This window comes from Nicotiana tomentosiformis, chromosome 6 (genome assembly GCF_000390325.3).
Source record: "Nicotiana tomentosiformis chromosome 6, ASM39032v3, whole genome shotgun sequence".
NCBI lineage: Eukaryota > Viridiplantae > Streptophyta > Magnoliopsida > Solanales > Solanaceae > Nicotiana > Nicotiana tomentosiformis.
Window position 1 is genome coordinate 142,346,897 of NC_090817.1, and position 60,948 is coordinate 142,407,844.

General features: G+C 38.1%; 4 protein-coding genes across 8 annotated transcripts; 3 read left to right on the top strand and 1 right to left on the bottom strand.

Annotated features, from left to right (window-relative positions):
* Window positions 1–5,088: 5,088 nt before the first annotated feature.
* LOC138891379 (uncharacterized) lies at window positions 5,089–5,898 on the top strand. Its single transcript, XM_070179602.1, has one exon. The coding sequence runs from the start codon at window positions 5,089–5,091 to the stop codon at window positions 5,896–5,898; it is 810 nt and encodes a 269-aa protein (XP_070035703.1).
* Window positions 5,899–36,308: 30,410 nt separating this feature from the next.
* Window positions 36,309–43,479, top strand: LOC104111631 (mediator of RNA polymerase II transcription subunit 19a-like). Of its 4 annotated transcripts, XM_070177951.1 has the most exons (8): window positions 36,309–36,559; window positions 38,067–38,133; window positions 39,020–39,309; window positions 39,557–39,769; window positions 40,263–40,319; window positions 40,508–41,693; window positions 42,822–42,941; window positions 43,021–43,479. In XM_070177951.1, the coding sequence occupies exons 2-6, from the start codon at window positions 38,103–38,105 to the stop codon at window positions 40,556–40,558; spliced, it is 642 nt and encodes a 213-aa protein (XP_070034052.1). In that variant the 5' UTR covers window positions 36,309–36,559; window positions 38,067–38,102; the 3' UTR covers window positions 40,559–41,693; window positions 42,822–42,941; window positions 43,021–43,479. The 4 variants fall into 4 exon arrangements, with proteins under 4 accessions (XP_070034052.1, XP_009619666.1, XP_070034053.1 ...); XM_009621371.4 differs by having other exon boundaries at window positions 42,822–43,479; XM_070177952.1 differs by having other exon boundaries at window positions 42,827–43,479.
* A 7,527-nt stretch (window positions 43,480–51,006) lies between these two features.
* On the top strand, window positions 51,007–55,634 carry LOC104111630 (formin-like protein 1). The gene is made up of 4 exons (XM_070177947.1): window positions 51,007–52,680; window positions 52,779–52,978; window positions 53,862–54,106; window positions 54,627–55,634. Exons 1-4 carry the CDS (start codon window positions 51,428–51,430, stop codon window positions 55,434–55,436), a joined length of 2,508 nt encoding a protein of 835 aa, XP_070034048.1. The 5' UTR covers window positions 51,007–51,427; the 3' UTR covers window positions 55,437–55,634.
* A 576-nt stretch (window positions 55,635–56,210) lies between these two features.
* LOC104111629 (probably inactive leucine-rich repeat receptor-like protein kinase At5g48380) lies at window positions 56,211–60,469 on the bottom strand. Of its 2 annotated transcripts, none has more exons than XM_009621368.4 (3): window positions 60,273–60,469; window positions 57,750–58,749; window positions 56,211–57,473 (listed from the first exon to the last, which is right to left on the bottom strand). In XM_009621368.4, exons 2-3 carry the CDS (start codon window positions 58,611–58,613, stop codon window positions 56,469–56,471), a joined length of 1,869 nt encoding a protein of 622 aa, XP_009619663.1. In that variant the 5' UTR covers window positions 58,614–58,749; window positions 60,273–60,469; the 3' UTR covers window positions 56,211–56,468. The 2 variants fall into 2 exon arrangements, with proteins under 2 accessions (XP_009619663.1, XP_009619664.1); XM_009621369.4 differs by lacking the exon at window positions 60,273–60,469 and adding an exon at window positions 60,088–60,179.
* Between the last annotated feature and the right edge of the window lie 479 nt (window positions 60,470–60,948).

A 60,948-nucleotide genomic window follows, 5' to 3' on the forward strand; every position in this document is an offset into this window, starting at 1 on the left:
TCGTGAAACAATTTCACAACACATAATGAACCCCCATACCGGTAGGGCATATAATTCATAAAATTGAAATCAATTATCCCAAAATTACATCAAAACCCATTGTAGTGAGTAACAGAAAGTCACTTTTGGACTCATAGCCCTCAATAGTGTGCAAAACAAAATGATAGACACGGGCTAACACCATCAAATCTCCCAATAGGGATAAACACATGAGTGGTGTACAAATCACAAACTCGCCCTATATAGAGCACGATAGGAGATCTCACCTTGATAATCATAATTGAATCAAAATAAGAATAGTGCTCCTTTTATTACAAATTAAATCATACCTGTAACGACACCATATGGTGTATTGGCCTCAGCCAAGCCATAGCAATTATATCAACGGGTCGAGACTTCCCCTCTTGGGCACCCTCTACCTGCCCGTCCTCCACCCCTAACTGGCTATACATGTGGAGTATTAACTAGAATAAAGCCTGTATCTTGAGTGTTCTGATGAAATCCACTCCTCGCGAGTCTGGGACAATTTCTCAAGATGTGCCTAGTATCACCACACTCACAACAACCCCTCTGCAGGTGCGGCTGCTCATACTGAGTTTGGGCTGGATAACTGGAATAACCACTGTAAGAACCTCGTGCCGATGGTGCACTAAAAGTATTAATTGGAGCACTACGAGTACTATGAATTGTAGACTGGGCTGACCGACTGCCCGAGCTTCCGCCATGATGAGTCATAGCTGCATAGTAGAATCCACTGAATCCTCTAGAGTTCCGAGACCTTTTGGCATCCTTAGACTCATTTTCCTCACTTCGAACACATTCTAACATTCTGGTAATCTCTACTACTTGCTGAAATGGAATGTCAGTCTACAACTCGTGAGCCATACATATTTTAAAATCATAATCGAGCCCTTCAATGAATCTGCGGACTCGCTCTTTAACTGTAGGAACCAAGAGAAGTGCATGGCGGGCTAACTCACTAAAATTGATAGCATATTCTGACACTGTCATGGTGTTATGACACAACCGTTCAAACTCTGTTTGCCACGCATCCCGGAGAGTCTGGGGAATAAACTCTTTCAAAAACATCTCCGAAAATTGAGCCCAAGTTGGTGGTATTGCATCGGCTGGTCTACCCTCTTTATAAACTTACCACCATTGATACGCTGCTCCTGACAGCTAAAATGTAGTAAAGAAAACTCCGCTCACCTCCACAATGCCCATGATGCGGAGAATACAGTGACCTTTTTTTTAAAATCCCTGGGCATCCTCGGTAGTTGTATCGATACTATACCCGGAACCTGAACAATGTGAACCTGCTGCTCTGGAGTACGGGCGGTAGGAGTCTGAACTCCTCCCCTAAATCTGTGAAATATCTGGCGAAACGGAGATCAATCTTGCCTGAGTCAATGTACCAAACATGTTCAGGGACTGTGCTAAAGTCTCCTGAAGTCCGGGGGTAACAAAATCTATCTCTGGTACTTGTCCCCCAACTGGAGCTACTAGCGGTTCCTCAACTGCTGCTCTGACATGTGCTCTAGCTGCGGCACGTGCCCTTCCTCAGCCTCTACTTCGTCCCCGACCTCTTGCGGCCCTAGCAGAATGCGCGGGTGTCTCCTCAACTAACCCGGTAGCGCGTCTCCTCACCATTCATGAGAGAATAGAGATACAAAGGCTCAAACTCCAAAATCAACAAATTCTGCACGACAAGAATGAAAGAAGTGGAAATTTCCTAATAGTTCTGTAGCCTCTTGAAGATAAGTACAGACGTCTCTGTACCGATCCGCAAGACACTACTAAACTCGTTCATAACTCGTAGAACCTATGAATTTAGAGCTCTGATACCAACTGAGCTACGAGAGTTTGTCATGACCAAAATCCCACCACATGCATTGTTATGGCACTTAGTCTCTAAGACTAGGTAAGCCGAATACAAGTGTCGAAACCAACATCGAAAATAATTATAACAACCTCCCAAGGCTGGTAATACAGAGTCATGAACTCTAACTGAATACATGCAATGATCTCAAAGATCGAACATACAATACTATTCGAATAAGAGTTGACAGTACAATATAATGGAAAGACTCCAAGGGACTGCGATGACCAAGCAGTCCTACCTTGAATCCTTGCGATCACACTCTAATCTCTGTCTGAATCCGATATCTCCAATACCTGGCTCTGCACAAAAATATGCAGAAGTGTAGTATGAGTACACTGATGTGCCGTAAAATTTCGGCACATTTGATACCAATTACATAGACTTTAGCTCATGTTTCAATGCATGTTTAGTTAATTCTTATGAAGTTTTGGTGTTTTGCAGTGCATGAGGCTTGAGGACCCAAAAACATTGAAAAGAAGTCAAAAAGCCACAAAAGGGCAGAAATGATGCAAGTATGCGGTCGCATAAAGCATATGCGGATTGCATACCCATCACAGACTGAAGCAGATGGTTGGTTAACTGAAGAGAAAAAATGTGACCCATTATGCGGTCGCATAATGATTATGCGGACCGCATAATGATCGCATAACTGAAATCAAGAAAGCTGAAAAGCACTTATGCGGAGGAATATGCGGTTGCATAATGTATATGCGGACCGCATAATTGAAATGCGGTCAATAGCTGGGTCAGATACATGAGATTATGTGATGACCTCGAATAATATGCGGACCGCATACGTGATCTGCGACCAGTATGCGGTCGCATAAACTATCTGCAGGGTTATTTTTGTTCATTTTTGGCTCCGACTTTTAGCCCACTATAAATAGATTTATTAGGGTTTTTGTGGGGCATCTAAGTCAGAAAAAGAGATTACTTTTAGAGCATTGAATGCACCATTATTTTGGAGACTTTTGAAGAAAGAATCTTGTATCTTTGTAAGCTTTATGACTCTATTTATCGCTTTGTTCTTAGATTTCAGTATGAGTAGTTAGTTTTAATTACTAAGGTTGTGGACTCTAGATGGGTGTAATGTTAATGGGTATTTATCATTGAATATATAGACCCTAGATGAGTGTAATGTTAATGTGTGTTTACCATTGAATATATATATAATGGTTGGTTGATATTTATTCAGTTCTTATGCTTCATGTGATGTTAGTGGTTGCAAACATTAACTAATTCCATTTCACTCTATCTTCACTTGGAAAAGTGGGCTAGGGTTTGGTAGAATTGAATACCAAAAACTCAAGGCTTTAACCCTTGTTTAATGGAATCGCCTAGGAATAAGTGGGTTCTATTTGGCATAAATTGATTATTTTCAATCGCAACTCTTTTACATTTAGAAAAATCTTAAAGAGTAGATATTACTCAACTATTGGGAAATAGTTGGTAGTCACTTAGAAACCATTTGCATATCAAAGGACTTTCCATTAGAAATATATCATATTAACACCGATAGCATTACATTACATTGATGGGGACACAACCTTGGTTTCCTTAATCAAATTAATTACAACCTCACAATATTCTACTTGTCTTCATTTCACTCAATTGCAACATTCTTTTTAGCTAACGGAATAGAATTACAAAATTAAGTCAAGTTTCACACTACTCAAGTAACGTTTTCACACCTATTCGATGTGGGATTCGACCCCAACCTAGTTGGGTTATTATTTTTTACACTGACCGCTTTACACTAATTATTAAGGTGTAATTTGAGCGTATCAAATTTTGGCACCGTTGCCGGGGAATACGGTTTTGAAATTACTATTTGGTATGTGCTTTACTTCACGTTTTTATTCCATCACACTTTGCTTGCTTTGCTTGGTGTGCTAGATAAACATGGCAGAGTATGACGAAAAAGAAAATCCTTTTGCGGATATAGATGAGTACATCGAGGACACAAATGCCATTGTCCCTCCGCGAGTTGATGCTGCTACCTTCAAGGTGGAACATGGTTTGATCCTAATGCTTAAAGCAGAGGGATATTTTAGGAATTCTATCGATGATGATCCAACACAACATCTTAGAAACTTCTTGGGTGTGTGTGCGATGCACAAACAGAACAACGTGTCAGATGATGCCCTAAGACTGAGGGTATTCAAGTACTCACTAGTTGGAGAGGCAAGGAAATGGATCCAAAATCTACCACCTCACTCCATTCACTCTTGGCCTGAACTAGTTCGTGCTTTCCTAGCCAAATGGTTCCCACAAAGCAAGAAATCCGAGCTCAGGGATAAAATTTTCTTCTTCAAGCAACTACCGGGAGAACACCTACATGAGGCATGGGATCGGATCAAGCTCTACCTAGTAAGGTCGCCTAATCATAGTTTTTCGGACAAAATCTTGTTAGAAAAGTTTTACATGGGTTTGGATCCATTGAACCAATCCATAGCAAAGAATGATACGGATGGATCTTTTATGGATAAAACATTCAAAAGGATCACACAAATTCTCGACAAGATGGAAGAACACAATCAAGCTTGGCACTCGGAAGATACCACAGGTGGAATTGCATACGGTACTCCCTCTTTGACCAACATGATTAAGGAAAATCAAGAGAGAGATCAAGTAATTGCCGGACTTGCCACAAACATTAATGTGTTAACCAAGATGTTCACTGAAAACCAAACAAAAAAGGTAAATGCTGTGGAAGATGTGTAACCCTGGTCAACCGAAGATTGCAAGGAGGCAAACTATGTCTATAATTCTCAAGGTGGTTATCGCCAACAAAATCAATGGAGGCCTAACCCGCAAGGGCAAGGCCATCAATAGTGGCGCAATGATCAAGGTGGATCAAGTCAAGGTAATTGGAGCAATAACAACAACAACTATGAAAATCGGAGTTCAAACCCCTATGTTCCACCAAAGGGGCAATACTCTAACTCCTCGCATTATAAAGAAGGTTCTTCAAGTTAGTCCAAGTTGGAGAGCATGCTTGAAAGAATATTGCAAAATCAAGAAAGAGGCGACACTACAATGAAAAATATGTCTGAACATGTGGGGTCACACACCGCATCCATACAAAAGCTAGAAATGCAAATGAGAGATTTGTCAAGAGAGCATAATCCAAAGCCGAAGGGCACACTTCCAAGTGACACAATTGCAAACCCTAAAGGAAATGGAGTGGTCCAACTTATCATTGCATGGCAATCACCACGCGAAGAGGGAAGGTACTTCAAGGAGAAAACGAACAAATTGTTGGAGTAGATGATCTTGAGCAAGAAGTTGAAGCACAAGTTGAAGTGCTGATTGTTATTGAAGTTGAAAAGCTCCCAAAAGGAGTAAAAGTCCAAGAAGAAAATCATGAAAAGGAAAAGGTGAAAGAGTCACCAAAAGCTCTAGCACAAATTCCTAGACCTTCCCCTCCGTTCCCTCAAAGACTTGCTAGGAGGGTTGATGATAGGAAATTCGAGAAATTTTATGACATTCTCAAGCAATTGTCGGTGAACATACCATTTGTGGAAGCCTTTCAAGAGATGTCGAGTTTTGCTAAATACTTAAAGGACTTGATAACAAAGAAAACAACCACCAAGAATGAAGTGGTGAATGTTACTCACCGGGTTAGCTCCATTATTGCAACAACCACCGTTGAAAAGAAAGAAGACCCGGGAGCATTCACCATCCCATGCACTATTGGCTTGCGAGATTTTGCAAGGGCTCTTTGTGACAATGGTGCTAGCATTAACTTGATGCCTCTTGCCATTTACAATCAAGCGAGGTTAAGCATGCCGAGACCTACAAGCATAAGATTGCAAATGGCCAATCGTTCAATCAAAAGATCAGTGGGAATTATTGATGATGTCCTAGTGAAAGTGGGAAAGTTTCTCCTTCCGGCCGATTTTGTGATCCTTGACTGTGTCGTTGACAAAGAAATCCCTATCATCTTGGGGAGGCCATTCCTTGCTACCGGAAGAGCACTTATGGATTCGGAACGAAATGAAATCAAGTTCTGAATTAATGATGAAGAGGTCACCTTCCAAGCAAGTAAGGTTATGAAGTTGCCACATGCATATGAAGGCATCTCACTCATTGATGTTGTTGATGAGGTAGAGGACGCAAGTGAAATGAAGATGGAAGAAGAATGCCTAGGTGAGGCTTTGGCGGCGATATTGGTAAATTTCGATGGTGAAAACATGGAGGGGTACATTGAATTAATGAATGCATTAGAAGGACGTGGGTCTTACACTTACACACCAAAGAAGCTTTCTCTTGACTTAGAGAATAGAGCCACTCCCCCAGCAAAGCCTTCAATTATTGAGCCGCCACAACTTGAACTCAAGCCACTTCCACCACACTTAAGGTTTAAATTTCTTGGCTCTAATGATACTTTACCGGTAATCATTTCTTCCTTATTGAATGATGTGCAGGTAGATCATTTATTGAATGTCCTAAGGAAACATCAACAAGCCATTAGGTAGACAACAGCGGACATCCAAGGGATTCCTATCGGAATCTGTGAGCACAAAATACAATTGGAGCAAGGAAGCAAACCTAGTCTGGAGCACCAAAGAAGATTAAACCCATCCATGCAGGAGGTGGTGAAGAAGGAAATCATCAAGTGGTTAGACGACGGGGTAGTCTATCCCATTGCCGATAGTTCTTGGGTGAGCCCGGTGCAATGTGTGCCAAAGAAAGGAGGCATGACCGTTATCCAAAATGAGAAAAATGAGCTCATCCCAACAAGGACTGTAACTGGATGGAGAGTTTGCATGGACTACCGGAAGCTCAACAGTGCCACTTGCAAAGACCATTTCCCTATGCCTTTTATTGATCAAATGCTTGATCGGCTAGCGGGAAGGTCATTTTATTGCTTTTTGGATGGATACTCCGGCTATAACCAAATCAACATTGCATTAGAAGATCAGGAGAAGACAACATTCACATGCCCATATGGGACTTTTGCTTTTAGCCGGATGCCATTTGGGCTATGCAACACTCCGGCTACCTTCCAACGGTACATGATGTCAATTTTCTCGGACATGGTGGAAGATTTCCTAGAAGTGTTTATGGATGACTTCTCTATAGTGGGTGATTCCTTTGAGCATTGTCTTGACAACCTTAGACAAGTGCTCAAAAGATGTGAAGAAACAAACCTTGTACTAAATTGGGAAAAATTCCACTTCATGGTGGATGAGGGCATTGTTTTGGGCCACAAAATTTCCAAACAAGGCATAGAGGTTAACCGCGCAAAGATTGAAATAATTTCTAAGCTTCCTCCACCCATTTCAGTAAAGGGTGTCCGAAGTTTTTTGGGGCACGCCGACTTCTATAGGCGTTTTATCAAGGACTTCTCAAAAATTGCAAACCCCATGTGCAAGCTCCTTGAAAAAGATGCTACATTCATATTTGATGAAAAGTGTCTCAAGGCATTTGAGGAGTTGAAAGAAAATCTCACCACGGCACCTATTATTGTCACACCAGATTAGTCTCTTCTATTTGAACTCATGTGTGACGCCAGTGGTGTAGCCATTGGGGCGGTGCCTGGTCAACGGCATAACAAAATACTTCATCTTGTCTACTATGCAAGCAAGACTCTCAATGGTACTCAGATGAATTATACTGTGACCGAGCAAGAATTTCTTGCCATTGTCTATGCTTTTGAACAATTTCGGGCCTATTTGTTAGGATCCAAGGTGATAGTCTACACTGATCATGCTGCTCTTCGCTATCTTATGGCGAAGAAGGATACCAAGCCAAGATTGATTCGATGGGTCCTTTTGTTGCAAGAGATTGACTTTGAAGTCAAGGATCGAAGAAGGACAGAAAACCAAGTTACAGATCACTTATCTAGGCTTGAAGAAGCAGGGAGGCCAAAAGAGGACTTTGACATCAATGATGCTTTTCCAGATGAGCACATATTGGCATTGTCTGACACATTTGCTCCTTGGTATGCCGATATTGCTAACTATCTGGTTAGCGACCTTGTCCCCGATGGATTAGAAACATATCAAAAGAAAAAGTTCTTGTGGGAGTGTAGGCAATACTATTGGGAGGAGCCCTTCTTGTTTCGTATTTGTGCCGACAACATCATTCGGTGATGTGTTCCGGAAGATGAATTAATGCCAATTCTCAAAGCATGCCATGACTCCCCGGTTGGGGGTTATCATGGAGGAAATCGGACATCCGCGAAAGTGCTTGAATGTGGCTATTATTGGCCATCTATATACCATGACGCGAATCAAATGGTCAAGGCTTGTGAGCAATGTCAAAGGCAAGGATCAATCTCTAAAAGGCATGAGATGTCTATGAAGTTTGTAATGGAGGTCGAGATCTTTGATGTATGGGGGATTGATTTCATGGGTCCCTTTGTGAGTTCTTATGGCATGAAATATATCTTGGTGGGAGTGGACTATGTCTCCAAGTGGGTTGAGGCAATCGTCTTGCCCAACAATAAGGCAATGAGTGTGACCGTATTCTTAAGGAAGAACATTTTCATGCGGTTTGGTACTCCCTGAGCCATCCTTAGTGATGGTGGTTCTCATTTCTGCAACAAGGCTTTCACCGGGCTGCTCAAAAAGTATGGCGTAAAGCACAAGGTGGCCACACCTTATCATCATCAGTCGAGTGGTCAAGTTGAAGTTTCCAACAGGGAGATTAAAAACATCCTAGTAAAAACTGTCAATGCAAATAGGACCGACTGGTCAAGGAAGCTAGGGGATGCATTATGGGCATATCACACCGCATTTAAGACATCTGTTGGCACCTCACCGTATCGGTTAGTCTTTGGTAAGGCGTGTCATTTACCCGTGGAGCTTGAACACAAAGCCATGTGGGCTCTAAAAAGGTTAAATCTTGGCTGGGATGAAGCTGCTAATCTAAGAATGACATAACTCAACGAAATGGAAGAATTTTGTCTCCATGCCTATGATAGTGCAGCCATGTATAAGGAACGAATGAAGTTTGTTCATGACAAGAAAATCTTGAAACGGGAATTCAAATCTGGTGACTTGGTCTTGCTCTTCAACTCGAGGCTCAAGTTATTTCCGGGCAAACTCAAATCCAAATGGTCTGGCCCATTCAAAATTGTGAATGTGTCCCCTTACGGTGCTATTGAATTAGAGTCGGAAGACGGACTTCGCACTTTCAAAGTAAATGGCCAATGGGTTAAGCATTACCTGGGCACAACAGGAGACAAGTACTTGGTAGAGCAAATTGCTCTCAAGGATAGTCCAACCCCCACCACTGAGTAGCCCAAAAAGGGACCAACATCGTCGTGCCGCGACGTTAAATCAAGCGCTTCTTGGGAGGCAACCCATGTGTGGTAAAATTATTTTATTTTATTATTTTTTAGTTGTCAGTGATTGAACAGGTTGACGTATGTATTAGAGTACAGGTAGCCCAATTTACCATGAAACATAGTGCAAAAACTAAAGCAAAAAATGGTGGATCAGGGGCTTTCGGCAACTATGCGGTCGCATAATGACTTTGCAAACCGCATAGTTGTCGCAAACACGGTCAGAGAATTTGGGGAACTTGGGTCTGAAAACTGCGGTAAGAGTTCAAGTTTTGCGGTCCGCATAGCAGTTATGCGATCGCAGAATGCATCGCATAATGGAGGTAAAATAACTCAGCTCTAAAATCATCGCATAACACATATGCGACCGCATAATGTGTTATGCGACCACTTGCCCACCGCAAAACGTCCAGGTATAAATCCCTAACCCTTCGCATACTGTCAACCCCACTCGCACATGAACACTTAACAACTCTCACAAAATCAAAAACACAAAAAACAAAAGAAACGAAAGAAAAGCCAAAAATATTTTAATCACGCGCACAGATGACATATCAAGGATCGGAATTAAGGAATTTACCTTGCTCATAACTCAGATTTCACCTTCGTCTTGCTCCGATATCTGGTATGTGACTCTTTCACTATTGTTTTCATTTTTATTTTTATTTATTTATCTTCTTTTTCTTGTGGATTCATTGCATAATGTCCATCATTTGAACTCCATATCTCGTTTTTGTTCTCAAACATGTGCGGTGGGTACCTGTGTGGGCGATTAGTGGTTAAATTTTTGCATGCGAGTGTAGGGAATTGTGTAGGTGGGAGGCTTGACCATTGTTGACCGAAGAAGATGATCTTTGCGGCCCGCATAATTGGGTTGTGATCCGCAAAGTCATCGCAAACAAGACCCTAGAAGGCCTAGTAATTTGAACTTATGCAACCGCTTATGCGGTCGCAAAGGTGTTTTGCGGACCGCATATCTACCGCAAATACAATCAGTTAAACTACCTTTTGTGTGTGTAATTCTGTGATCCCTTTGCGATCGCAAAACTGGTTTTGAGGTGGTTTTTGCGATCGCATAATCCCTTAAGTCTGGGGTGTGAAATTCTACGATAAGTTTGCAGTCCGCATAATCCATCGCATAAATTGTTTATCTCTGTTATTTTTCCTCCACATTCTTTTTATGCTATGCCTACCACTCACACACTGTTTTATTGCAGGAATGGCACCAAGGAAATCTATTGCAACACGATCACCACCTGCTCGTGGAAAGAAAAAAGCTACTCCGAACTAACAAAAACAACAGTATAAGCGTCAACGGCCGGAAACCACCCGCAACACTGCTGAGCACTCCTTCCAGTCTGAAGAAGAGGGGGCACAGACGGACATCCTGCCATCAGTTGACCTACAAGCTGAAGCAAGGCAGAAGAGCGGGGAAGATTCGAGGTTTGGGGTCCCAGGATCATGGAACCTATACAAAGAGGGGATAAAAAAGAGAAACATTCTCTAGGAGAAGCAGTTAAGCCTGAATGGTCTGAAACAGAACTACCCTCACATAATTAAAAACATTCAGAAGAGGAAATGGGGATTCTTCACGGATGCCCTAGATGATTACAATGAAACACTTGTGAGGAAATTCTATGCTTCCTATGCTGCCTTAAGAAATACCGAGCAAAGGCGGAATAGGATATTTTTGGACTCCGTTCTAGTTCAAGGGGTTCAGGTTCTCTCTGATGCAGGCACAATCAATGATCTATTCTTTGAGGACTGGTCAATAGGCACAGCTGAATATGATGCAAAAGTAACCAACAAAGATAACGAGCGTGCTTGGATAGCATCTGTCATAGAAAAGGGAACCCCCTCTTGGATTGACCCACGCCACAAGATTTACAAATGGGATTTCACCCAGGAAGCCCGATATTGGCTCAGCTTTGTTTGCTCCCGTCTGATGCCTACTAGGAATGAGACAGACATCAACATTGAAAAGGCCCTCATAATTGCATGCATCATGTCGGACATCAAGATTGATGTGGGACACAATATCTTCAAGGAGCTGGGAATCAGGGCAAACCAAAAGCAAACCTCTCTTCCTTTCCCATGTTTGATCACGGCTTTTTGCAAAGCTGTAAGCGTTCTACCTATCCCGAAACATGATCATATGGAGAAGGCTCTTCAGTGCATTGACATCACTCGGATAAGTGATGCAGCAGGCAAGGAAATGGACATCCAGCTCGAGACCTCATTCCCTCATGCATCCGACTCACCAACACCTGCACCTGCTCTCTAATCAATGCCTGACACTCTTGTTGCCCCTGCTGCTCCCGCTGATTCCTCAGCCACTCCTCAGCCTCAGTCAAGCAGTGCACAACCACCTTTTTCCTTGCCAGCTATCGCAAATCTGGGTCTACTAGCTCAGCATGCCAGCGCCAAGGTAGACCGGCTGAAAAAGAAACTACCAAAACTCATCAAACAAGCATTGGGTCCCATTCAAGCATCAATGAGTGTGCTTCAACAACAGCATAAATTATATGAAGATCGCCTTACGCACTTTGAAGTGCGACTTGAAAAGGTCGAGCGAGGCGAGGTTGGAGACATGCCACAGCTTAGAAAAGATGTTGCTAAGCTAAAAACAGAGCTGCATAAGCTGCAGAACTTAGAGTTCGATTTGACTTCTCTCCTTCTGGAGGGCGGTGAACAGGGCACAAGCACCTCCATTCCGGGCCTAAAATTGGACTTCTCCAACCTCATGACAGACCCGGAGGCACAGGGTGCAGAAACTTCAAAGACTCCAGCTGCCATTGTCCACATTGACACTCCTTCAGAGGAGGATTCCGGAGAGTCAGGAGGAGAATCAGATGACGGAGCAACTGAAGATGAGGAAATCGATGAGGAAGCATTGGCAAAGGAAACTGAGGGTCAGCGGGACTATAAGGGTAAGCAGGTGGCAGCTTCTATAGAGGATGCTTCTATAAAGGCTCAGGCTGCAGAGGAAGCAGACGTGTAGAAAGCAATTGCACATTCACTTCCTGGCATGGTCGCCAGGGCACATCCAGCTACCCTACAGGCATCACTGGGAGAGTCCAGCAGCTCCCAAACTCCTGCTTCAGCCACACAGCAGGTGGAGCTTCCTGCTCCAGCCTCAACGACCACTACCACACATTCTGAGGTTCCGCTTGCTAGTGCTACAGAGTCTGGAGTTGATACCACAGTTGCCCAGCATGCTCCAGATCCTCCGAGCGCCTAGGGCGCCCCAGGAAGCCCCTAAACTTTGCTTTTCAATTTTTATGCATTGGGGACAATGCATGATCTTAAAGTTGGGGGTGGGTAGATATTTTGTGTAAATAGTTGTATGAAATCCCTTTTCTTTAATAGCATAGACTGGTAGCTAGTAATAAACTCCCCTTGGTTTTTCTTCGCCAGGTTCTTTTCCAGAGGTGTAATAGTAGAACCATGGAAGTAGCATGGAACGTTTTGACTTGTTTGGTGTGATTGTATAGTTTCAAGCATGTAAGGAAATATTTGGTGAAAAAATGGTACCCTTCCTTCTTTGACTTTGTATGGTTAGTCATTCTGGTGAACTTGAGGCTCGCTCTTTGACTTTATGTTTACTCAGAATCTTACATATCATGTGATAAAAGCTGTGAGTTGCCTTGCATTCACTTGAGGGCTGAAACTATGTTGAGTCGAACAGTTCATGTGTCGTGAGTGAGTGATGATTTGTGTAAATAATGCGCATGCTTAACTTGTGATGTCTAGAACTTGCCCGGTTGGTTTCTTTGTGCAAATTTCAGGCTATTGGTTGGGTGCTGAGATGATCTTAGGCTATCTTTGTGACTGCTAGCTAATTTTGACCAAAAATTGACCTCCACGGTACATAAATTATCCTAGTTACCCCTGTTGAGCCTTTAACCTTTTCTTTGGCTACCACATTACAAACCTTTACCCCATTGTGAAATAATTACTTCTTTTTGAATCTAACCCTCCTTGAACGAGTAAGAACGAGGCTAAAAGCCTAAGTTGGGGGTGTCGGTACAAAGTGGAGATTGGAAAGGTTGACACTGTATGTAGAAGAAACAAACATGGTTCCTCAAAGTTGTATATATATGAAGAAACTCAAGCTGCAAAAAGAAATGTTTTTATTAAAAAAAAAAAGAGAGAGAGAGAGAAAAGAAAAGAGAAAAGTGGAGTCTTGTAGAAATTGAATAAACACTTTGAGGTGATTCGTTGTCGGTAACTCGAGGTCGATCAATGCTATGTAGTAAAGAAGCAAAGTATACGTAGAGTTCAAGGAGGGTATAGCCACGACGCTCCCAGATATTCATCCAACCCATCCCAAAACCTACATTACAATATGTGAAAAGTCCCAGGTGATCTTCAGCCAATCATTACTGAGATAGGAACAAGTTAAAATAAGGGCAAGCATACGGACTGATACTTGTAACATGTAGCTTTCGTTCCGAGTGAAAGAGTGTTTGATTGCATCCCCTGTAAATATGTGAGTTGGAGATTTTCTTTGTTATGAGCGCGCATGAACTGCAAGATTTAACAGAAGTTAGGTCCTTGAAGTAGAATACGAGTGCACTTAGCTGTGAGTAACATTTTGTCAGTTTGGTTGAGGCTCAAAGTTTACAAGTTGATTGGTCGCATTGTTAAGTGATATTTGTCTTCGATGAAGGGTCAATAAATGAAGTTACATGCTTGTTAACTGACAGTCAATACCATCTACGGTCACTACTGTTAGTGAATTGTCGGTAAGAGTTTAGAACAGGATAATTTTTGTTCTAGTTGCTTGAGGACAAGCAAGAGTTTAAGTTGGGGTGTTGATGTGTCGTAGAATTTCGGCACATTTGATACCAATTACAAAGACTTTAGCTCATCTTTCAATGCATTTTTAGTTAATTCTTATGAAGTTTTGGTTTTTTGCAGTGCATGAGGCTTGAGGACCCAAAAATACGGAAAAGAAGTCAAAAAGCCACAAAAGGGCAGAAATGATACAAGTATGTGGTTGCATAAAGCATATGCGGACCGCATACCCATCGAACACTGAAGCAGATGGTTGGTTAACTGAAGAGAAAAAATGCAACCCATTATGCAGTCGCATAACGATTATGCGGACCGCATAGTGATCGCATAACTGAAATCAAGAAAGCTGAAAAGCACTTATGCGGAGGAATATGCGGTTGCATAATGTATATGCGGACAGCATAATTGAAATGCGGTCAAGAGCTGGGTCAGATACATGAGATTATGCGATGATCTCGAATAATATGCGGACCGCATACGTGATCTGCGACCAGTATGCGGTCGCATAAACTATCTGCAGAGTTATTTTTGTCCAATTTTGGCTCCGACTTTTAGCCCACTGTAAATAGATTTATTAGGGTTTTGTGGGGCAGCTAAGTCAGAAAAAGAGATTACTTTTAGAGCATTGAATGCACCAATGTTTTGGAGACTTTTGAAGAAAGAATCTTGTATCTTTGTAAGCTTTATGACTCTATTTATCACTTTGTTCTTAGATTTCAGTATGAGTAGCTAGTTTTAATTACTAAGGTTGTGGACCCTAGATGGGTGTAATGTTTATGGGTGTTTAGCGTTGAATATATATATATAATGGTTGGTTGATATTTATTCAGTTCTTATGCTTCGTGTGATGTTAGTGGTTGCAAATATTAACTAATTCCATTTCACTCTATCTTCACTTGGAACAGTGGGCTAGGGTTTGGTAGAATTGAATACCAAAAACTCAAGGCTTTAACCCTTGTTTAATGGAATCGCCTAGGGATAAGTGGGTTCTATTTGGCATAAATTGGTTATATTCAATCACAACTCTTTTACATTTGGGAAAATCCTAAAGAGTAGATATTACTCAACTATTGGGAAAATCCTAAAGAGTAGATAGAAAATAAATAGCAGTGATAGCAATAATAATCAACTTGTGACATAAATAGAAAGGCAACAAGAACACCATAAATATTGCTCAAACGAATAATAAATACAAGTACAACTAATTAATCAAGTATTTCAAAATATACATCTTTTATCTATAATTATTCTTATCTCGAAATCATAAAAATACGGGTCTCAGCCCCCTTTTATATTCTCACGGCACCTCATGCCCATATCTCTATCACAACCGCACGGACAACTCTCGTGCCAAATATATCAATACATAAAATTTGCACGATCAATTTATTTTCAATAAAGTAAGGTTACAATTATTTTTGTAAATCAAGTAAGAATTCAACAAAGAAATGAGTATATTTTAGAAATAGTTTGAGTGAAGAAAATGATATTTCAATTCAAATAAAGCATTAGATATGACTTGGATGTAAAACTTATTAAATTAAAACATAATAGTAATTTTTTTTATTTAAAACAACTCAATCATCAAGAACAAGTACAAACCAGAAATACAAATCCTCAGAGTCTCGTAAGAAAAAGACAAAGCAAACACAATACAACAAGAAATACAAAACACTTAATATTAAGTCAAATAATACATCACGGGGAACACAAGAATTTACATATTACGGAAAAATAAAATAACCAAAGGCAAGTGCAACCATAAAGAAATATCGATAAAAGGGCACTCCCGAGGTACTACCTTGTAGTCCCAAATAATAAATATCAACAACAACAATACCCCCAGGTCATCACAAATCAATCCCCAACATAGCCCACCTTGTCTCGCCACGTACGCAATAATAAAGTAAATGCCCGCCTTGTCTCGCCGCACGCGCATAATAATATTCTCACATTGTCTCGCCACATGCGCAAATCCACATATATAGCCCGCCTTGTCATGCCGCATGTGCATATATCAATAGTAACAATAGCATGACAGAAACCTCGTGCAAACACTCGAGCAAACCTCCCAACAATATCACGTGTCAATATCAAAACATCTCATAAATTGCATCTCAGGTGCTCAAATATTACAACATATCACAAATTGCACATCAAGTGCTCAAATATTATAACTTGCCATGAAAATCAATAATATATTATTGTCCACAATAAGGAGCCCATGGCTCGACCATAATGTGCATAAAATCTTAACAAAAATATCCAGGAGTGAATAACTCAACAGAAAAATATTTCACAATTTAACGCTGAATATGATCACGACAACACAATACAATAATTCATATCACAATTTGCTTATAGGCCACAACCAATCCCTAAGATATAACAAAATTAATAAATTTCTCAACAAATAACCCAAGACTCCACACAACGTATATAAAATCTCAAAAAAATAACAGAGATGGAAAAGTAACCCAGCATAGGACAACGCCTTCTTTAATCCAAATGTTTAATAAATATATATTAATGCCTCATTTTAAACTTATTTAATAATTATTTGCAGATAAGGAATCCATAATGATTTTAATTCCAAGAGAATATACAATCAACAAACACACAGAATTCACATAAAATCCAAGTTACAATCATACCAAATTATCATATAAAATACAAACTCGGCAGATAAGGAATGAGGCATAACAATTCAAGGATTTACTATGTTCCAACAATTTCCAATTACATATATAAAGGCGTCTACGAATTTCAACTAATGTAATTTGTACATATAAACCAAGTACGTACTCGTCACCTCGCGTACATGGTTTCAATTACACAATTTTCACATAAGACTCAATGCCTAAGGGGTAATTCCCCGACTCAAGATTAGGCAAGATGCTTACCTTTTTGAAGTTAGGCCGATATTCCAAAATCGCCTTCTTACTTGAATTGACCTCCGGACAACTCAAATCCCAATGTTTTCCTTGAAAAACCCTCGAAGAATTGCCTCACCCGAACTTTCTTCATCCAAAAATAGAAGAATGAGACGAAGTCTCATTTTTGGACTTTATTTTGCTGCCCAGGGGTTTGTTCTTCGCGTTCGCGACCATCCCCTCGCGTTCGCGATGAACAAATCCTTCCACAACCATTTCCAAACTCTTCCTAGACAGACTGTAGTATATCTACCATATCTTTTTATACACAACTCCAAATGCCAAATGGTTTAAATTTCTAACAACTAGACACAAAGGGCTACAATTTTTATTTTTGGATCATTTCCAAATTTCTTATAGATTGAAAGATATAAGTTTCCGAAGTCGGGTGAAGAACATGAGAATTTCCTTCTCCGCGAACGCGAAGAACAAAATCCTAGAAGCCAAATCCTACTTCGCGAATGCGATAGACACCTCACGAACGCGAAGAAAAACACCAGACATCATAAAATGAGCATCCAAAGTAGCCCAAAATGATCCGAAACACACCCGAGTCCCCCGGGACCCCAACCAAATATTCCAACAAGTCCTAAAATACGAGATGAACTTAGTCGAGGCCTTAAATCACATCAAACAACACTAAAACTATGAATCGCATCTCGAATAAACTTATGAGTTTATGAAATTTCCAAATTCTATAATTTGTACCGAAATATATCAAATCAATCCGGAATGACCCCAAATTTTGCGCACGAGTCCTAAATGACATAATGGAACTATTCCAATTTTTGAAATCGAATTTTGACCCCGATATCAATAAAGTCAACTCCCGGTCAAACTTTCTATAAATCTTCCATTTTTCAACTTTTGCCAAAATGCGTCAAATTGCCCTACATACTTCCAAATCCCAATCCGGACATACGCTTAAGTCCGAAATTATCATACGAAGCTATTGACATCATTAAAATTCCATTCTGGAGTCGTTTGCTCAAAAGTCAAATTCCGGTCAATTTTTTTTTTATTTAAGCTTCAAAAATAAGAATAGTTCTTTAAATTTTGTTCCGAATCTTCCGGAAATCAAATTTGATCACCCACGCAAGTCATAATACACATTATAAGGCTGCTCGGGACCTTAAGTCGCTGAACAAGACGTAAATTCTCAAAATGACAAGTCGGGTTGTTACAATAGGTGTATTGTGTATGAAATCCTATGGACGGTCTATGAAATACATAGGTATATTGTGTATAAAATCTTATGAACGGTCTATGAAATGCATAGGTGTATTGTATATAGAATCCTATGAATGGTCTATTTAACGCATAGGTATATTGTGTATGGAATCCTATGAACGATCTATGAAACGCATAGGTGTATTGTGTATGAAATCCTATGGACGATCTATGAAACGCATAGGTATATTGTGTATGGAATCCTATGGACAGTCTATGAAATGCATAGGTGTATTGTGTATGAAATATAGAGGTGTACGGTATGAATAAACACTATGGATGGTCTATGAGACGCATACCTATGCGTCTATGAGACGCATAGGTGTATAATATGATATGTGAACACTATGGACGGTCTATGAGACACGTAGATGTATAATATGATATATGAACACTATAGATGATCTATTAGACACATGGGTGCATAATATGATATGTGAATACTATGGATGGTCTATGAGACGCATAGGTGTATAATATGATATGTGAACACTAAGGACGGTCCATGAAATGTATAGGTGTAAAATAAGAGAGGGATATAAACGGTCTAGTGAGATGCATTGTTAACGCAGACTTCATTGGCCTTATTTGTACATGTTGTTTCAATTACATTATATTATGTATTCCACGTATAGTTCATATGGCTCAGTTGATCCTAAAAGAAGTTTAGAATGATGCAAGTATAATAAGACTTGAAATCTGATTCTATGGGATGTTTCGTAGTTTCTTGATATACTTTATTTGCCTCTTATTTGAGTTATTGTATTTTGATATGTTATTTTGACTGCCTTACATACGAGTACTATTCCACATGTACTCACATCTCTTTTATCGGGGATGCTGCATCTTTTAATGGATGCAGGTATACTTCTACAGGATGATATGGATCTTTGATAGGGATCTTCTTCGCTACTCAGCTTATGGTGAGACCGCTACAGTTCTAGTGGGTGTTTGGGTCTAGTTCATTTTATGTATATAGATATCTATTGTCATGGAAGCTCCATGTACATTGTGGGTCATGTACTTAAAGTTTTGAGTTTTGTCATGTATTTATGTTCACAGTATTTACAGTTATTTATAAAGCTATGTATCCATCATGAGGAGAATTTTAGGCCATTTAGCCAAATGTATTCAATTTGAAAGTTAAGATCTAATTATGTTATGGTAAATCATGCATGAGTAATGATGAGAGGTTAATATAAATTAGGCTTGATTGACTGGGTTTACTCGGTTGAGCGTCGGTCGCGCTCCTCAAGGTCGGGGCGTGACATGACGGGTACCTTGAGATGGGTCTATCTTTATTCAAATTTATTTTCGTTTTGGTTATAAGTTTTATATGAGCTTATTTCGTCATTTGTTGATCTCTGATTCAGCTGAAATTACTCCTGCAAATATTACTGCCAACATCAATTCAATTCCTATGTTGAATGGCACTAACTTCAAGTCATGGAAAAAGAATCTCAACATTGTTCTCGGAGTCATGGATCTGAACTTTGCGTTAAGGGTTGATTCTCCACCACCTCTTACAGATAAGAGTACCTCTAATGAAAAGGGGGAGATGGAAAGGTGGGAGAGATCAGATCGCATGTATATGATGATCATGAAGAAAGCCATTCCAGAGGGCACTATGTCCGACAAGGTTAAGACGGCTAAAGAATTTATGACTGAAATTGAAAAAGTATTTGTCAAGAGTGAAAAGGCTGAAATTGGTACACTCTTGACAAGTCTGATTTCATGAGGTATCAACGCAAAGATAACATCAGGGAGTACAGTATGCAAATGTCTCATCTTACTTCTAAGTTTAAAGCACTTATGTTGGACTTCTATGAGGACTTGCTAGTGCATTTGATTTTGATATCCCTTCCACCAAAGTTTAGCCAGTTTAAGGTGAGCTATAATTGTCAGAAAGAGACTTGGTCTCTAAATGAGCTCATCTCACATTGTGTTCAGGAAGAGGATAGACTGAAGCAGTAAAAGATAGAAAGTGCCCACTTATCCACTGTGCCTAAGGACAAAAGGAATTACAAGAAGAGAAAGAATAAGGAAGTTGTAGATACAACAACACAAAGGGAACAATATCAGGAAACAACTACAGATGGTTGTTTCTTTTGTAAAACTGAAGGTCATAAGAAGAAGGATTGTACTAACTATCACGCTTGGCGTGCAAAGAAAGGTACACCTCTTAATTTTATTTGTTATAAGGTTAATTTTATTTCGGTACCAAGACACAGATGGTGGATAGATTCCGGATAACAATTCACATCACTGTGTCTGTGCAGGGTTGCCTAAACTATCCAAAGCCTGATGATGGTGAAAGATACATCTACGATGGTGATGGCAAGTCGATAGAATTCGAAGCAATTGAAACTTTTAGATTATTGTTAAGAACCGGCTTTATTTGAATTTGAACGAGACTTATTTTATACCATTTCTTTGATGGGATATGATTTATGTTTCTATATTAGACAAGTTTGGTTATTTTTATTTATTTGGAAATTAAAAAAATAAAAATTAGTCTCTTTCATAATTCAAAATTGATTGGTCCCGATTCTTTATCAGGTTACAATAATCTATACTTACTTGATATGACTACTTCGTTCAATGAACCTTGAATGTTAATATAACTAGTAATAAGGGTAAATTAACCATCCAGTATACAGCTTATTTATGGAACGAGAGACTAGATCATATCTCTAAAGGAGAATTAAGAGACTTATGTCTAATAATATTTTCTATCCCCTCAAATTTTCAAGATTTTTATCCTATTACTAAGGCTACTTTTTCCAACAATATGAGATTATTTGAGGATGTTGAGTTTGCGGGGGGAGAGAGAGTTAAAGACTTTGTCTTTGAAGAGGAACACAATTATATTCCTCTAATTGCTATTGTCAACGCTGAGGAACAAGTTTCTATACCTGATATTATTCAAGAAGCAAATTTGGATCAAAGACAATATTATTCAACCCGTCCTTCAAGATGTAGTTCCTAAATAACAAACTCTACAACCTTAAGAATAGATTTCAATAAAGAACATCATCTATAGACTTAATAAAGTGTCTCATTAATAGTATTACTAATTTCATCAAGTTATTGTCCCATTTGGTTTCGAGATAAATCTTGTTAAGTATTATGTATGCCACAAGTTTAGTGGGAGTAAATTTATCTTTTATTGTGTGATGTATGATCAACTTTGTATGCGTCTGAATATCTCATTTAATTTAGGAATATTGGGCAGATATTTAAAGAATTTATAAACTTATCTTTTGAAAGTAACTTAAAGGTTCAAAAGGTAAATACATAAAACAAATATTTTATGCTCACATTAAGAAAGTCGAAAAAGTTAAAGATAATCAGGTATTTAGATATCGACTTCACTAGATGCTGATAGAATATGACATACTTGGTTGATGAGCTACATAAGGAAGAGTGTTAAACGAACACTCATAGCTCTTTTCACCATGGCAGTTAATTTATAACATATTATGTAACATCTGATTATGGAATATGACTGCAGAATTTGTCACTGGCTGCGAATCTTTGGATAAAGTTGAAAGGATACTTAAGTTATTTTGTGACAATAAGCTAGCAGTCTTGTATTCCAATAATAACAGGAGTTCGGTAAAGTCAAAGCACAATGACATAAAGTTCTTGGTTGTTAAAGAAAGAATTCAGAGTGGTTAGGTATCTATAGAGATATCGGTACAAACTCCATGGTTGTGGATCCACTTACTAAAGGACTACCACCCAAGGTCTTTCATGAGCATAATGCTCATATGGGTGTCATGTCGTTTAAGAATATTCAGTTTCAGTAGGAGTTTGAAAACCATTAAAATGTTCTTTACAGACACAATTTGGTTTTCAGTTTAAGGTTTCAAGTTATGGCTTCAGTTTAAGGATATTTGAAGTTATTTTCACAAAAATAAAGTATTCAGGTTATTTTCACTCTGACTTATTTTTCAATTGGACCAGTTAAAAATAGGCATGTTTGGATCACATTGCATGTAATTTTTATGCTACACATTCATACTTGATCTATGTCATTTGATTATGTTGGTATTCGTGATCAAGGAAGGTTTAGTTATGATAAATGTAACGAAAGCTGCCTTGGTTCAATATTGGCATGATTGATGGACGAGATTGTTCGGAGGTACTTTGGTTTATGATAACAAATATTTTGAGCTCATAAGGTGACATACAATTATAGAGTTATATGTGTAGTCCAAGTGGGAGATTGTTAGATCTTTTTATGGACTTGCACATATATAGTATTATGAATATTGTATGTTGGTTACTATCATTAAAAGGTTGACCCAAATTAAAATTGATCTGCTAAGATTTTAAAGTTAAATGGGTCTATTAGATATCTTGTAAAGTATGGAGTCTTATGTGTAGATACTCAGATGTAGTTTCTAATTTGATAATGGGCTAAATTAGAAATACATAAATTTGTGCACCTATTAACAGGGTTATGGTCCCCAAATCAGATGTAGGGTTTTCTTTCTATTAGATATCTCGTAAAGTATGAAGTCTTATGTGTAGATACTCAGATTTAGGGTTGAGATATCTTTTTAGAAATTATTGTAGAGATTATGATTCCAACATGCTTGAATAACTTTTTAAAAATTTAAGTTTATCAAACAATTTGAAGATTGTGAAATAAAAACAATGAGGTTGTTTATGTAGTCCGTCATTTCCTAAATGCAATATACTAACTGCTAATTTGTTGGAAAACGCGCTGTATAAGTAGCAATTGATAAATGTGACGTATAAATCGATTTTTTCATATACGGCTTATAATCGCATTTCAAATAAGCGACCTATTATTCGCAACTCTTATAGTACGATATTAATTGCATTTGAAATGACGGAAAGCTCCTTAAAAGACCAGTCCAAGACAGGAGCAATTAACGTCAATATAACACAAATAGGAAACACAGTCACGACATCGCCAGTAAAATAATAATAAAAATAGTAGGATATTTCGATAACTAGTCTTAGGGTATGCGCTTTGCGCGTGTATTCGGATCGAGTTCAAACGATGATTTATCAAAGTGAGATCCCGAAGGTGGAGCAAACTATCCTCGAACCTCGGAAGGCCGATCCGTGTCAAGTTCGATATCATTACCAAGCTCGAATCAAAATCTACCATGCTGACAATCCAGAGACCAACCGACATTGACCTCAAATCAATTCGGGGGCTCGAGCCAGGATCGGGCTCGAACCAAGATCATGAGTTCGAGCCGAAATCAAGCTCAAACCAAAATCAAGGGTTCTAAGCAAGATCGAGCTCACAGAAAAAAGCCGTTGCAATCCCACTAGAGAGAATCTTGGCAGAAATTATGAAAAAGCTGACTTACCATGGGTCTCCCACTGAATGTTTATTTTATTATACTTAGAGCCAAATCCATCCACTATAAAAGGGCTTGGTTACTAATTCTGTAGGACAAGTTTTTCAGGCTTACATTGTAATAAAAGTGCTATATTCTTCTACAATAAAGAATTGTTCATTCAGATTTCTTACATTGATTCTATTTGTTGAATTCTAAGATTCTTTGTTCCTGACAACTTTACCTATTTCGGATTCTCTCTAATCTGTATTTACATTTCTATTGATCCTTACATTTTGTGTCAAGTTACGCCACATATCCTCGGAACTGCGTATAAATTCAACTCTATCCATTTTTCGGGTAAACAGTTTGGCGCCCACCGTGGGGTCGAGGATAACAGTGGTTATTTGATACAAATCTGAAAAAACACGCCATTGTGCCTTGCACTCATTTCCGAAAACATCTTGAATTTCGGATCAGCTGCGAATAACCACCAATCAAATAGCTTCACCAATCGATTATGAAGTCGGCCTTCAAGATGAAACCAACAACTTGGCACCTGGAGCCGGAAGGCCAATTAACGATGGCACAGAGGCTCAAATCGAAGTACCCGAAATTCGAGCCGAAATACCACTGGATATCAATTCACAAATAGCTTTGGAGACAAGTCAGCGCTCCGAACCAGAAAGAAGCATTCAGGGCGGTACTCTATCTATAGCCCGAGATATCCAAAATGCGGGAGAAATCGGGGACAACTTACGTATGATCTTTGAGATGCTACAAGCCCAACAAATAGCGATAGCTCAGCTACAGAGCCAAACTCGCGCACAAAGCAGGCCGGATTCCAATCCACTTCGGGAAGTCACCCCCAGAACAGAGCCCGCCATAGTGAAATCTAACGAGCAAGAATCGGGGACTACTCCCGGAATTACTAAATTACTCGAGGAACTCACAAAATAAGTCGAAGCCAACGACAAGAGGGTGGAAACGTACAATGCCAGGGTCAATCAAATCCCGGGGGCTCCACCAATGATAAGGGGGCTTGATTCGAAAAACTTCATACAAAAGCCTTTTCCGTCGAGTGCGGCACCGAAGCCAATCCCCAAAAAATTCCGTATGCCTGAAATTCCCAAATACAACGATACGATCGATCCTAACGAACATATCACCTCTTACACATGTGCCATAAAAGGCAATAATTTGGAAGACGATGAGATCGAATCTGTATTGTTGAAAAAGTTCGGGGAGACCCTCTCGAAGGGAGCAATGATCTGGTACCACAATTTACCACCGAATTCCATCGATTCTTTTGCCATGTTAGCAAATTCGTTTGTAAAGGCACATGCGGGTACCATAAAGGTTGCAACAAGGAAATCAGACCTCTTCAAAGTAAAGCAAAGGGAGGATGAAATGCTGAGGGAATTCGTATTCCGATTTCAAATGGAACGCATGGAATTACCTCTAGTGACAGACGATTGGGCCATACAAGCTTTCACCCAAGGGTTGAATGAGCTAAGTTTGACAGCATCACATCGGCTGAAACAAAATTTGATCGAGTATGCGGCGATAACGTGGGCATATGTACATAACCGATACCAATCAAAAATTAGGGTCGAGGATGATCAGTTGGAAGCTCCGTACAGACCCGTTCATCAGAACAGGATAGTTACTAAAAACCAAAAGGAGATCGACAGAGAACAAAGGTCGAACAGAGACCGATATCGACTGTATGTTGCAGATCGGGTGAACAATGGTTCAGCACGCAATGCAGTTCGGAATAGTCAAAGGATCGATCGAGGACAAAGTTCTCGGGGGCTTATGAGTAAGAGCGGCTTCGATAAATATGTCGATCCTATAGAAGCACCTCGATTATCAGAATATAACTTCAGCGTTGGTGCATCTGCTCTCGTGTCAGCCATCGGACACATCAAAGACACTAAATGGCCTCGACCCATGCAGACCGATACTACCCAAAGAAATCCCAATCAAACGTGCGAATATCATGGTACCCATGGCCACAGAACGGAAGATTGTAAGCAACTAAGGGAGGAAATAGATCGTTTGTTTAACAAAGGGCACCTTCGGGAATTTCTAAGTGATAGGGCGAAGAACCATTTTAAAAGCAGGGATTTCAGCAAGCAAAACGAGCAAGAAGAATCGCAGCACGTCATCCACATGATCATCGGAGGCATCGATACCCCTCAGGGAACAGTACTTAAACACACTAAAACATCGACGGTGAGGGAAAAACGATCTCGGACTCAAGATTACACACCCATGGGGACTTTGTCCTTTGACGATGAAGATGCAGAGGGGGTCATCCAACCTCATAACAATGCACTGGTAATATCTGTACTCATGAATAAAACTAAAATTAAGCGTGTGTTAATCGATCCAGGTAGCTCGGCCAACATCATCCGATTGAAGGTAGTAGAGCAGCTCGACCTACATGGTCAGATCGTACCCGCAACTCTGGTCCTAAACGGGTTCAATATGGCATGCGAAACCACCAAGGGTGAGATAATCCTACCAATAAACGTGGCCGGAACCATCCAGGAAACAAAGTTTCATGTGATCGAAGGCGATATGAGATATAAGGCCCTTTTCGGAAGGCCATGGATCCACAACATGAGAGATGTACCTTCGACCCTACACCAGGCCCTCAAATTCCCGACATCGGGAGGTGTCAAAACGGTGTACGGAGAACAGTCAGCCACAAAGGAAATGTTTGCCGTTGACGAAGCTAAACCAATGTCCTCACTTTCGCCGATAAAAGGATTAGGCCCGGAAGGAGAACGGGACACCAAATAGCAATCACAGACATCGGCTTCAACCCAGCCAGACAACCAGAAGATCGAAGAGGATGATGATCAAAGGGTCCCTCGATCTTTCGTGATTCCCGATGACTCCGACGCCACCAAATCAACAATTGAGGAACTAGAGCAAGTCATATTAATCGAACACTGGCCCAAGCGAAAGGTATACTTGGGAATGGGGTTGAGCCCCGAACTCAGGAAGAAACTCATTCAATTTCTTATCGATAACATCGATTGTTTTGCCTAGTCCCATTTAGATATAACAGGGATCCCGCCGGACATAACGACGCATCGGCTAAGTTTGGACCCCAGGTTCAGACCGGTGAAGCAAAAGAGAAGACCCCAGTCCGAGCGAAAGCACGCGTTCATAAAAGGCGAGGTAACCAAGCTTCTCAAATTAGGGTCCATTCGGGAGGTGAAATATCCCGAATGGCTAGCCAACGTAGTTGTAGTCCCTAAAAAAGGGAACAAACTTAGAATGTGTGTGGACTATAAGGATTTGAACAAGGCGAGCCCCAAAGATTCCTTTCCACTGCCCAACATCGATCGCATGATCGATGCCACGGCCGGCCACGAGATCCTCACTTTTCTCGATGCCTATTCCGGGTATAATCAAATCCAGATGAACCCAGAGGACCAGGAAAAGACTTCATTTGTCACCAAATATGGAATGTATTGTTATAATGTGATGCCCTTCAGGCTAAAAAACACAGGGGCTACTTACCAACGCCTAGTAAATAAAATGTTCGAAGAACAAATAGGAAAATCAATGGAAGTTTATATTGATGACATGTTAGTTAATTCCCTGCGCGCAGAGGACCATTTGACTCATTTGCAGGAAACGTTCAAGATTTTAAGGAAATACAACATGAAGCTCAACCCTGAGAAATGTGCTTTCGGGGTCGGTTCGGGCAAGTTCCTCGGCTTCATAGTGTCACATCGGGGAATAGAGATTAACCCCGATAAAATCAAGTCCATCAAAGACATCGTCGTTGTGAACAGCGTGAAGGCCGTACAAAGGCTAATGGGTCGGATTGTAGCCTTAAGCCGGTTCATCTCAAGATCATCTGACCGAAGTCACAAATTCTTCTCTCTACTAAAAAAGAAGAACGATTTCACTTGGACCCCGGAGTACCAACAAGCATTATAGGAACTGAAGCGATATCTATCAAGCCCACCACTACTCCACACTCCAAAAATAGACGAAAAACTTTGTTTGTACTTGGAAGTATCGGAAGTCGCCGTAAGCGGTGTCCTAGTCCGAGAGGAGCAAGGTACGCAATTTCTCGTTTATTATACGAGTCGAACCTTAGGAGAAGCGAAAACTAGATATCCGCTCCTAGAAAAATTGGCACTTGCACTGATAAGCGCCTCAAGAAAGTTAAGGTGGTACTTTCAATGTCATCCCATATTTGTGTTAACCACTTACCCGCTTCATAATATTTTGCACAAACCCGAGTTATCAGGCCGACTGGCCAAATGGGCCGTCGAACTCAGTGGGTACGATATCGAATATCAACCCCGCACAGCCATCAAGTCTCAAATTTTAGCAGACTTCGTGGCCGATTTCACCCCAACCCTCGTACTCGAAGTCAAAAATGAACTGTTGAAATTAGGTACATCATCAGGGGTATGGATCCTTTTTACGGACGGGGCTTCGAATGTAAAAAGGTCCGGGCTGGGCATAGTTTTGAAACCACCCATGGGTAGCACTATTAGGCAATCTATTAAAACTATCAGGTTGACTAATAACGAGGCCGAGTATGAAGCCATAATTGTAGGTCTCGAGCTAGCTAGACACTTGGGAGCAGAAGTCATTGAAGCCAATTGCGACTCCTTGCTGGTGGTGAGTCAAGTAAACAAAACCTTCGAAGTTCGAGAAGGTAGAATGCAAAGGTATTTAGATAAAATGCTTGTCACTTTGCACCATTTCAAACGATGGACTTTACGGCATGTACCAAGGGAACAGAATAATGAGGCCGATGCACTTGCGAATTTGGGGTCGTCGGTCGAGATAGATGATTTGGGCTCGGGGAATGTTGTTCAACTTTTGAGATCGATAATTGAAGAAGGTCATGCCGAAATAAATTCTATAAGCTTAACCTGGGATTGGAGAAACAAGTATATTGAATACTTGAAGAGCGGAAAACTCTCATCGGACACTAAAGATTCCAGAACCCTACAGACTAAAGCTGCTCGATTCACGTTGGCTTCAGACAGAACGTTGTACCGAAGAACGTTCGATGGACTGTTGGCAGTATGCTTGGGTCCGGGAGATACCGATTATATCCTACGGGAAGTGCACGAGGGTACTTGCGGGAATCACTCTGGAGCCGATACATTAGTTCGAAAAATAATCAGAGCAGGGTATTATTGGATCGATATGGGCAAAGATGCGAAGGAATTTGTTCGTAAGTGTGACAAATGTCAAAGGTTTGCGCCGATGATCCACCAACCCGGAGAGCAACTCCACTCAGTCCTATCCCCATGGCCGTTCATGAAGTGGGGAATGGATATCGTCGGCCCTCTTCCATCGACCCCAGGTAAAGCCAAATTCATTTTATTTATGACTGACTATTTTTCTAAATGGGTTGAAGCGCAGGCATTCGAAAAAATAAGAGAGAAAGAAGTTATAGACTTTATTTGGGATCATATCATATGCTGATTCGGGATACCCGCCGAAATAGTGTGTGACAACGGAAAACAATTCGTTGGCAGCAAAGTAACGAGATTACTCGAAGACCACAAGATAAGAAGGATACTATCGACGCCATACCACCCCAGTAGGAATGGACAGGCCGAATCAACGAACAAAACTGTCATTCAAAACTTAAAGAAGAGGTTGAACGACGCTAAAGAGAAATGGAGAAAAATCCTGCCCGAAGTCCTTTGGGCATATCGGACGACGTCAAAATCCAGTACGGGGGTGACCCCATTCTCCTTAGTATATGGGTCTGAAGCATTGATACCAGTCGAAGTTGGTGAACCCAGTGCCAGATTTCGATTCGCGATGGAAGAATCAAATAACGAGGCCATAAATACCAGCCTCGAACTATCGGACGAAAGACGAGAAGCTGCTCTCGTCCAATTGGCCGCCCAAAAGCAGTGAATCAAAAAATATTATAACCGAAGAACCAAGCTCCGGCATTTCAAGCCTGGGGACTTAGTGTTAAGAAAAATTACCATCAATACCCGAAATTCGAACGAAGGAAAACTAAGACCGAATTGGGAAGGACCATATCAGGTGCTCGAGAACATCGGAAAGGGATCGTACAGGCTCGGCATTATAAACGACAAACAGCTATCAAACAGCTGGAATGTATCACATCTAAAATGGTACTATTGCTAAAGTACAACCTTTCCATATTAGTTTATATCTCAAAACTGACCCCTGCAGAAATCCGAACAAGGGCTAAGATGGATCTCTCACTTGAAAGCACGTGTTGCACTCTTTTTCCCTTAGACCGATTTTATCCCAAATAGGTTTTTCGGTAAAGTTTTTAATGAGGCAACCGTTGATCGTACAGCATTTACAACAATATCTGAGCTTCGCAAGGAAGTTATTTCACAACAACAGGGTTCCAATAGGAAAAATTGTAAGAGCCAAATGGTCGAAGCGAACCATGCTCATATAGATTAGCCCGAACCCAGGCGTGTAATAACGTGCGAAGAAAGTTCTCTTCTTTATCGGCTTATTATATCCAAGGAAAATTCCTCTATTTTGAGATTTATTATGCAATCAGAAAATAAACTCGACCATTACGCCTATAGGCTACACTACTTCGAGTTTGAATCATTCACTCGACTAAGCCTACGGGCTATTTTTATTTCGAGTTCGATCACACTCACTCGACCATTAAGCCTATGGGCTACTTTTATTTTGAGTTCGAGCTAACACTCACTCGACCATTATGCCTACGGGCTACATTACTTCGAGTCTGAATCATTCACTAGACTAAGCCTATGGGCTAATTTTATTTCGAGTTCGAGCACACTCACTCGACCATTAAGCCTACGGGCTACTTTTATTTTGAGTTCGAGCTAACACTCACTCGACCATTACGCCTACGAGCTACAGTTGTTCGAGTTTGAATCATTCACTCGACTAAGCCTACAGGCTATTTTTATTTCGAGTTCGAGCACACTCACTCGACCATTAAGCCTATAGGCTACTTTTATTTCGAGTTCGATCTAACACTCACTCCATTAAGCCTACAGGCTATTTTTATTTCGAGTTCGAGCAAACACTCACTCGACCATTACGCCTACAGGCTATGTTTCTTCAAGATCAAACCATTGACAACTAACAAGCCTAAATTTGATCCAATTTGGTCCAGTTGTTTAAATTATTGTGAAAACATTCATAAGGCGTGAGTAAAGTCCTCACAAGATAGGAAACAAAAATGGAAGCAATTCGGCAAAAAGGGAGATATGTCTATATACAAATTTATCTGAATTACAACATAAACACTAAGAACTAAACTTCTCGGTCAGGAGCAATCTCTTTTTTATAATCCCCCCTGTTTTCGGATCCACTCTCGCTCCCATCGTCATCGTCATCGCCATCAGAAACTAGAGCTTCAGCATCGGCTTCGAGATCTTTGGCCCTTTTTATCTCTTCAGCGAAATCGAAGCCACGAGCATGGACCTCCTCGAGAGTTTCCCTTCTGGATCGGCACTTAGCAAGTTCAGCGACCCAATGCACCCGAATATCGGCGGACTCGGCTGCCTTTCTTGCTTGGACTTGGGCAGCTTCAGTATCGGCCTTTGCCTTTTCGACATCGGATTCGGCCTTGGAAAGTACAGAGGCTAACCGAGCCTCAAGCTCCTCAATTCTTCTTGCTTGAACCAGGTCTTTATCCTTCATTTTCTGAAGTTGGGTTTCGGACGATGATAACTGGGCTCGAGCAGTCTCTTTTTTCGCAGCAAAGCGGTCCATACCTTCTTTCCACCGCAAAGACTCCATTCTTATCACATCGACCTCCTCACGAAGCTTCCCGATCATCTCGATTTTTTGTTACAGCTGTGAGACCGAAATGTTAGCTATCATTCCAGTATCAAGCCTATAGGCTTTCAAAAGTATCATTAACTGCTCAGACAAATCGGTCTGATCTCGATAAGCCTTGACCAGCTCAGCTCGGAGGTCTTTTATTTCATTTTCTCTCTGCCCTAGGGAAAGTCTAAGAGAGTTCCTCTCATCAGTAGCCCGTTGAAGGTCGGCCGCATATCGATGCAGCTCATTCTGGGACCAAGAACAATGTTCTCGATGAAACTGCCGCTGCCTACAAAGAAACAAGAAGCGGAGTTAACAAAAAACGAACATAAAGATAGTACCGACAAAATAATTTTAAAAGCTCACCTGATTCAAAGCTTGCCGCAATCCGTGAAAAAGATCTGATTCATCACTAGCACCGACAAAGTCCTCAATGCCAGTAAACAGGTCACAAAAGGGATCTTCTTCATCGTGAGGCCTGTTTAGATCAAGGGCTCCCAGAGCTTGAGCTTCCCGAATCACCCCTGCGGAAAAAGTGGGAAAGGTAAGCAAATCCTCGATTGATGCTGCCCCAAATGAATCGCCTGGAGCGTCCTCCTCGGTTCGAAGGGGTTCGAGGGCCTCTACGATCATATCCTCAGCCGGTTGACTCCAATGAGATGCGTCTTCGATATACGATAGTTCGGGGACTCTACCTGAATCCTTCTCCGGTATACCTTCAGTTTGAGGAAGAGCCTCATGGAGCATCATCGATCCAGCCGGCAATGCATCGGTGGTTCTCTTCGTTTGGACCGCCAGCACGGACTCATCGTTCTCTTCTTCTGCTTCTTCATCTTCATCCCTTAGATGCAGAACGGATTCCACGGTCAAAGGGATGACATTCGTGTTCGGCTCACGAGCCATCCTCTTCTTCGGTTTTGGATCTTCGGGAACCGAGGCTCTTTTCCTTTTATTTTCCTTCACCGGCTTTGGGACAGAGGCCGAAATTTCCTCCTCATTGGACAAGGGCCTCAAAACCGCGTCTTTACCCAAACCTGCATGTGGAAAACCTTAATAAAATATTTTGAAAACCACCTCGTTCGGATCATCAAAGAGTCCGAGAAATGAGCTTACCATGATTTTTGGCCTCCCACCGACCCTTTGACAAATCACGCCATGAGCGCTCGGCGTATGTGGAGGTCGAAACAAGGGCTCGTACCTAGTTCTTGAGATCGGGGATTGCTCCGGGCATCCAGGGAACCGCTACATCAAGAAGAAGGGGGAGTGTCGATGAGAGAATAAATGAAAGAAGAAAATAGAAGTAACACCAAGATCACACTTACGTTTCATATTCCACTCTCGGGAAAGGGCATCTTTTCAGTCGGGATCAGGTCCGAAGTCCTTACTCGAACGAACCTGCCCACCCAACCCCGGTCCCTGTCCTCATCAATACTCGAGAACGGAGCCTTGGTATCCCTACGCTGGAGTTTTATTAACCCCCTCGAAAAAGTCGAGGACGGTACAATCGGATAAGATGATCGAGGGTGAATGGCATCCCCTCAATCTTGCTCATAAAATATCGGATCAGGATAACGATCCGCCACAAAGAAGGATGGACCTGGCCTAGGGTTACTTGATATTGTCGACAGAAGTCAATAATAATAGAATCAAAGGGACCCAAAGTGAAAGGGTAAGTATACACATTCAAAAACAAGCTTTCACATAAGAAGTGATATCTTCGTCGGGCGTAGGAATTATTATTTCTTTCTCACCCCAATTGTAATCTTTCTTTAGCTGTTCGAGGTGCTTTTCGGTTATCGAACACATGTACCTCGATACAGGCTCACACCGGCCAGGGACCGATGAACCTTTATCGACCTTAAAATCTGAAGTAAGGACATATGCCCTAGGAACACACTCCTCAGGCCGTGGTTCTGCCGGTGTCTCATCGGCGGCACACTGTGAAGATGAAGCTTTCTCTTTCTGAGGAATGGTTTGCGATGTTTTCGCCATTTTAGAATTCAAAGGTGGGGAGTAGAAAAAAGGGACAAAGATTTGGTAGAATTGAAGAGGGATTTTTGCGGAAAGAAATCACAGATTTACTGGTAAGATGGAGAGTACGAAGAAGAACTTGGTAAATTTGGAAGATAGAAGATGTAAAAATGATAAAAGATAAAAGAAAGGGTTATTTATAGGTCCAAGCGATAGCGGCTCAATATCAACAGTGGCCGACCACCGCCTGACATGCGTTAAATGTCTTGAAAGACTAAACCGATGGGATAACTATCAGATGCATCATGGTCAAACCAGATGGAAACGACAGGATATAATCCGATCGAGCTGTTAAAAAATCATATCATTTCTCGCCACATTCTTTCTGAGAAACGAGGGGACTATCTGTATACGGTCAAAATAGGTTTCGGCCTTAGCACGTCCGATCGAGTTCAAATGATGATTTATCAAAGTGAGATCCTGAAGGTGGAGCAAACTATCCTTGAACTTAGGAAGGCTGATCCGTGTCAAGTTCGATATCATTACCAAGCTCGAATCAAAATCTACCATGCTGACAATCCAGAGACCAACCGACATTAACCTCGAATTAGTTCCGGGGCTCGAGCCAGGATAGGGCTCGAACCAAGATCATGAGTTCGAGCCGAAATCAAGCTCAAACCAAAATCGAGGGTTCTAAGCAAGATCTAGCTCACAGACAAAAGCCGTTGCAATCCCACTAGAGAGAATCTTGGCAGAAATTATGGAAAAGCTGACTTATCATGGGTCTCCCACTGAATGTTTATTTTATTATGCTTAGAGCCAAATCCCTCCACTATAAAAGGGCTTGGTTACTATATCTGTAGGACAAGTTTTTCAGGCTTACATTGTAATAAAAGTGCTATATTCTTCTACAGTAAAGAATTATTCATTCAGATTTCTTACATTGATTCTATTTGTTGAATCCTAAGATTCTTTGTTCCTGACAACTTTACCTATTTCGGATTCTCTCTAATCTGTATTTACATTTCTATTGATCCTTACATTTTGTATCAAGTTATGCCACATATCCTCTGAACTGCATATAAATTCAACTCTATCCATTTTTCGGGTAAACATGGTTTTATGTATTATGTGTTATTACTTCTTCTTTTTTTTGTAAATATGGTATATTACTTAATTAAAATAGAACAAATTCAGTATAAAATATTTAGTTGATTTAAAAGTCCTAAATATTAGAAAAATTATTAAATGACTATGTCATAAATATTAGGAAAATAATCAAATGACTATTTTGTCTAGTATGAACTCTATTTTAAAAGGGTAGAAAAGGCGAACGACATTTCGCTAAGGGCCTTCGTACTTTTAATATATAACTAGTTTCTGGATACGTGCATTGCACGTCTATCCCATATCAATCATTATGTAGCTTGTAACTAAATAAATAATATAATAACTATTAACTGCATACAAGTTTCAAAACATTTTGAGTTAAAAACATAACTTATAGTATACAAAATATTATTTGTAGTTATATTTTTATTATTTTATTAAGTACGTAAATGTTATTGGTTATATCTAATTTAATAATTTATTATAAAGGATGCTCCTCGTGATTATCTCTGTTGAAATCTAGTTGATCTTAACAACAACAACAACATAATATAATTTCACTAGTGGGGTCTGGGGAGGGTAGTGTGTACGCAGACCTTATCCTTACCCTGGGGTAGAGAGGCTGTTTCCGATAGACTCTCGGCTCCCTCCCTCCAAGAACTCTCCACCTTACTCTTGGGGTGACTCGAACTCACAACCTTTTGGTTGGAAGTGGAGGATGCTCACCACTAGAGCAACCCACTCTAGTTGATCTTAAATAAAAATAAAAAAAAAAGACCAGCCAACTATTGCTAGAAAAATTGTTCATCTTCCTTCTTCCCAAATATCTTCCGTCCCAATTTATGTGCTCTTTTAATATAAAGTACACTGCAATATTTGAATGAGAAAGTAAAATGATGAAACATGTTCACACAATATTTTCAGTAATACATAAAGATTATTTACACTAAAAAGCAAATGGTCTTCTAGACTTCTTAAGCTCTACCAAGATGAATAAAAGATAGGCCATGAACATCTTCTTCAAGAGCGTATTTCAGTTGCCCTAGTTTTGATAGATACTCATCTAATGTCGAGAAAGAACTACTAAAGACCTATGAATTTAGAAAAATCGCTGAGAATACTTGTTATCCTATAAAAAGTTATAAATTTTAAAGTTATTTCTCAAAGGTAAAATTAATTGTAATTGCCAAAGATGGATAGAAGAGATGACATGGTGAAGATAGCTAAGTAAAAAATTTTAAATTGTCCAAACTATCATTTGATAAATTCTCCAAATGCACATACAATACTAAAGAGAAGGCAAATATAAAATAAAATAGTAGCATTTGACTTTAACTCGTCTAAATCAGACTCCCTAATTGCAACATGTTAGTACTTAGCACCATGGATTTTGCTTTCCATAAAAGATCACAAAGTGCTTATGTGACTTTGGAGCACATCAATCTAAGTGCAAAAAAATCCAAACCAGCAAAAGGAAGAATTTCAAAATGTTAATGCCAAATTAATGGGAACGACTCCAACGAAAGAAGGCTATAAAGCCACAAGTTTATCTAAGCAATCATTGGCTTTTCCTATTCCTTTTTCACCCAGGTAACCTCTGCCCCTTCGTTCCCACTGTATTTCTTGTGTTTAAAATGAAATGAAACTATTAATTGCCACATTAATATTTCGTAATCTCCAACTGTAAATTCTTGACGGATACATTCTCAAACTTTGTACGTTGTACGTATTTTATTGTTGAATGAATTATTAATTACCATTAACATGATAAAGGATATTTATGATGAAATATTTTTACCTTTTTATACAATAGTTTAACTATAATAAGAAATTATTTATTTATTTACGAAGGGTATAAAAGTTCACTATTTTTTTATGAATATTTTAATAATTTAACTTTGACTTAGAGTTTTTCACTTATAATATAGTATTAAAATATAGTATATTGATAACACGCAGTAATACATTTCTTTCTCTCCTGTCCTGAGCCAATAGCTTTTCAATTCTGCGAAAATAGCAAAATTAGGGTTTTAATTCTAGTTCAAATTAGACGAAGCCGACGGTAAATTGCCAAGCCCTAATCCCTAATTTATTCTCTAAATTGATTATTGCTTCAGGAGCATTTTCAATTGGAGAGCAGACGAGATTCGTGCTCCGCAGAATCATAATTTACCTATTGGATTTCTCTCCGCTTGATCGAGTAAGCTCGTCCTCATAGTTAAGAATTTGAATTCTCTGTATAATGATATTACTCTTTAAATTCTGGGATCAAGATGTTCCATTGATATCAAATGTGTGAAATTACGAAATTTTGAGTACAAATTGTAATGCATCAATTGATTGTTTTTGTTTTTATTTTTTTGTGTTAACTGAAGTTAGTTGTTTTAACTGGTAATTATAATAACAACAACAATAACAACATGCCCAGTATAATCTCATAAGATAGCGTGTACGCAAACTTTACCCCTAACTCGCGGAGGTAGAGAGGTTGTTTCCGAAGACCCTCAGTTCAAGGACAAAATGGAAAGAAATAACATGTAGGAATATAGCTCTACGAAAAAAAAGAAAAAGAAAAAAGACTACAAGACTAATACTACTGCCACTAGGATGACAAAGGAATACACCCAGCTACCTCTAACCTTCTACCATAATCCTTGACCCCCATACCCTCCTATCTAGGATCATGTCCTCGGTAAGCTGAAGTTTCGTCATGTCTTGCCTAATCACCTCACCCCAATACTTCTTAGGCCTACCTCTACCTCTCTTCATGCCCACAACAACCAATCTCTCACAACTCCTCAGGGGGCATCAACGGCTCTCCTCTTCACATGCCCGTACCATCTTAACCTCACTTCATGCATCTTGTCCTCCACAGGGGCCATTCCTGACCCCTAGTAAATGGAGTTCAAAATTTCATATACAAGTTTATTGAGCTTATAATGTTTTGTTATTACTTTCTCTGGGTGTTTATTGCTGCTGGTGTTGTTAATTTATGTTTTCTTTTACTGTAAGTTGAGTTTTGGTTCTTTTCTTTTTCATTTTTATTGTTCAGTCTTGTCATTGGCAATGGTGAGAGGTCGAAAAGTTTTTTTATGTTGCATTTTTGAAGTAACTGTTTGGAAAAAAACTAGTCTATAGGCTGATTATACACTATTTATACGGAGATATTGTTCTTAAGGCTGTAGATAACATTGGACGTCATTATGCACTGTTTTTTGGGAGAATATCTTAATGTTGTATCATAGGACTAGTCTGAGTCCGTTTTATATTTCCTTATTATTTACTTCAATTTTCTTTCTGAACTCTGAAGTATCTGTGCAATGGTCCCATTAGAACACCCTATCCACTGGAGTGTAGAGGTAAAGAGATGGGATATGAATCGATCCCTCTGTCAGCCCATATACTAAGTTTTCTCTTCATTTGAGAAGATAAATGCTGTCTTTCTTTCTGGATTTAGTGTCGCTTTTGGCACCTTTTTTCTTTTATTCTTGGTATTCTGGTTTGATAAATAAGGTAGTTTTTCCAGAAAAAGATAGTGACAAGGTTTATGATCTCTATAACTACTTTCATTTTTACGCTGGTGGTATCATGGTGGCATTTCCAATTCTCTTCTCCAGTGCCATCTTGTTTGCATACTACTTTGAGTACATTGACCTTTGCTGTGCTAGACAGTTCTGGACTTTGTCTTACCTACCGATACTTTCCAGGAAATAATGCTCTACTCATGTACTGGGTGCTAATTGATGGATTCAGATAGCAAGAACTTCGGAAGAGGTGAGAATGTTGCAGTGTTGTACTGCAGGCCGTTGACCTTTTGTGTCTCTTATTGCATCCCTAGGTTTTGAATTGTGATTCAAGGTGAACCATGAATGTATTTTTTTGATTAATATTCTCCCTCAAGCTCCTGTTGGCCGATTAATTTGCTGTAGGGTTTGTAATCTTATTGCTCTTACTTACTTCAAGGAAGTAAAATTGTTGTTTTACTGGCAATGCTGACTTCTTCTGCTTACAGTGATACAATTGCTTTCATCTATTTAGTCATAAAGGTTGTGCTGCTTCTGTATCTTTGCTCTCTACATGTGAAGTAGTTATTTGTTGGAGAATGATTTTTGCAAGTGTGTTCCATGCCAGAAAGCAATATGGCCCATATGCGTTTTCCTGCAGATTTGGATTGTGTTAGTTGTTAGAATAATGCTCTGGGACTCTGACTTTACGGCGAAGTAGTCATTTCAAATTTGAGGTTCTTAAGAATTTATAGACTGTGGAAGAGTTTATACCTAAGCTTGTGAGGCAAAGCCTAAAAAAAGAGAAATACTCAGCATTAGTTGAATTTTTACATATTCAAGGTGTCAAATGAACATAATCTAGATAGCAGAGGAATTTATAGTATCGCCTACAGAGTGTAGTGGCAGGCTTTACTGTTGTATTACCAGAGACTGCAGATTGCATTTCAACCATTGTGGTTCTTTCTTGTTGCATATTCCTTCAAAGATATAGTTGGTTTCTAAAATTCCTTAGACTAATCTCTTGATATTTTGTTGAAGATTAAAAGAAACTGTCAAATTTCAGGCACTTGATCTTCTTTTTAGAATGTATTTGTGTTTAAGAATTATATCTATAGCTTATAACTGTTGTTGGTTTGGTCCAAATATATTTTTAGGGCCAAGAGAACTTACAGGTGCTCGTGACCTTATTAGTCATTTCAAGTTGTTGCCTCATTATGAGTTCTTCTGCAAGAGGTCACTTCCATTATCAATTTCAGATACACATTATCTTCACAATGTGGTTGGAGATAGAGAAATTAGGAAAGGGGAGGGGATGCAGTTGGATCAGCTCACACAGGACACTTCATTTTCGAGAGAGATAAAATCATGCATCCGGCCCTTTGACTTAGATGTCCTTAGAGAAGCCTTCCAACTACGTGAAACGGCTCCAGTCGATTTGTCTCCTGTAAGATATCTGCTTTTGAACTTTAGTGATTTAACTCCATCTATTAAGCTTCTTCTACGCAACCCTCTTATTCCTTTACCCTATTCCAAAAAACAAAAAAAGAAAAGAAAAAGCAACCCTCTTATTCCTTCACGATTTCTGAAGTTGGAGGTTTGAACTGGGTTTCCCTCAAATTTTTCGCTGAAATGTTAGTGTTTTGCCTATTACACTAGTTGCTGATCAATAGGTCTTTCATGGTGTTTGATAGTCTGAGAAAGGCATCCCTACTATAGCTGGAAAATCTAAAAGTGAGATGAAAGACAAGGAGAAGAAGCATAAAAAGCACAAGGATAAAGACAAGGAGAAGGACAAAGAGCACAAGAAGCACAAACATCGTCATAAAGATCGGAGTAAAGAGAAAAAGAAAGATAAAAGTGGCCACCATGACCCTGGTGCTGAGCATTCGAAGAAACACGAGAAGGTCTGCTGCTATCTAACCTCTAATGATTTGGCTCAAAAATGATGATTCTCATGGAACGCTGTTACTGTGAACATTTTCTTGGTTTTATATCCAGAAGTTTAGAAGACCAGTTCAAAGTAAAGCCAACATTTTCTTAACTGAATAGAATCTCTTAAAGCTGACGGAACTAGGATTCTGATCCATTGGCACAAGTTTGATCCATTCCTTTACTGTAAAATAGCCTCAAGTTCGAATTATCTGCAATCTAGTTAATGATATGTGGACTTCGTAATTTTTCTGTGTGAGAATTTGATTCTACTTTTTTTTTGAAGTTCTTGCCCTACTGGTGCTTAGCTATTGAGTTGCATTGTAAAAACCACCGTTGCTGGCTTCAACTCTTATTTGCAACATTTTGGAATTTGGCAATCAAAAAGTCACTCTTCAGTCTTCACAGGATTAAAAGGGATTAAAAAAAACTCACTGATTTTGATCTTTTTTATTATAATGATTTCAGAAAAGGAAGCATGACGAGGAGGATCTTAACGGTGTCCACAAACACAAGAAAAGCAAGGTAAACTCAAAAATATTGAATTATATTATATTTTTTCTTTACTATATTTGCAACCTCGTTTATTAAAAAAAAGTATATCTGAAAACCTTAAAATGTGATCTAAACTCATTGCATGTGCGATCTGATCCCTACACATACATTCACCTTTTACTAAAAGCTCCATCATCTTACATCCTGAAATGTTGCAGCACAAGAGCTCAAAGATTGATGAGATTGGTGCAATAAAAGTAGCCGTCTGAAATGTGCATGTGGTTCTATAATTTATGTTGTCCTCAGATTTCACAGTTGAAAATTTGGATGGTTCCTTTACTTACAATTGTGAAATATCAGAAGTTCATGTCCTGACATATCCCATTAATTGAAGAACTTTATGGTATGAGCTAGTGTTGCCATTTGTATCTTCATTTGAGTGAGGCTGTTCCGTGGAAGTCATGGCTGGTCGGATGAGTCGAACATTTCTGCCATTCATGAGTTCAGCCGGACAGTGTTGGTTTATTTACTTCAAGCTTTATTTTCCTTTTCTGAAAAGTCCACCTTGGGAAAAGAAGGCAGTGATAAAGGAGCAAGTGAGCAACATCTGCATGGCTAACAGATATTCCTGCCTCTTTTGGATATCAAATCAAGTTTTCTTCTCATCGAAGCGAAAGTGGAACCTATCTTATACTCCCTCTGCTTCTTGTTATTTGTTGTTTAATTTTGTGACACACCTATTGAGAAAACCATTATATAGCATTTATCATAAGTGGTATTTCACTAAAGCACCCTAATCTCTTCCTTAAATGAGTAATTAGTGACTATATGTCTTCTTGTAGTAGTAATGGTGGAATTGAAAATGGACCGGAAGCAGTAGTAATGACTGTATGTCTTCTTGGCTTTCTAAAATTACAAATATTTTGGGACAATTCCTTCCCTTCCCCCCCCCCCCCCATGGATCAACATTCAGTAACAAGGTAAAGGAAAGTCTATCTTGGTGCTTTTTAACATTTTAACATTAATGGAGAAGCTTGCGATTAGAGATTCATCTTCATCCAGCAAAAAGATGGACGAAATATGTGTTGATGGTGCCTTTTTATTTATTTATGAAGAATATGTGTTGAGGGTGCTTGGGTGCTCCCTCAAACTCCTTTCAATCAGTTGGATATGTGATCATGGAAGTGTTTTAGAATCGCTGTCCTTGACAATGTCTATCTGTGTCGTAAGATGAGCATAAGATGTAAACTTTTGCTATGATGTTCTGAATGTGCTCTGGAGAATAGAGGTGAAACTGGCCAAGGCTAGATGAAAAGGATGGGAGTTTAAGCCTTGCTGGAGCACAGGTGAATCAGTAAACAAGAAAAGCATCAGAAGCAATCAAATGATATGCCAAACACAGAGGTATAAATGTACTATTGTTGTTGTTTATTATTATTTTGGCACATTGAATTCAAGTAGTACATCATCATGTCCTTCATTTGCAATGTTTCTTGATCCAGTTGTCATATGTGTGTGCATAATATTAAACATTATCAGTTATGTGTCATTGAATCCTCTGACAAAGCTGTTTTTAAGCAAGTAAATGAAGTGGACCAGCTGAAGACTAATCTGGAATCAGTCCCAACTACTAATGGCTACTACCGATGGATTTTCAAAATATCTTTCTCCCATAGTATTTCTGTATATGCAGCACTCTGGGCTTTATAAGAAAGAGAATTTGTAAGGTTTTGTATTTATGTGTATAAAGGCTAAATAGGACATGTTTGAAGAGTATTCAATATCTGAATTTAGAACGATTTGCATTAGATGAAAGATGAGACGTTTATAAAAAAAACAAGCTTCCTCTTCAATCACTGCACCATTCTGAGTTTTCACCTTAAACCAGTTTCTGTAATGATCATCTGTTCCCGTGCAATTAATGATTTTAGAGTTTATTTTATTTATGACATATGGTGCTTGATGTTGAACACATGTTTTGCTTCGCCTGGAAGCACACTATTGGAATTTTTTTTGATTGTAATACACACTATTGGAAATTGAAAAGCTACTAGAAGCGCACTATAGGAAATTGTAAAGCTATTTTCGGTTTCTATATTAGGAAATATGCAAGTCCTTCGATCTTCTTATACTTATTCGATATATATTCTGTTATGGAATTGAACGATTCCTGTGGGCTGATGTTCCTTCACGAAGTAATTTTCCAATCCTAAATTTGGAGTTATGAAATGAAACATTGGTACTATATGGAACTATAATTTTCAGTGCAAGCAAGGCAATTGAAGAAGTAATAGGAAATGGGTAGTATCTGTAATCTTCTTCTGTTATTGGGAGTTTTACTACTTTCCGTCTTTGTCATGTATGATGTGCCATGTTTATTTGATGTATTGTTACTGCTGTTGATATCTTCTTGGTTATATCAAGGGAAAAAAAGACGAAAAACTATCTACTTGGCTATTTTAACCAAGAGCAGAGCTGATCATTATTTTACTGTCTGCATTATGCATAATAAATCATTTTTTTTCCATGCAGAATAGCCTCTGGACTAATTAAAGATTGACAAGAAGGTGTGGATTTACTGCAAGGTAGAAGGTCATGGAAAGAAACCTCCTTGTATCAGATATTAGGGCTTGCATATAATCGCCAATGACGGTGAGAACCTCGATTCTCGTCAGTCTTAACAACTTGATGCATGGTATTGTATTATTGTATGTAGTGCTCTGTTCTCTAGGCTTAGACTTGACTATTTGGAGCTTTGGCTAATAAGAAGAGAAGGTTGAAATTTGTGCTGGTCTGGGCTTCTGTCATTTGTCGTCTCCATTGAGCTTGAAGTTAACTCCTCGTCAGCATTAAGCATCCACAGACAAAGGGGGTATGTTAATAAGGATGTGGCTATATGTATTACATGACAAATTCTGATTGTTAGGAATGGAATTTCTTCTTGTATGTTACTAGGATTTTATGAGATGAAGTAACTCTCTCCTAGATGAAATATGAAACCAATGTCAATGTTTCATGCATTTATTTTAGCAGCATTGGGACTTCAAAGAGCTACATTAATGTTCCTAGTGATCAAGGTGTAAAGTTGTGACACTTCTGTTCAAACCCTGGACTAAAATATAGCCCTCCTGCAATGTATGACTTAGTTATAAAGTTGAACATTTGTTTAGTCAATTTTCATTATTATGAATTTCTGAATAATGAAAAGTCACTTCTTGAATCACCGAATATTCCTATTTTCCATTATACCAACCAATCCATTCGAAAGGTTAGAAATCAACAAAAGAAAAAGTAAGTGGACCTGACCTACAAGTTTATATAAATAGGCAAGGTAGATGTTTTAGGCTAAGCTTTAGGCACTTGCTATCAGCTTGACAATTGTCTGATTAGGTTTCATTATTTAATTGAGGTCATGTTTTGTAATGAAAGTGCTCCAGATCGGCTAAATCAACACACACGAAGAGTTTTGGATGCTTATTTTGCTACTCCATCTGTATGACTGAAAAAACATGGCTCTCCAGTTTGTGCCCTTTGACAAGAAAAAGGGAGAGTATTTGCTAGGTTCTGATTGGTAGGTATAAAGTCGTGTTTCTTATTGGCAATGTAAATGAACCTTTCAGATGAGCTTCATTAATCTTCAAGTTTTGAATTTCTTCTTGAGTGCTATGTGGAAAGACATCATATGTCAAGTTTTATGAAGATGGCAACTTTCAGAAGGTTTGAATAGTTCTAAACCCATGACTTTCTTTCAGCAGTGAGCTTATGAATTTAAGCTAGATAATGCTTTCCTTGTGCGGACAGAGAAGGTTCCGAATTTAACTGTTTCCAGAAGATTATGGCATCAGATGTAATTTGATGTGTCTTTCTGCATGATCATTCTAGGAGGGACTAGGGAGTAGCATCAACTTGGCTAAAATCTGATATTTAGTTGAACGAATGATACCATTGGTCCAGAATTTCATAATTGTGGTGGTTCTTTGTTTCTGTCAAAAACCAAAATTTGAGGAATGAATAATAATGAAAGGAGTGGTATTGTTGATGTAGGTGCGATGTATGTAATTTGGTATGTGCAGGTTAAGTAGGAAGCGAAAGCATCTGATGTTAGGCTGGAAGAGTATGTAGTGACAAGTGACATCTGGAATCCAAAATTATTTATGTCCGTTGGCACATTGCATGCATATATGGAGGAATCAAAATCATTGGCAATGTCGCAACAAAAATAAGACGTTTCTTGGTTTTTTGGCTTATAGATCCACTATACCAAAAATAGTGGGGGAAGTGCACAGATAATCACTTATTAGAGATGTCTTTACTTTTTAGTCACTGTTTTAAATGTATTTACTCTTTAGCCAGCGCTTAATAAATTTTTACCCGCCGGACAAAACTACCCCTGTGCTAGACATAGGTGGTGTAAATATTAAGGACATGGTGTCCTTAACTTCATGAATGTTGTGTAAATATTTAGGACAAAGTGTCATGTATTTGCACCTTCTGCTGCTAAACTTTAGGACATCATGTCCTTAACTTCATATGTGCAGTGTAAATATTAAGGACATGGTGTCCTTAACTTCATGTGTGCAATATAAATGTTAAAGACATAATGTCCTTTAACTTGTATTTGCACCTCCTGTTGTTAAACTTTAGGACATCATGTCCTTAACTTCATATGTGCAGTGTAAATGTTAAGGACGTTTTGTCCTTAACTTCATGAGTGATGTGTAAATATTAAGGACAAAATGTCCTATATTTGCACCTTCTGCTGATAAACTTAAGGACATGGTGTCCTTAACTTCATATGTGCAGTGTAAATGTTAAGGACATGGTGTCCTTAACTTCATGTGTGTAATGTAAATGTTAAGGACATAATATCATTAACTTGTATTTGCAACTTCTGTTGTTAAACTTTAGGACATCATGTCCTTAACTTCATATGTATAGTGTAAATGTTAAGGACATGGTGTCCTTAACTTCATGTGTGCAATGTAAATGTTAAAGACATAGTGTCCTTAACTTCATGAGTGATGTGTAAATGTTAAGGACATAGTGTCCTTAACTTTATGAGTGATATGTAAATATTAAGGACATGGTATCCTTAACTTCATATGTGCTGTGTAAATGTTAAGGACATAATATCATTAACTTGTATTTGCAACTTCTATTGTTAAACTTTAGGACATATGTCCTTAACTTCATATGTGCAATGTAAATATTAAGGACATGATGTCCTTAACTTCATATGTGCAGTATAAATGTTAAGGACATAATATCATTACCTTGTATTTGCAACTTCTGTTGTTAAATTTTAGGACATCATGTCCTTAACTTCATATGTGCATTGTAAATGTTAAGGACATGGTGTCCTTAACTTCATGTGTGCAATGTAAATGTTAAGGACATAGTGTCCTTAATATTTTACACATCACTCGTGAAGTTAAGGACACCATGTCCTTAATATTTACACACCACTCATGAAGATAAGGTAAAAAAGACTTTTCGTATCAATTTTAATAGAGTAGTGATTATTTTTGTTCAACATTAAAAACACTGGCTAAAAAGTAAATACCACTTAAAAAAGTGACTATACCACGCCATTTCTGACAAAAATAGTCCAATAGATACATCTACGACATCTAATATAGAGATGTCCAATATGGGGTTACAACTTACTACTTTTTATTTGAACATGAAAGCAAGATCTACCCCCCCCCCCACCCAACCCCTGCACCTCCCCAACAAGGAGGAAAAATGGAGAGGAAAATGATGATAGAATTTCAAGCTCTTCATCTTTTCCATTTCACTATGTGTTGTGGATGGTTAAGATCCGTAAGGATTTCAGGTTCGAGTCCTGGGGATAGAGAAGCTCCTATTAATAGGAAGCGATTCCTCCTTAATGAGCTCTATGCGGCGCAAGTTCGAATTAATCAATCAAGTAAATTTTCAATAGCAAGTGATTGGAGGAGAGCTTTGGATCAACAGTAAAGTTATTTTCATGTGACTTATAGGTTACTGATTCGAGCCATGGAAGCAATCACTAATACTTGCAGTACAGTAGACTATCTATATTATATCCTTGGATTGCGGCTCTTCCCGAATCCTGCATGAATCTAGAATACTTTATGTATCAGACTACACTATTAAAAGTGCTTTTTTAGTTCTCTTGCGAAAGCCTCTTTCATTGAGGTGAGCTAAGGGATAGTGGTGGTACCTTTGGACCCTTTTTGCTTTGTCTTTTGTTGTCACCTTTCCATTTTCATAATTCTAGAGACTTGACATTAACAAATATGTACATTAATTGGATAATGGACACCCATTTTGCGAATTGTATAGAACTTCACTAAATATTTACTCATTTTGTTTCCCTGATTTGGGTTTGCCTTCGAACTTTATTGAGTTTTTTTGATGGATGTAAATTATAGAAAAATGATTAAACAACAAATATTCGCACTAAGCAAGGGAGGCTTTTCTTCATCAAATAAGTAATTAAGCATATCATTTGCATAATTAAATCATTATTAACGCCAGATACTCAATGCGACAAACAAGTGGGATAATGATATAGTATTTGTTTTTCCAAAAGGGTAGAGAACAGACAAATTCAAGGAAAAAGAAATGGAAGTGGTGGAGAAAAAGGAAAGAGAATCTCCATTAAAGCTCTTTTTTGTGTGTGTTGTTTTTTTTTTTCGGGGGGGGGGGGGGGGGGGGTACTAATTGACATTTTAGAAAGGATTTGCTTTATATCGCTGATGATGTAATAACTTTTTAAACAGTCAATACAATTTAACATATTATAAAAAGTTATTTGCCTCATTTTTTAAATGTTCAAATTATTGTGAATATATACTTTAATTATGTTTCTCTAAATGTTTAAACTTTTATTGGACACTGAAACTTGTGATTTTAAACACATTATAGTATTTGCATGTTTATAAAACTTTTGAAACTTGTAGTTAATATGTTTGTGTGACTATAAAAATTTGTAATCAAAAATAAAATTGAAGTTAATAGTTTTTTTCAAATATGAAATACTACTTATTAATTTTGTTTTAGAATAGATTAAAAGAAAATATTAGTATATAAACTGAGATAAATGGATTAATACTTTATTTATTCCCAAACATTAGTTGTTTTAGATTTCTAGCAAACTAAATTTATTCTAATAAGTTTAATGATTTAGGAAAACAAAAAATATTTTTTTTACAAAGTCACCCTTACATCTCCGAGTGGCGAGTGGTGTTACTTATGTGATACGTTTAAAAAAGAGAAAAATGATAGTTTATATAAATATTCTTATAATTTTTTTTTTTGGTAAATAAAAATTTATTACCAAAATTCAGGTGTAACTACGGAAAAAAAGAAGAAGCTAATAGCATGTCAAGTTTCTTTTGAGGCAAAATCGCTTTTTTTGGTCAAATGTATTTTTTTTCTCTAAAATTAAGGTGTTTGGCCAAGTTTTTGAAAGGAAAAAAAGTATTTTTGAGGAGAAGTAGAAGCAGTTTTGGAGAAGCAGAAAAAAATAGTTTCTCTCCAAAATCACTTTTTTGAAAAAAGAATTTGAGAAAAAATATACTTAGAAATAATTTTTTAAAGCTTGGCCAAACACTAATTGCTGCTCAGAAGTACTTTTTAAATTAATAAGTCAAACACAAAATATTTCTCACTAAAATTAAACTTTTTTAAAAATAAACTGATTTTTGAAACTTAGCCAAACGGGCTATAATACTGGACAACAAGGTCCCAATAGCTATCACAGAACTTCAGAAGCAACATAACCTATAAGCTGTTCATATCTGCAAACTAATAGAGGGTAGAAATTTTATACAGTTAATTATGATTATTAAAGTATATTTATTAAAGAGTACAATAAAACTAGATATTACTCTCTCCTGTTTACAATAAGTGATCATTTTATATTTTTAGGAATTAATTTTATTTTTTCAAAATTTATTTTTATTTACATAATTAGTAATAAGTAAGAATGAGGGATAATAAATGCTTTTTAGCCTAACATGGACCTACAAACCCTCGGACACATTCAATTTAATTATTGGGTACTTTGTTTTGTCCGATCCAAAAAGTCTTAGATGTAAAGTTATCTAATAGAACAAGTTTTGGTTTTGCAACTTTAACTTTGTAATTGGGCAACTCAATTAGCACACTTTAAAGAACGTGTAATACTAGTATCTATAATTTGGTCGAAGAATCTTATTACTGTGTGTTATAATAGTATCAACTAGTAAGTACTCCTATAAAATAACACTTTCTTACTTTATGGTTAAGTTTGAATTCTACAGTAGAGCTCATATGATCAAACCCAAAAACCATTTAAAGAATGGATCCCTTTAAAGAACATATGATGCTCACATTACTACTAACAATAACAACGTAATCAGTATATTTTTACAGTGTAAGATCTCGGAGGCCAACATAATGTGTACACAAATATTACTCTTATCTTGTGGGCAAAGACGTATCTAGAATTTAAATTTAATAGGTTTAACTATTAAGATTTAGGATTAAATTCATTGTAATGTTAAAATTATGGCTATATTTGCCCCGTTGATGGGGTTAAAAAATTATTTCTGATAGAACCTCGGCTCCAGAAAAAAAAATTCTCCTAGATTTGTAAAAAAAAAAATAGTAGTGAAGAAATCATGTTGAAGATGTTCATATTCCTATAGATAAAAAATGGTTTACTAATATTGATAACATAAAAAAAAAAAATTATACTATCTATACAGTTTAATTAGTGATAACATACCATATACCATTTTTACTACGTTATTTATTAATATTTATAATAAAAATTATCTATAATTAACGTATAAATAACGTAACTGTGTAAATATTTACATACAAATAATAATATTTACATACCAACGGCAAAACTTAAATCCTAGGAAAAAATGGGTTAATTATTCTCTTTGTTTCCCTCGGTATTGGTGAGTCATCTACAAACACAATGTGTAGTATTAGTTTATATACCTACTGTACGTGGGAGGTGATTTTCTGTTGATTTAAATATGGAGTAATAGTAAGGAGAGCATTAATATCTATGGAGTTTAAAATAATTGTTAAATCATTGTCGGCCACATTCTTATGTATAATATTACCAAATCAGTCAAATGATGCTTTATTTAAAAAATTATTTATGATACTATTGCTGTCTAATACTAACTAGGAGTATATTACTTTTATTCATTCATAATGTAATGGAAGTATAGAATCATGCAGCGCAACATCCAGTGTTATACAAACCCCTATTGCCTTTCTCGTTCTATATATTAGCAAGACTAAGAACTCGTTTGGTACGGCTAATTAAAAATACTGAAAATGGCCAAATATATCTCTCTATTTGGAAAAAGGTTTGAATATATCTTTCGTTATACTATAAGTCCAAATATACCTCTGCCGCTATAATTTGGGTTCAAATATATTCCTCATTTAAACAGAGGGACACGTGTCATCGTCCTGTTGGACAATTCTAAATATCTTCTAATTAATTAAAAAGACTCATACTCATAACCATACCCATTATCCATACCCGAAAAATAAATTTTTTAAAGTAATATTTTTGTAAAAACTGGAAAAAAAAGATTCAACAAAATATTTTTATTTTTTTTAAAACTAATATCCCTGTAGTCCACTGCTTTATGAAAGTCTTTTTTTTTCAGTTTGTAAAATATTTTTTTTTCAATTTTTACAAAAAATTGCTTTATAAAATACTGAAAAATATTTTTTGTAAAAACTGAAATATTTTCAGTTTTTTTTCAGTTTTTACAAAAAATAAATTTTAGTTTTTTTTTAAAGCATATTTTTTAAAAAAAAACTAAAAAAAAAATCCTATGCGATGTGAATCCGGATATTGTCGGGTTTTAATATGGGTATCGAATACCGAAGGGGAAATAAAAAAAGTAATAATGGAAGAAAGACAAACATAAATATCTACTTACTTCCTGTGTAAAAGGTGTAACTGCTGCAGGAAGTAGGACAAGGTAGCAAAAGCAATGGGACAGACAACATTGATCAAAGTCCGAATCATTGAGATACGAGAAAGGGGCCACTTATAAATTACTCCCTTCTTATTGTATTTTAATTTGATTGTACACGAAATTAAAAAAAAAAATAAATAAATAAATTTTATCTTCTTAAACTAAAGATATGTAGTACTGTACATCAAAATTTCTTCGAATCTTGAGATCTTAAAAATGCTATATAAAAAATTGGAATTAAAGAGTTATTAAGGGCCCGGCCATAAAAATTATTTTACTTTTTAGAAATAAAAATTATTTTTTTTTGGAATTAGTGTTTGACTTAAATTTTGAAATTTTTCGAAAATTTTAAAAAATCCCAAAAGGAAGAAATTATACTTCAAATTATTCATAAAAATTCAAAAATAGCTCCAAATTGTATTTATATCAAAACATAACTTTAATTTTTAAATATCATATTCACTTAAATTTTTTTTTACTTTTTTCAAGAAATTCAAAATAAAAAAGAAATATTTTTTTGAAACATAATAAAAAAGAAAATAAGACGCATAAACATATTTTAAAAAAAGTAATACATATAAATTGAAATGGACTAATAGCATTATAACTCACACAGAGTTGCAATCACAACAACATGCAGCAGAAAGTAATGTATTACTATCATCATTCATTCAACAGCGGAATATTATTAGCTGGATACACCAACATTACCACTGTCCTCAAATTGGTCCATTCTTCTAGGAATACTACGTACTTTTTAATACTACAATAATAATTACTCCATAATCTCCTTAATTTTCTACCTTTTCACACACAAACACACTTTTTTCTCTCTTCTTCTCACTCTCTCTTTTTTCAACAGCCATGCAAATTTTAATGCTAATCTCCTGTCCTTTTTTCCCTACTGTAAACTCAGTCCACTCCTCCCTATGCATCTTGTCTTCTTCAACTAGTAGCAGCAGTTTTCATTGACCAAATACAAAAAAAAAGCAAAGCAGAGCAGAGCATTTGTACACAACAATGCTTTTACCTTACCATAAAGTTTTCATATTTTTCTCTTTTTGAACAACTTGTTCTTCTTCTTGATTCTTGATTCTTGATTAAGTGCCATTTTTTTTATTTAAGAAAAAAAGCATTTTGTATACTACAATGGTGTTTCCCTTCTTCTTCTTCCTCCTTTTCCTTTTCTGCTCAACTCACTGTATATCATTCGCCGCCGTCTCCGCCCACAACCGCCGTGTTCTCCACGAATCCTTTTTTCCAATAGACTCACCACCACCTTCTCAACCCCCCATACCTGCTCCACCAGCCCCCCCTACCCCCTACCCATTTCAACCTTCAACTCCTGATAACAACAACCCCTTCTTCCCCACCTACCGCTCTCCACCACCCCCACCTCCCCCACCCTCCCCTTCTTCACTCGTTTCATTTCCTGCTAATATCTCTGATATTAACCTCCCAAATACCTCCAAATCTAAGCATGTTTCCTCTAAGCTCATTATCACTGCCATTACTTGTGTTCTTGCTGCTATCATTGTTCTTTCCATCGCCATCTGTTTGCACGCAAAGAAAAGGAGGCGCCATTTTAATGACCCAAAAACACAAAGATCCGATAATAGCAATAGACTGAATCATGGTAGTAGTAAAAATGATGGTAATACTAATAATAGTATTCCTAAGCTTCAACAACCATCTCAAACTAGTTCAGAGTTTCTCTATTTGGGTACTATTGTCAATTCACATGGCGGCATTAATAGTGGTAGTAACCCTGATACAGCTCCATCTTCGAGAAAAATGGCCTCCCCGGAGCTCCGTCCACTTCCGCCGTTAAATGGACGGAATTTAAGTCAAAATTACAGGAATACCCGTAACGATGATGATTTTTACTCTACTGAGGAATCTGTGGGTTATATAGAGAGCTCTTTTGGAGCTGGATCATTGTCAAGGAGAGATTTTGCTGCTGTTGAAGTGAATAAATTTGTCGGGTCGAGCTTGTCGGGTTCGGATTCATCCTCGAGTTCCGGGTCGGGTTCCCCGAACCGGTCTGTATCTCTGAGCATTTCGCCTCCGGTGAGTGTGAGTCCAAAAAGGGAAAGTTGTTCAAGACCTAAGTCACCGGAACTGATCGCCGTTGTGACCCCTCCGCCACCTCAGCGTCCACCTCCTCCTCCACCTCCATTTGTACATGGGCCTCAAGTTAAGGTAACTGCAAATGAGAGTCCAGTATTAATTTCTCCTATGGAGAAAAATGATCAAAATGTTGAGAACCATTCTATTGAGAAAAATGAGGAGAAAAGTGAGGAGATACTTAAGCCAAAGTTGAAGACTTTGCATTGGGATAAAGTGAGAGCAAGTTCGGATTGCGAAATGGTGTGGGATCAACTGAAATCAAGCTCATTTAAGTATGATAATATGAACTCTTACTACTGATTATATTGTCATTATAGATATTCATTAACTTTTTTAGTGTAAGTTGAATTGAGCTGGTTTATATCTTCAGGTTGAACGAAGAGATGATAGAAACATTGTTTGTTGTGAAGAATCCAACTTTGAATACAAGCGCAACAGCTAAACACCTTGTTGTTTCCTCAATGAGTCAAGAGAATAGGGTACTTGATCCAAAGAAGTCACAGAACATTGCAATTTTGCTGAGGGCTCTAAATGGAACCACAGAGGAAATATGTGAAGCCCTCTTAGAAGGTATACTTTGGTTCTAACATTCTTTGAGGAGTTTAATTTTTGATAGTGTAAAATAGCTTTTACACTATCAATATACCTTAATAATGTAGAAGGGGAGCCTTGGCATAACTGGTAAAGTTGCTGCCATGTGACCAAGAGGTCACGGGTTCAAGCCGTGGAAACAACCTCTTGCAGAAATGCAGTCTAAGTCTGCGTACAATAGACCTTTGTGGTTCGGTTTCTCCGGACCCGCGCATCGCGGGAGCTTAGTGCATCGGGCTGCCCTTTACATGTAACCGTTCGTAAAAAGTGGGGTTTGTTACCTGATAAGTAAGGCAAGTTACATTACGCTACAGGATAAAATACAATAATGTTAAAATCTTTACACTGCCATTGTATATGAGTTAAATCCTCTTTGAATTGAAAATTAAGAGCTGAAAAATGAGAGGAACGATCTGCCAAAAGCCTTCTGCTAAGTACTGACTGCAGCATAATCACTCAATTTATATTCGCTTTGATTTTGAACAAATGGTTGTATTTCTGAATAATATACCCAATTAAAATACATTGCTCTTATTGTAGTAAACTAATATAATGTGTTAAAGGTTATGCTCCTTTGCTCTTAAGGCTTTCATGGTATTCATTGTTAGGATGCATCATCTCACTTATAGTGGAAAAGCCTTGTAGTATATGGATTCCGAAACCAAGTTAACAAATTTACCTTCAACAAATTTACTTTGATGGTTTGATCAATTGGCAGAAGTTCTAACATGTCAACAACTTTGCCTTCGATAATTGTTCTTTGATGGTCTCATCAATAGGCAGAAGTTAAAGTGTATTTACACATAATTAAGTGTGTATGTAGGAGAATAGAGTGCAATAACAAATTACATCTTCTGTTCAGGAAATGCTGAAAATATTGGGACTGAACTCCTTGAGATTTTATTGAAGATGGCTCCATCCAAAGAGGAGGAACGTAAACTAAAAGAATACAAAGATGATTCTCCATTCAAGCTTGGCCCCGCGGAGAAGTTTCTGAAAGCAGTGCTTGATATACCTTTTGCATTCAAAAGGATAGATGCTATGCTGTACATATCAAATTTTGATTATGAGGTTGACTACCTCGGAAATTCATTTGAAACTTTAGAGGTAATTATTTTAAGCCATCATCAGTTTCTACTTGTCATTGATTATCTATTCACGAGAAGAAATTTGATTTTGATCAGAAGAAAACTTATGTAAAGTATTGATACTCAACATTAACAACTTAAAGAAGCAAACAATTATGTATGTTGAAAAATCAAACTCTGGAAATATTAAGCATTATATTATTTTGGAGGAATGATTGTTTAATGTGTTGATCTTGTGACTTGTACCTGTGAGCATTTCTGAATTCAACTAAAAGATAAATATTGTTTGGGAATAATCCTATTAGCTTGATATATCTGCTGTTGCCGTGTCCCTATTTTAAGAGATTAACTGCTAAATATTGGACTTCGGAGTAATCATGTATAATGATCTGAAACAGCCAAAATTTTATTCTCCCTTGTTAACAACTGCCTGCTAATAGAGTCATATTTTTTTTAAATGAAAAGAGTTAATAGTTAATTAATTCTACTGTGAGAATACAACTTTTGAACTATGTCCTTATAAAGCTTTCCTATTACAGGCAGCATGTGAAGAGTTGAGAAGTAGCAGAATGTTCTTAAAGCTTCTAGAAGCAGTGCTAAAGACGGGAAACCGCATGAATGTTGGGACAAATAGGGGTGATGCTCATGCCTTCAAACTTGACACACTGCTAAAGCTTGTAGATGTGAAGGGAGCAGATGGAAAAACAACCCTCTTGCATTTTGTGGTTCAGGAGATTATAAAAAGTGAAGGTGCTCGTCTTTCTGGTGGAAATCAGAATCATCAACAGTCTACTACCAATGACGACGCTAAGTGCAAGAAGCTTGGCCTCCAAGTTGTTTCCAACATTAGTTCAGAACTTATAAATGTCAAAAAATCTGCTGCCATGGATTCAGAAGTACTCCACAACGACGTCTTAAAGCTTTCTAAAGGGATTCAAAACATTGCTGAGGTTGTACGTTCCATTGAAGCTGTCGGATTGGAGGAAAGCAGTATTAAAAGATTCTCCGAGTCCATGAACAGGTTTATGAAAGTAGCAGAAGAGAAGATTTTAAGGCTACAAGCTCAAGAAACATTGGCCATGTCGCTGGTGAAAGAAATAACCGAGTATGTCCATGGAGATTCAGCTAGAGAAGAGGCTCACCCTTTCAGAATATTCATGGTTGTTAAAGACTTCCTAATGATTCTTGATCGCGTTTGCAAGGAAGTTGGAACAATAAATGAGCGGACGATAGTTAGTTCTGCTCAAAAGTTTCCAGTTCCTGTTAATCCAAATCTACAACCTGTCATTAGTGGATTCAGAGCTAAACGGCTGCATAGTTCCTCTGATGAGGAAAGCTCATCTCCTTAGTAGCATTATTTGGTCATAACAGGCAAACGCTAGTTTTTTGGTTTTGGCCAAAACCAATGTAATCTATTATATAGGAAGCATAGGAGTTTGCCTTAGATTGTGCAGAACTATTTAGGCATATGCAACTCTTTTATCTATCTGAATTTTGTATTATATTAGATCATTCTATAAGATATTGGGAATTTCTAATTCTTTTGACTCTTCTACGAGATAAAGCAAAAACATTTCTTGAACTGATGAGCTGAACTGACAAAAGAATCTAATAGAAAAACTGTTTATAAGTTTTAAAACTAGACAAAAAGGGTGTCATTGAACTGACAAATGTTAAATTGTGTGAGATTATGCTTGTAAGTAGCAAAAACGCCTTCCAAAATAGAAATAATCAAAGGAGAGAGTAATAGCATTCTCACAGCCTAAATAATAGGAAGGTCCAGCTCAAACCTTCATCAACCAATATCTAAAGCAGTGACAGTTAAATGCACATCGCGTATATTTAAGTCCCTTCAACCTTAATACAAGGATTAAAAAAAAAAAAGGACAGTCCTATGCACAAAGTATCGTGCGTTCACGCAGGGTCCAGGGAAAAGCCGCACCCCAAGAGAGTGTGATGTAGGCAGCCTACCCTGATACAAGAATCAATAGCTGATTCCACGGCTCGAACCCCGAACCTATGTGTCACACGAAGACAACTTGACTGTTGCTCAAAGGCTTCCCGTCAACCTGAATACAAGGATCTGGAAAAAAAAAAAGAAAAAAAAAAACAGGAGAGGGAGATAGGGACAGAGACATCTAATCTGTATAAATCTCTTCAGCAAGAAAAATACAGAAAAGGAAACATAAATTACATAGTTGGGTAGCTATGAAGAAGGGACTTGTAGTAGAATGATTGGATAGGGAACGTGGTATTTGTACAGGAAAGAAAAGATTATGCAGAACAGACAACAACCTACAATTACATAGGACTATGATTCTATATTAATTACTGTATCTTACTTACTCGACCATTATCAATGAACAACAAACCTCTTTTACTTATTGAGCAACGATGAGTTCGTCCAGTTGATGTCCAACATCATCACTCTCTGAAGGCATCATCAAAATGTCATCTTCAGTTGTGAAATGATATCGCTCTCCGATGGCTCTCAGAAACTGGTACACTTCAAACATTGTCGGCCTCTCCTTAGGAGCAGACAACACACACCGACAAGCAACTTTAAGGACCTGGAAAATCTCAGTGTCATAACCTTTACCAGACAACGAATGGTCAATCGCATCTTGAAGCTTAGATTCACCAGAGAGATTTGAAATCCATTCCACGAGATTTCCCTTAAAGGTCTCGGGAGCTTTGATGACAGAGGTCGGTCTCTCACCAGTTACTAACTCAAGAAGTACAACACCGAAACTGTACACATCACCTTTTGGTGTAGCCATAAGAGTGCGAGCGTACTCAGGAGCAACATAACCAAAGTCCCCGAATTCTCCATTGACGAAGGTACTCAAATGAGTGTCAATTGGATTCATGAGCCTAGCGAGTCCAAAATCTGATATTTTTGGTTCAAATTCCACGTCCAACAAGATGCATTTAGAACTAATGTTTCTGTGAATAATACGAGGATTGCAGTTGTGGTGAAGCCATGCAAATCCTTTGGCTGCTCCAAGGCCAATCTTAAGTCTCATATGCCACTCGAGCGTTTTTTCCCCTTCACTCACCGAATGTAGCTTATCGTGCAAGGTGCCATTTGGCATGTCCTTGTAGACCAACAGCCTTTCTTTTTTTGCCATGCAGAAACCTAAAAGAGGAACCAAGTTACGGTGCTTTACCTTTCCCAAAGTATCCATCTCAGATACAAACTCTTTCTCTGAATGTTGAGTATTCTGCAATCTCTTAACCATAAGTGAAGTACCATCGTCAAGTACTGCTTTGTAGAAAGTCCCGGTACTTGCTGACCCGATGATATTGCTTTTGCTGAAGTTGTTAGTGGCCTTCATGAGATCACTTAATCTCATTTTTGAAGCAGACTTATCAAACATTGAAAGCTGAAAATAACGCACCTTAAGTCAAGTAAGAAAGCTTGAGCAAGAGAAAAATCACACAACAACAGGTGAAAATTCATACTTCACACTTAACATGGAGGTTGAATGCTTATAAGGAAACATGAATTAATGATTATAAATATGATCACATTGCTACAGTAGAAACAGAGAACAAAAACAACAACCCACTAGAATTGAATTTGACAAATGAACAAAGCGCGAACAGAAATGTCAATAAAGAGACAGTTTATAATGATTCGGCAGAGTAAAAATTCTCACCTGGATTGTCTTGCTACCCTTAATACTCTTCGCCCATTTATTCCCTTCAGGATCTTCTTCCTTTTTCTTCATCCTGGATATCTTTCTCAAGTAGAAGAACGTACAGAGGATCACAAATACAGCACCTAAAGTCACCCCACCAACAGCTGCACCGACGATGATTCCTGTACGGGGTTTCTTGGAAGAACCCTCGCAACGAGTTAACGGATCTCCACAGAGTCCTGCATTATTGGCATAGCTCTCAGCGGGAATAGATGCATTTATGAAATTTGGAACTGGTCCGGTCAATCGATTGTTTGCTACATTAAATGTCTTGAGCCGACCAAGCAGGCCAATTTGTGGAGGAATTTGACCCGTCAACTGGTTGTTGTCAAGTTTAATGTCATTCAAAAAAGAGCAGTTTGCGAGATCCACTGGGATTTGCCCTGATAGGTTGTTGGATGAGAGATCCAGGATTACCACAAAACCTATAATTTTGGAGATATCAGATGGAATACTTCCATTGAGCTCGTTGCTCGAAAGATCTAATGATGTCATAGAGGTACAATTCTGAATACCACGTGGAAACCTTCCCTTAAGACCCATGTCAGGAAGAGTGATACTCAGAACCTTGCTTTCATCCGGATGCCAACACTGAATCCCAGTAAATTTGCAGATGAAACCTTCGGTCTGATTATCGAAGTTCCATGTTGACCCCAAGTAATTTAATGGATCTTCTAATGACTCTTTTACAGATTTCAGACAGTCAATGTCACTTTGAACAGCACAGCAAACATCGAGACTCAAGACCAAGTAGATCAAAATAGAAGCAAGAGTGGTAAGAGCTCTATTATCCAATGCCATGTTGGTGAAAGGCCCGGTCATAATTGCATCAATCGAAGTGCCTAGTTACGCCGTTGAATGAAACATTTAAGATCTCTTTAGACTAGTTCACAACCCCAAACAATGTGAAATGCATTGCAAGTACAAATCCAATTTCTCCTGAGCTACATCCAGAAACCTACAAAATATTGAAGGGGAAATTAAGAACTGCAATGGTGATGAGTCAGTGCTATCAATCAATCAACTATGCCTCAATTCCAAACTAGTCGAGAAAAACTATATGAATCTATGTATCAATCTGCTCTATTCAGTCCCATTTCATATCACTACTAGATAAAATTTGTCTTCTAAGGCATACTAGTGCTTTCCTAGAACTAAGGGGGCAGCAAGTGCACTAAGCTCCCGCAATGCGCGGGGTCTGAGGAAGGGCCGGAGCACAAGGGTCTATTGTACGAAGCCTTACCCTGCATTTTTGCAAGAGGTTGTTTTCACGGCTCGAACCCGTGACCTCCTGGTTACATGGCAACAACTTTCTCATTTACGCCAAGGCTCCCCAAGGCTCCCCTTATGCTTTCCTAGAACTAGGTGTACTCAAATCCCACACTAATCTCTACACGGAAATATAAGTAACCAAAATAAGAAAACTATTCCTCACAGATTTTAAAGAGAAAAACGGCAAACAAAGAGGCAGAAGAGACTTGGCAAGAGAAAAAGCACAATAGCAAGCAGCAGATGCCAGAAAAATTCGCATACTACTACCTCCAACAAAAGAAAAACTTCATAAAAAAGATGAGTTTATAACCTGATATTCTACAGCCGCAAACAGAAATGTTCAAACCTTCAAGATTTAAGTTAAAAAAAAAAAAAAATACTTGACATAGGTAACAACAACAACAATAACAAACCATCACACAAGTGGGGCCTGGGAGGGAGGGTAGGGTGTATGCAGAACGTATCCCTACCCTGCGATAAAGAGTTTGTTTCTGAAAGACCATGCGGATAAAGATGCTGTTTCTCAAAGACGCTCAGCTCAACAAAAAAGCTTACCCAAAAATGATTTTATCTGATCTTCAAGAGCCTACTTGATATAAAACAAAGCCCAACGAACACGGCTCATAGATCCCAGAAAAAGTTGTTAAATCGATGAAGAAAAGAGCAAATTCCAATTCTAGAAAGAAAAGTTCAGAGCTTTTTGACTATGATAACCAAAATTTTAAGAATAATAAACTACTGTCCTTGTTCAAAGTATTCAAAGAAAGGCAATAATACATCAATTAAAGAAACAGTTAGTTATAAATAGCAATAAACAAATTGAGGCTACAAATACTATCTTCAAATGAAATATAAATAACTTTATCCAAAATACAGAATTTACATGATCTTCTACATCCACAAGCACAAAAGTTAACATCTTTAAGAATAAAATTCAAAAAGCAAAAAGCTCTTGATATAAAACAAGACACAAAAAGGGTTCTTTAAATCAAACAAAAAAGGAGCAAAATTCAACTTCAATTACCAGAAAGGAAAGTTCAGAGCTTTATTAACATGACTTTCAAATTTCAAGAATTAAAAGCAGCCAACAACATAATAAAGACACAATTTTTAATTATAAGAAATAAAGAAAGGGTTAGGTATAAATACCATTAAACAAATTGAGCATAAAAGTAAAGACCAAAAAGGTTATAGATGCAATATACTTACTGCCCAGTTGAGGGTATAAAATGCTGGATCTTGAGGGTCAATTAACAGGCAATTTCAGAGAAGAAATATGAAAGGAAAAGAGAGAAAGAAGATTGTATTGGGTCATACAGTTTACTGGGTCAAAGAAATAAAGCTAGTAATTGTTTAACTGTGGGAGCTAAGACCAAAGACTTGCTAAAAATGAAAGAGAAAGAGAGTTAAAACTTAAAATGGGACAGGGGGACGACCTATGGCTTGACTTGCTGTTCATTTGCTGTGGAAAGTTAGTTTTTTCTTTTTTTGGTTTCTCACCAATTTTGGATATTTTCTTTTGGCTCGGCTAATCCCGATATGCACCAATAAATTATACTTTATGACTTTTTTGGTAAGATAATGAATAATTAATTTTGAAAGTAAATTTGATATATCAATTTATTCTGAGATATTAGTTTATTTTTATCCTTATGAGATTAAATTTGATAAAATCACGATATAACTAATTTTGAAATTAGTTATTCCGAGATATTCGTATTATTTTTATCCTTAGGAGATGGTTGAATAATAATCTCGAAATAACTAATTCCGAAATAATTAATTCTAAAATAACTTATTTTCAAATCAAACAATCTCTCTCACAGTAAAGTGTTACCACTAAATATATTTTCTTACTTAGAGCTCGAATCTGAATTTTTATTTA

Bases quoted from the DNA above. Each gene is read 5' to 3' on its own strand.
- LOC138891379 (XM_070179602.1), top strand. From the start codon at position 5,089: ATGGCAATCACCACGCGAAGAGGGAAGGTACTTCAAGGAGAAAACGAA.
- LOC104111631 (XM_009621371.4), top strand. From the start codon at position 38,103: ATGGATTCAGATAGCAAGAACTTCGGAAGAG. The intron at 39,310-39,556 runs GTAAGATATCTG...GGTGTTTGATAG, and splicing joins CTCCAGTCGATTTGTCTCCT to TCTGAGAAAGGCATCCCTAC. The intron at 40,320-40,507 runs GTAAACTCAAAA...GAAATGTTGCAG, and splicing joins ACAAACACAAGAAAAGCAAG to CACAAGAGCTCAAAGATTGA.
- LOC104111630 (XM_070177947.1), top strand. From the start codon at position 51,428: ATGGTGTTTCCCTTCTTCTTCTTCCTCCTTTTCCTTTTCTGCTCAACT. The intron at 52,979-53,861 runs GTATACTTTGGT...TCTTCTGTTCAG, and splicing joins ATGTGAAGCCCTCTTAGAAG to GAAATGCTGAAAATATTGGG. The intron at 54,107-54,626 runs GTAATTATTTTA...TTCCTATTACAG, and splicing joins ATTCATTTGAAACTTTAGAG to GCAGCATGTGAAGAGTTGAG.
- LOC104111629 (XM_009621368.4), bottom strand. From the start codon at position 58,613: ATGACCGGGCCTTTCACCAACATGGCATTGGATAATAGAGCTCTTACC. The intron at 57,474-57,749 runs GTGAGAATTTTT...CGTTATTTTCAG, and splicing joins AGGGTAGCAAGACAATCCAG to CTTTCAATGTTTGATAAGTC.